The following is a 72089-nucleotide window of genomic DNA, read 5'->3' on the forward strand; positions in this document are numbered from 1 at the left end:
GTTCAGTCACTGGGGCCCCTAAACATTGGTCTTTACTGTTGGCCTCTAGCAGCTTGATGGGAGCAACATTACACGTATACCTTATTTTCAATAATTTTGTCTGTATCCACCTTTTCACTCTTTTTTGGCTTTGCTTCAATTCATGCTGAAAAGTGTTGTTTCTGAAATGTCAGATTTAAAGATTTTACCTGAAGTGAATAATCTAAGTGCCTTCCTGAACCAACTATAAAAGAATGCATATATTAAAGGATTCACAGTAGAATTCAAGTAGCCCACCCATACAAGTATTTTAAACAATACTGGTGGTGTTGAGTAACTGATAAAGGGATCAATGATGTTACAGACAAAAAAAGGAGTCCAAAAAGAAAGAAACGCCCCCATTATGATAGCAAGTGTTGTAGTGGCTTTTGTCTGGCTCATATTTGATATTCTTTCTGAATTTGTGTTCTGTATTCTGTGCAACTGTCTCCGTGCCACCAAGAAAATCTTAAGGTAAACGCCAAGCATTATTATTCCTGGAATATAAAAGGAAAGTGCTGATGAGACTGTACTTGACAGTCCACTCTGAAATAAAATACATTCCCCTTCACACACAATGTGGTTATAGTAGAATTCCTCAATCCCCAAAAGATTTAACTTGAGAAAAATCATTCCAAAGCCAATGAGAGCTGAAATACTCCAACTGAGCAGAATCATGATCAACACAACATTAACAGACATTTTTCTTCTGTATACTAGAGGTTGGCAAACAGCATAGTGGCGGTCAAGTGATATAAATGACAAATTTAGAATTGATGTTGTACACAACATGACATCAGAACTCATGTAGACTTTACAGAAGACATCACCAAAATACCAGCAGGAGTCTACAGATTGAAACATACTGGGGAACATGACTAGCAGCCCTAAAAGAAGGTCGGATACAGCCAGAGAGGCAATCAAGTAATTGGTTGGAGTATGGAGCTGCTTAAAATAGACAATTGAAACAGTGACGAAAAGGTTACCAAACACTGTTAGAATGACTGTGAGCCCTAGAATCATGTAGACAGTGATTCGTATGGGCAAAGGATAGATGATCCTCAGACATGATCTGTTTCTGGACTCGTAGCAGAGCACTGGCTCCATCTGTTTGGAGGGAGGCGAAAATGATAAGGTTAATACATTTCTTTATTCAAAATAAAATCAATGCTAAAATGATGAAAATGACTGTTAATTTAGCAATGATCTCAGTGTAAAAGTCAGTCAAGTACTTTTCTCGTTGCAATGTAGGTCACGATGGTGAATCATCATTAAAAGTCAGTAAAATGCTAATTCGTACAGAAGGCAGTAAGGGGAAATCCTGTGAAAATAAGAAGCTGTTACGAACTCAAAAATATGTGACAAATCGCTAAAACATTGGCTGAGGTAGAAAACGTGGCATAGTTCCAAGTCTTGTCAATATAACGAGGACTATACTGTAAACTGAACTGGAGCAGGAAACTTAAATTCTGTCTACTTGGCACAAAACTTATACAGGTAAATCAGAATCAAACTGAAATGTTACTTAAAAAAAAAAGAAGACTGATAAAAATGTGAACATCGAGTCTTAGCTGTTTCATGACTTTGGCTTCCCTTGATAAACCCATACATCTTAGAATTGCTGTATGCTGTATGAAGTGCATTTATGGCACTTCATACAGCATGGCATACATGGCATTTATGGTCAGTGATGATTAGCTATCAACCAAGTAACCTCACTTAAAAATAGGATTTGCAATCAATGATTAAATAAAAACCAAATAAAAACCACTGAAGTATGACCATTAGGTAGCTCCTCAAAACATATTTAAACACAGTTGCAATCTCACACTTACATCGTCAGCTGGACAGATGTTTTTGCCTCATATGCGGTCAGCTTCAGGTTGTATTTATGAGTGCTCTGTCTCTCTAGCTAGTGTTGTGGAAGATTTCTATGTTGATCGGGAGAAGAGATTTTGTTCACAAATCAATAATAAAGTCTTAACAAGATTCAAGTTTGTCTTTGTCCGTTTATTCTCTTGCAAGAGGGAAGAAAACCCAACAGCTACGTATTGAGTAGACTGTGGCAAAGCTTCTACTAAGTATCAGAGACCACATTATTTTATGCATACAAAGGCCCCCTCCTCTAGAAAAATCATACATCGGGGAGTACAGGTCTTTTGACACAGGCTGTCTTGATCTACTCATCTAGTTTCTGCTGGATGCGTTCAACTGGGAATCAGTTACGGTTTCAAGGTAAGATGAGACTTTCACCTGCAAGATCCTCATTACTGCATAGTTTTAACCACACGTAAGTTTCGGGTTCACAACACGGACACACAGAGTTCAATATATTTTGGCATTACACTAGTCCAGGGGTCGGCAACCTGCGGCTCGGGAGCCGCATGCGGCTCTTCAGCCCCTCTGTTGCGGCTCCCCGAGTCTACATCAGGGGTCCCCAACTGGTGGACCGGATGCAGACCCAGGTCCTAAATCTGATAGATAATACGGAATTATACATATTAGGCACATATTAAGCGGCTTTAACCGGCGCCTCTTATTCAGCCGTTACGGCACTTGTTCGGCAGTGCAGGAAACACACCGCCCAACGCATTGCAAATCACATCAGGTGATGCAGCTCAGCCAATCAAATATGGGTATTCTGACAAGTTTCCTGACACACGGGGGAGAGATGAGGAAATAGAAAGAAGAGCAGGAATATTGCGAATATATATCGAAGAAGTTATCTCACATGACGTTCACCAAACAGAGAAACGTGTTCAGAGAGAATATAATTTATAAGCTAGAATGAACAGAATATTATATGTTGATTATTCCCACAGGCAGTTAAATCCTCTACCCCGATTTCTCAACTGCTACAGCAAACTGAGCAAGTTTTTTCTCCTTTTCATAAGTTTGATATTGTTATAACAGGTAAAACAGCAATAAAATGTGAAGAATTGTCTTTATTCTTGTTCTATATTTTCAGAAATATAACAAACTATAGTTTTTGTTTAGATAATATAACTACATATAAAACTATAGAAGCTGTGATATCAAATAGCTTTCATAGCTCCAGACAAATTTTATTTGGTGGAAAATAGGGCAAAATGACTCTTTGGAAAAGATTGGTAGGCTCTTTGGTAAAGGTCCCCTGCACGAGTCACTTCAAAAATGTTAACAGACCCTAAGGTTGGGACCCTAAGGTTGGGCATACTGGCCCAGTGACTAATGTACTCGGTGAATATCACTTCACAATTCATTACATAGTTTTTAAAAACGACAAACAGACAATGCTAAACGAATTATTGCCTTTGCTTCCGGCACACTGTCAGCCGCTGAGAGTAAGTTCTCCACAACAGAAAGAGGCCCTGGCATGGGCAGTGAAAAGATCGAGAACTTATGTGTGGGACACATATTTACACTCAACATTCATTTAACAGAGGGTTGCACAACAAAATGCAGAAGTAAAGAACTGTCACTACTATAAGTGGAAGCTAATTGTCGTCAATTGCAACATCAGTGTGCAGCAGCAGAGCTATGCCTCCACCATTTTGGAATAAAGGCGACTACCAAAGTAAAAACATTTTTACGGAAGTAGAACAAATATAATATAAAACAAGAGGTTGTGCCCTGTGCTTTTGCTGTGTGAATTTGTAAATAGCCTATGTAGTATTCTGTGGTTCTACTGACATTTAATTGTCCAAGCAAAACGAATGATACCAGTTTGTCTCACAGGGCGCGGTGGGGCATCCATCTTTATTATTACCGCGTGTCACACTACTGCGCACATTGTTGACATCATCACAACGCAATAGTTACCTGAACCGGAAGTATCCAGGATACTATATCCCCTTTCTTTTGAAACAAAAAAATTGCATTTTATTAATGGAACTTGTTCATACAAACATTTCATGCTAAAACGGCATTTCAACTATTTCAAACTTTTTCCTTAATAAAACCTTCAGTTCTTCTGTTGGGTATTACAAGTCACGATGCGGCCTGATCTTGTGGTAGCACAGTCTGGTCGCTTTTTGGGACCTGTATGACCTGCTGTACTGTTTGACTCAGTGTCCTCAGGCTCCATCTGGTGGTTGTTTGGTGGAAGTACCTGGCCTGCGCCACTTTCACACGTCTGCAGGAGGTGACGCCGGTTACGCCTGAGCATGTGACCTCCATCTGTGCGAATGTTGTAGGATCTCTGGATACCTGCTGGCTCGACGACTGTTGCGGGTTCCCATGTCCCCGTGAGAAGCTGGAAACGGACCATAGCTCCTTCTAGTAGTGCCGGTAATGTCATGGCATTCCTGTCGTAGTATTGTTTTTGTCTTTGTTGGCACAGTTGCCTCCTGCTGTGAACTGAGCTGCGACAGACAAGTTTAGGTTGCAGTTGTTTTTCCGTGATTGGTAGGATTGAGCGCAGACGCCTGCTCATTAGCAGCTGTGCTGGCGACTTCAGTCCATCAAATGGTGTGTTCCAGTAACTGAGGTACGGATATATCTGCTGTGCATGTACTTTGTCCATGAGGGCTTTGTCTGAACAGTCTTTTCAGCCAAACCGTTACTCTGCGGGTGCAGCGGGCTGCTCGTGGTATGCTCAAAGTCCTATGCGTGAGCAAAACCTCTGAACTCTTGTGAACTGTAACAAGGTCCATTGTCACTGATTACTGCCTCTGGGTGATTGGTTACCCCGTCGCTCAGAGGTCCCTGCGGCCCAGTCACGGCTTTTTTCTGTCCTGGCCCCACAGTGATGAAATTGTTGTGGCAAAATGACGAGAAGAGACGGCGAACCGGAGTTGCAACCAGCGGGAAGTGTTTTAATAAGATCAAGCCAACATCAACCAGTTCAGTACATTGAAACGACTCCCATGTACTGCTTTTCACAGATCACTCTTATAGTCAAAATTCACGCCCCCTTTAGCTACGTTCCACCAATCAAACCAGTTTGTTGTATCAAAACAGGACACATCTGGACTTCTAATTAGGACATGTTGTTATGCTATTTTAACCTCTTGTCCTCTGATAGGACACCGCTCCAAGTACGGAAATGTTTTGGTACTTTTTACGAGAGATTTATTACAGTTTGTCTGGCGCTGATCATCATTACCCACGATCGTTCGCTGAGAACCAAATATGTGTTCCATAACACGTTATATTTACTGTTTACGTGTGAGCCCACACTTGTGTTCAGTTCAATTCAAGTTCAATTCAAAGTTTATGATGATTTTCTTCAATATAATGAACTCCCCATTGACGTCAGGATAGCAGAGTCGCTGCCCATCTTTCGGCGCAGGCTGAAAACTCACCTCTTCAAGAAGTACTACCCTGAGCCTTCCACTTATTGTATTCATATTAGTTTGTTGCACTTATTGTATTCGTATTAGTTTGTTTCTGCACTGTACTTTTGCTCTGATTTATGGTCTGGTTCATGCTCTTAGATGCTTGTTTAAAAAAGAGATGCACTTATGACTTCTGGTGAATACCTATGTTGAATTATTGTAAGTCGCTTTGGAGAATAGCGTCTGTTAAATGACTGTAATGTAATGTAAATGTGAATGATTACTGTCATATTCCAAATATGGCGAACATGGACTTCAGCTTTTGGATGAGAGTTGCGGATGTGAGGTTGGTGATTTTTTGTACCTCAAAGTACCTTCTACAATAGTCAACGACAACTATATAGTCAGTACTGTGCCAGGTGAACACGTCTGTTTGCCAAGGTCGTTCAGGGGTAGGATGCGAGAGCATCGGTTCCTTTGTATTGGAGCTGCGTCACTCAAGGCAGATGCTGCAAGATCCTACTAGTACCTCGATCTGTTTGCACATTCCGGGCCAGAACAGTACGTTTCTTGCTTACACTTTTCCATCCCTAAGTGTCCTGTGACTGGTTTTGCTCCAGGGAGAGATCCCTGGCGCAAAACTGCTGCTAAGCCGCATTTTGATGCATAGACTTGTAGTTTCACATCTTTGGTGTGGTTGAAGTATGTGAGCACTGGGCCGGGCTCCTGTGTTTCCATTTCTTACACTGTTTCTTTAATTGTTTTTAAATCTCCTTTTCTTTTGCCTTATGTTTTGATGCTTTTAATGGTTTTATGTGAAGCACTTTGAATTACCTTGTTGTTGAAATGTGCTATACAAATAAACTTGCCTTGTGTTAGCAGGTCTTTCATTTGTTGGAATGCAACGTCTTGATTTGAGTCCTACGTGAATTCACTGTTCTCTTTCAGCAGTTGTCTGAGTGGGGCAGTTGTCTCTGAATGTCTGGGTGCAAACTTGGAGAGGTAGGTGACGATGCCCAGTATGGTCTCCAGCTCTGCTTTGCTGCGTGTGGAAGCCATTTCTTTAATTGCCATGACCTTGTCAGGGTCGGGCTTTCTGCCTTTTCGTGTCAGTCTATGTCCAAAATAGCTTACCTCAGAGAAGCAGATGAAGCTTTTGTCTTTGTTTAGCTCTATTCCTCTCTCCCTGGTTCTCTCCAGGATGGCGTGCAGGTTGGCATCGTGCTCCTCTTTGGTGAGCCCATACACAAAAATGTCCCATCAACGTGCCCATCAACTCTCCTCTGAAACGCATCCTGTACAGAAATGATTCCAAAAGGGAGCCTTTTGAACCGATATCTGCCGTAGATGGTGTTAAACATGGTCAGCATGGATAATTTCTGGCTTAGTTTTATTGTCCAGTAACCAGATCTAGCGTCTAGTACACTGAAGTACTTTGCTCCGGCACGTCTTGGTGTGACATCATCTAGAATGGGAAGTGGATAGTGGGGTCTCTGGATAGCTTTGTTTAGGGGGCGGGGATCTAAACACACCCTCAGCTTTCCTGTTTTAGGCTTTTCCACTGCCAGTCATGCATTTACCCACTCTGTGACCTTTTGCATTCTATCCATTTTTCCACTTCATCAAGCTCATCTTTGAGTCGGTTTCGCAAGGGGATATGGGATGCGGTGAGGTGGGCACACCATCGTTGTTGCTGAGGGTTTAAGGTTAAAGGTGCATTCTCCAGGGAATAGTCCCATTGGACTATTCCCCCGCAAAAGGACGTCAGTGTACTCTTAAATACGTCAGCGTACTCTTAAAGACATACTCTTCTGTGATGCTGGTGTGTGTTTACGGCAACCATGTGCACTAGCTTGACCATGATTAGGTCTAAACATGCATGTAGGCCCAAAACAGGGGGAGCATTTTCTGCATACACTATGTCAAAATCTACCATGGCTGTGTTCTGCCTGTATCTGCATGCTAACTTCCTTTTACTTCAAGTCGCTGTCCACCATATCGTGAGATGTTGCTTTCTGACGTCCTAATATTTTGTGAAATATGTTCACTGGTATTACATTAGCTTGAGCACCTGTATCTATCTTGAGCTTTAGTTTGTGCCTCGCTTTTCCGATTTCCACCTCTGCGAATGCTTGTTCCCTTGCTGTATTTTTGTTTGATAATAGTGTCAATGTACAGATCCACTGGTGCGTGTTCCGTGCTTTCTGAAACAGCATGGACTTTCTTGGGGTTGTATTTTGTTAGCTTACACTGCCTTCTTGTCCTACACATATTAGCAAATGTTAGATCCTGGGGTACTTCTGGCCCGATACGGGCCATCACTTACAGAGCACTTCACGGTCAGGCTCCGGCTTATGTAGCTGATCTACTTCGCCCCTATTCACCCGCCCGCACTCTCAGGTCAAACGCTCTAGGTCTTCTGTCAGTCCCATGCACACGATTTAAGACCCGTGGTGACCGAGCCTTTGAGGCAGTGGCCCCGAGGCTCTGGAATGCTCTGCCTGCAACTCTGCGCCTCGCAGATACTGTGGATACTTTTAAAAGCCAGCTCAAAACCCACCTGTTTAGGCTGGCGTTTGTGTAAAAGTAAACCCATGTCCTAGACCTGCTCTTAAAATATGTTTTACATTTCTATTTAATTTTTATTTAATTTTTATTTTATTCTTTAACATTTTTTATTCACTCTGTGTAGATAATTGATTGACCCTAGGGTCACATTGTGTTTTTTATGCTTTTAAATGTCTGCTCTGTTAAGCACTTTGTGATAGTACTGTCTGTGAAAAGCGCTATATAAATAAATTCATTCATTCATTCATTCATAGTTACTGACTCAGCTCTCTATTAAAAGATTGTCGAGCTGGTGTTCTTGCGAGGGAACTCGCCTGGCTCTGCTAACTGCCGTTACTAACGACGTCTACCCTGCTTCCTCCGGTCTGAGTGCACTCGGCCGAGTGTACTCTTTTTACTGCCACGAGGAACTTTTACGACTTAAGCAAATAAATGCACTTGAGAAATTTACTTTAAATGCAGATTAGATATTTATTGCAGGTTATATTTAGTTAGTTAGCAAGGGTTAAGCTACAGCTCACATAAAATGTTACTACACTTGATTCTTTGATTATACTCATTGGTTTTCTAGTTGTCGAGTCGGCTCGGTTGGAGCTGGATTTCAAAGATGAAAAAGTTATTTTGGAGTTGTTAGGAGTGAAGGTCCGGCCGGACCCTCGGTCCTCCTGCTCTGCAGCGGAGTTCGTTCAACAGTCCTCAAGGCTTAGTACAAAGGCTTTCTAGGACTGCCGTGTTCCTCCGTTGTTCAGTTGTTAAAGTCGAGCAGTGGGGAGAGGAAAATCTCCGTCTTTCAATCTTTGTCCACGAACAGTGGTCTTCTTTCCGTGAACAGAGACGAAGTCCTCGAATACTTCAGTTGCGATCGTCCGTATCTTCTTCTCAGAGCGTCTGGACGGCTCGTGTAGAAATCCCGTCTTGCTGTTTGCAAGTTACTTCTTTTATAATACTTTTGGGCTGCCTGTTCCCCCCCTCCTATTCTGAACACATGATCTTTATCCCACCCTTATGTGTGTGTGCTTATGTATGGGAAGTACCGGAGTTCTCCTCTATGAGTCATCTCTTGCAACAGACTTTGATGCCGCGTGTCTGTTTTTCCGACCTACGCCCAAAACATCTGTTCCTGACTCACTGTTTCTGGAAGGTACCATATTCCCCCATCCCTTGAAGCATCCCACCCCATCCCATCTTTCTCCGAACTTTCTACACACAGACTGCACTATACTCAGATACACATATTATTATTATTAGCAGGTTTACATTTGTTAAAATCACTTTACATTTGTTATGTAATACACGCTTGCTTTAAAATGATTATTAGATTTCATCCGTTAAAGTATAATTACGCTCTATGTCCCATTAGCCTAATTTACATACCGAACATGTATTCCCTCATTTAAGGCAGCTTCCCTGGGATCTCAACTATTTTTGACACAAAGTTGTTGGGCTTTCTTGCATTTGTTATGTAGGACATTTGAGTGTAGAAGTGTGTGTTAAGAAATTATAATAGAAGTGTTTAATGATTCATAATTAAGAATTCATAATTAGTCATAATCAGAAGTGTTTTGGAAATGCATAATTAGGATAATCATAAAAGTGTTTTAGGATTAGTAGCTAGAAGTGTATCTTAGTAGAATTTGTAGACATGAAGCTTTTGCCAAAAGTTGCAAAGTCTTATCTTTTATATAGAATGTTTATCATAGAAGGGTTAAGCCATAACAGACAGTCATTGAATGTATTAAGAGTAAGGGTTAGGGACAGAGACATTTCTAGACAGGCAATTATAGATCACACCCGTGCGAGGGTCCTGGGAGGAGGAGGAGGATGTTGAAGGAGGTTGAAGTTAGCCAATAGGAATTGAGATAGACAAAATGGGAGTGGTTTCAAACTGTGTTGGAGGTTTACTTTCAGACTTTTTTCTCTTCTTTGCTGTTTGCTCCCAGGGGACAAACGTGTCTACTGAGGAGCTGAGAGGAGTTTTTTTGCGCGGGGTTTTTCTTTTGTTTTATATTCTGTTAGAAGTGTACTTCACTGTATAATTGTATTTGCTTCAGTAGGATTAAAATCCTTTTAATTGTAAACCAGTTTTGGTAGATTTATTTTGGTAGATTTATTACACTCGTTGTCGAGGGGAGCTGCAGTATCTCTAGAAACCTGGAGTAATAATCTGAGATTACCAGGTAGTTGTGGTGGTTGTGCTCACAAAGGTCCATTGCAATTCTCTTCCAGGGTCGCTCCGGAAGCGGTGTCGAGATGAGTACCCCAGTATATGCGCAAGTGTATTAGACTACGTGTATGACAATAGCTATTTTATAATTTAATCATTTTTCATAAATACACTACATGTATTCAAATTATTTTTCCCCTTAGTTTATTTTCTCATTGCACAACTATTGTCTTCCTCAGTTGCTCTGCTTCCAGTGCAGCTTGTTTTAAGTAGAGCTTTTAACCAATCAGATTTTGCCCCTATTTTTCTAGGTAAGAAGAGAGGGCCGAGGCCCGCTTGGAAGCCGTTGCAGTTTAAGTAAATGGGGACGATATTGTTGATTGTCATAGTCTTCAACCGATCAGATTTTTTGTTTGACATGTCAGAGCTGGCCTACAAGTACGTCAGCATTAACGTGCAGCTCAGCATTAATGTGCGGTGTGATTGGTCAATGGGCTAGCGTGACTGTTGTGAAGCTGAAAGCTAGCTAGCAGAACTTAGTAGTAGGACTAAGAGTTCAAGTTGAAAAATATGTAAGACGTTATGACATTGACATGACATTTTTAGCGTTTTGCTTGGTGTAGCTTTCTCTTTTTTAACACTCAATGGCTGAAGGAGGAAGATAAACGGATTTGGGAGTTACTGGCCTTTCTGGAGGACATTTCCAGAAAAGCTGGACATCGTAAGAAAGGGTCTAGAAAAATTAGCTGGATCCGGTTCAAAATCAAAACAATATTTAATGTACTACACGAAGTTCAATTACAAACTGAATTAACTATCAATAGTAATGTTCTCGAGAACAGAGATCACATGCACGCATCTCACTCACAGGTCTGGCCATTCCAGGTACTGAAAAACGAGAGCGGATGTGGTCTGAGGAATGCTCTCTAGAACATTGTCTTTATATCCCCTGAGAGTCGGAAAGTGTCCGAAACTGTCCTAAAACGTCTGAATGATGCGCCGTCGATCAGTGATTGGCTGCATTTGAATCCTGTCCCCTCCCAATATCGATCCTTAGTGGCACACATCCTGACCTGCTGGTCAGTTGTCCACCTCTGTTCTCTGCTGCACCTCTGTAAAGCCTCACTCAAAATGATCCCTTTCTGACCCTCAAAACTATTCATACAGTGTTTTAATACCTTTAGTGACTATACTTCTATGGTTTAATACATTCAATGAGTAAAACACTGTAACATATAATATCCTCTATAAGTAAGAATATTGTAAACATATAATACATTCCATAAGTAAACATATTGTGACTTTTTAAAATTTTGACATTCTTATTATTGTGACACTTCTACTCACCACTTGGGGTGTTATATAATGCTACTAATAATGTTTTTAATACTGAAATCCTTCACAGTCACAACTAAATTTCGAGTTGGGAAATGTACGCGCGTCATGCACACTTCCCGGCCATTTCACAACTACGTCCATGAAACAGTATTTGTAGTCACACACGGCCTGTACATTCAAAGAATGTTTCCCCTTTCACGTGCTAAGTCTGTCAATTTAGCACATGGTTGTTTCACTTCGATGTGTGTACAGTCAATGGCCCCCAAGCATTGTGGCATACCGTGTGCTTGGTAGAAGTTGACCACAAGGTCCCTCACTTCGGGCTCTGTACTCAGTTTTCGGATGTACTTGGGACCCAGGTGATGGCCTTACAGACTTGTGGGATGATGACTGAAACAACTTGTTGAGATGGTCCAAATGCATTAGCGGTTTTCCGGAGTCTGCCCTCGTCACTCAGGTATACAACACGCTACCTTTGTGAGTATATCCACGGGCGCCCTCATCGTGGTTGTTGCTCCCTCCACATGCGGACGTAATATTTCGCTAAGGTTGATCAATGGACATTCGAATGTTTTCTCGCCATTCTTCGGGAATCATAACTTCATTGATGAAATTATTCCACCAGGCGCTCGTTCTTCCTGGCCTCACCCAAAACCAGCGCTCCATGTAGGGCTGATAACGGACACGGGAATTGTCGCACAGCGCTCGAATAATAGCTTGCCTCCTTCACATGTAGGCAGTAGTAGCATTATAAAATGCAGAATTTAACTGCACAATAGCTGCTAGTATAGACAACAAAGCAAGTGACCCTTGAAATTCGTTATCCATATTGAAATGAATCACTGGTAGCCCTGGCTGTTTGTTTTCTTCCGGGATAGGGTCAGGTGATAGGTGTTGTGACGAATCAGGAAAGGACACGTCATGACTGCTAAGAACCAATCAAGTAGCGAACGCGGGTGTGTGCGTCATTGTTTCCAAACGTATCCGTTTTCGACCGTCCACACGAAAATGCAACCCCGGCGTTTTCAAACTTATTCGTCCTCGGGAGCATTTTCAAACTCCTCCGTTTTCGGTGCTCGATGGTTGTCACCTGTGGTATTAGGATTTGGAACGTTTGCATCCAACGTGTCTAACCAAGGAAAATATTACAGGTGACCGAAAAACTGCTTAAAATAGTAATTTATAGATTTTGTTTATCACCACGTTAGTTTTGCACAGTGTTCAAGATAGAAGAATTTTTTTTTTTAATGAGTTTTGTTATCTGTTGGCTGAGGATCAGTGATACAAATGCATTGTGTCAATAAATTGCATGTGCATAAAATATTATTACCAGAAGTAACCCAATCCATATCACTATGTATGTATGTATGTATGTATGTATTTATACTTTCAGAAATAGTACAATAAAATATGGAGAGAACATGCATGCCACACAAGGAAAAGGTCAAGAGTTGCTTCACAATGTGGCATCATGCCACTTCCAGTTTCTTGCAATCTAAAGTTGTGTCTGTCTTACGGGAAATAGCATATTACAATAAAGTTATTTTACTTTGTGTCTAGAGTAATAATTAATGCAACATAAACACCAATTAGAAGTGTGAATGATGGTCTGGTGGGGATGCAGGCAGATGTCAGACTTCACACACCTCCAAGAACTGGGAACTCATTACCACTGTCTGCATTCTGACACCTCCTCAGCTAGGGAGCTCATTATTTTCATAAGTTTGGGAGAGTGACTGGCTACTCATATAGCAAACAAATTAATGACCTGTCGCTAAAAACAACACGTAACAGGAAGAACAACGAAATATTATTGACAAGCCAACCTATCTTTAGTTGTTTATTTCGAGCAATCTTTTTGTTTTAAATTATCAGTCAGCATTAGTTGAGAAATTGTGTACCGGTATGTTTGTATGTGTGACCTCTGTGAGATGTCTCCAGGTAAATAGTAAATGGACTGTACTTTTCTAGTCTTCTGACCACTCAAAGCACTTTTTGAGTGGACATGTCATCATTCATCCATTCACACACATTCATACACTGATGGCAAGGGCTACAATGCAAGGTGCCACCTGCCCATCAGGACTAACATTGCATACAACATTCACACACCGTAGGCACAGCTACGGGCAACTTGGGGTTAAGTGTCTTGCCCAAGGACAAATTGCATGCTCTGTCTAGTGGCAAGTCCTCCGTTGCTTTTAAGGTTACCCATGTGTTTAGTTTTTAAATACACTGATACAGAGGTACAATGACACAGTGATCATATAGTGGGTTTAAATTCAGGAGAAATACAAAAAACATTAACAATAATATATTTATTCAGATTTTTCCACTGTACTGTTACCCTGTTAAAAATATTTTTCCTCTTATAATAACAATTATTTAACTTAGTAAAGTAGACCATAGAAAATACTCCATCTGCATGTTTATTACTGCACTCTATAGAGCAACATACTGTAACATACCTGCATTTATGACAAAGGACAATATAGTAGAATGGTCACACTTGTGGACAATAGCGCATGCTCTGTCTAGAAAGACGGCATCATGTTAACGTTAGAGAATACTTTTCTGGCAATAAAACATAAAAAAACAAATGGTTAACTTAATTAAAACATGGCGACTATAGTCTATTCTAGGTCCAAATAAATTAAGTCAGCTCTACTTTCATGTACTTTTCAAGTTAGTTCACATTATTTTGTCAACTGAACAACTAACTATGTTACATATGTCTATATATAAATAGTAAGAGTGTTATGCCGTGTTCACACCGGTCGCGTTGATTTTTTGACGCGCGTCGAGATTACATACAAAGTCTATGCACAGACGCGATGAGACTGGCGCGCCGCGATTTTGCGATGGCGCCGCGCGTTGGACGCGTTATTGCAGTGCGGTGGACGCGGTGGACGCGTTGGACGCCGCAAAATCGCCAACGCGCGAGTTGAAATTTTTCAACTTCAGCGACATAATCGGGTGACGCTGTGGCGCGATAGCCTATCAGCGTTGAGTTGCTGCCCCCGTCATCAGTGCCGTAGCTCCTGCCGGTGCTGAATCGCAAACAACAATGGAGGACAAATTAATAGTGGCGGTTTGCGGCTTCCCCGAGCTCTACGATACGTCGTCGTATCTCTACCACGACCGAACTAAAAAGGATATGGCATGGAGGAAAGTAGGTGAGGACGTCGGACAACCTGGTAAGTTATTATTATGTCTTTGTTACTTGATTCTAGCTATCGGTTGTAATTTACTAACTAGCTATATGAACCATGTTAGCATGAAAGCTAGCCCAACCACCGGCTTTCACACTAAATACGTTATGCGTTCCTTGTCAGATGAGATTTGCCGACGGAAGTGGAAGACTCTCAGGGACACCTATTTGAGAAAGAGGAGAGAGGAGACAGAGAGAAAGAGTGGCTCAGGAGCAGGGCCATCAAAGAAGTGGAAGTACTCTGCGGTTATGTCTTTCCTCAACCCCTTCGTGACTCCCAGGGAGAGTAGCGGTAACATGGGGAGGGTCGAGGGAGACAGTACCGCAGAGTACTTCACAGATGCAGGACCAGACCAGGACGACATGTCAGAGGCAGCAACAGGGCCATCTGAGATTGACAGGAGAGGTTTGTTGAAGTGAAGACACAAAAGCACAGCATAGTTAAGTCATACAGAAAATATTACTACAGCTGAAGTAGTAACGACAGGCCAAAGCAGTGCAAGAGGTTTGTTTTTTTCATTTGGCAAAGCCTGGTTCTGTATAGTCTTCATACTTATTAAAAAAAATGTTTCATGAGCAAAAATAAGTTATAATAAAGGAGCTTTGAACCCTGGGCTCCGGATCTTAAACCACTATACTGTCATAGCTTTGAAGGCAAATTACTATTTAATTAAAGCAGCACTTTTGAGTCATAAAATTGTTTTATTGTTCATGTTCAAAGATGAAACAGATTGGTCATCAGAGGACGGTGAGGAAGAACCTCAAGGTGCTGCTGCTCCTCCTCCTCCTGCTGCTCCTCCCGCTCCTGCTCCACCCATGGGTATGTACATCACAAAAGTTGGATTGCATTTTTTTGTATGAATACAATTTATGCATTCATGGTATGTTTTTCACAATTACAAATATTTACTTTACAAGCTATTGTAGTGATGGGATGCAATAGTTTCACGAAATATGTTGTTTCCATGTCATACAGGAAAAAGAAGGGCCCCAAAAAGGCCAACAGGGATCGAGAAGCAGCAGGAGATAGAGAAGCGCCTTCTGCAGGCATTGGAGAGAGACACCCCTGCTCCACCAGCTCCACCAGCTCCACCACAATCTGAGGATGAACTCTTCATGAGGAGCCTGGTTCCTTCCCTGGAAAGATTGCCACGCCAGCAAAAGGAATATATAAAATTGCAATTTCACAAATTAATTTATGATGCCAGCACTGTGGTGCTGAATTTGGAACATTTGGATTAGACATCTGGGGGACAATCTTTCCAGGGAACGAACCAGGAATAAAAAAAAAACAATTAGTTTGTATTTTGTAAAAATTAGTTTGTTTTTTGTATATGTTTTTCTATACATTTTCAATAAATCAATGCACTTCATTTCATGTTACTTTGTCCATGTTCTTTATTGTAGTTTTACAAGAAAACTTAAGGATACAACTATATATATATATATATATATATATATATATATATATATATATATATATATATATATATATATATAGTGAAGGACACACTGCTACAACATATATTAAGTAACATTGCAGGAGGTTTGCTCAGTAGTAATGTGTGGGTGGCTCTTAAAAGAGCTGTTTTGGATGTGCTTGGGCATTACACGGTGTCTTGCCATGGGAAGATCTGGAATTAGCAGGGGCTTTGAGGACAACATGCTTTCCATCCAGTGCTCCACAGCAGAGAGGAAAATTCCACCGCTCCTCAAACTGCACAGCAATTGATCTCCACTCTGTGGTGGGCACAGCCATGAACTCCTCCACAAGGCAGTCCCAAATAGCTGTGGCAACATCTGGGACAATACCGGAGACAGTGGAGACCCCGACACGGAAGCTGTTTGCGATGGTCCTAAAAGAGTCACCAGTAGCAAGATATCTGCAGCACAGAAGAACATTCAATTTAACAGAGTTATTGAACATACTGTAGCTGCTAATAGAAGTCGTTTTTTATTGATATGACTGCACAGCTGCTGTCATGAATAATAAACATCTTAAATGCTGGTGATTTTCGTAAGATTACGTTATTTTGAGTATTGTCGGACTTCGGATCCATCATGGATCCAAACTCCATTCAGAAAAACTATGTTAAAGTGGCTTCCTTGCCCTGTTAACTTATTTCATTCTTTCATTAATTCATTTTATGGAACTGCCACTCACCGGAGACAGACGGACAGACTGTAGTAGGTGTCCAGTCGACAAATCCTGGGACCGACCCGAGCCAATAGGTCATCAAACTGGCTAATGGTTAGCCTCATGTAGCGCTGGAAGCGGCAGTCATCCAGACGTAGTTCCTGGAGAAGTCTGTGAAATTCACCGAGCTGTGTGCGCCTACGGATGCTGTTATGGACCCAGAGACGACGGCGTTTGGCATTCCGACGTTTGAGGGACTTCCACAACACGTACAGAGCAGAAATTGTCCTTATTCCTCCGGTTGACGGCGGAAAACAATGGCGGCCAGATCGAGGCTTCCAGGACGATAAACCACGCCCCCTCTCCGGCGCTACGAGATTTTGCGGCGTCTGGTGTGAACACGACCGGCGGCGCGTTGGACGCTTTTTTGCAGTGCGTTGGACGCTTTTTTGCAGTGCGTCAAAAAATCAACGCGACCGGTGTGAACGCAGCATTACACGTAATTAACTTGGTTTTCGGGTCAAGTTTCAGTACGTTTTTGATCACTTAAATGTTAAGTCACTGAAATACTTGCATATTATCAATAATATATAAATAATTAAATAACAAAAAAATAACAGAAATGTCTGTAATGTAAATGTTAAGTATTTCTGATTCTAATGCTCCATTATCAGACTCTGACCTGTTGATAATTCCTGAACTGGGTTGTAGTTTTTGCTCATTTATACAAGGCAGGCACAATGGACATACTTAATGCACGTGAATAGATATTATCGTGGGGATCAAGCACTTTAACCGTATGCTTCAAATCTCTTTTTTCTATGTTTTTCTACATACGCCGTGATATTCTCGAGCATTCGTTACTTTGACTCGGTCCTAATCTGCAGAAAATTCCATGGAGGAGAGATATGAGATCTCAAAATGGCTCAAAATTATGCCAAACTGCTGTATTAGGATGTATTGAACACTAGTGATACAACAAGTGAAACTGGGAGATTCAGCCATATCTCAAAGAAGTATGTGAAATGACAATGACCTCTTAACAGCACTATATGTGGTGGTGACCCGACACCACAGAAACAATACCAATGGAAAGTCAATTAGGTCTTTTGTCATGATAGGCTTTTCACTATGTCTGTGTGATCATGCTGGGGAGATTCCAACCACTCTGATCACTAGTTGTCTGCCATTTCAACTCGGCAACTACTGAGTTACCTACCAGGTACCTGTCTGAAATTGAAGTGATGTAATCATCTAGATCTTTCTTGGAGAAAAAGACTCGCCACTATGTTGTATCTTTTATGAAATGTAAAGTACACAACACATTCCTTATTCTTTTCAAACATCAGAAACTGCCAATGGCCAATATTTCTTTTTTGTTATTTTGTCAATTCACAAAACCAATGTTAATTAACAGTTGAGTTCCAAGACTCACTGACTTGCTACAAGACATTTTCTTTTAGCCTTTAGCTTTTGGAAAGTGAAAGTGTAGATATGGAAAAGAAGCATTGAAAGAGAGAGGGTTATGACATGCAACAAATGTCTTTGGCTGGAATTGAACCGGTGAGTCTCACAAGTCCTGATCTCCAATGACTTTACTAACTCACCCCACTTACCTTTTCCCACAGACGGGTTAGTAGTAGCTACTACTAACCCGTCTGTGGGAAAAGCAATAACAACACAAATCACTCACTCAGTAACTTTTTAATTTGTCCCCTTTTGGTAGACTGCTACTACTCGCTTTTGATTGATTAACCCTGAAATCCATCACTCTGTAATTATTGCTTGATAAGAGTGATTTTCTTGACTTGTTATTTGATGCTGCAGTGTGTGTAATGTTAAGAATGAAGATCGAGTTAACAGACTGAGATCGAGGCATTTAGCTCAATTCAAGCAATAACATTTATTTGTGACAGAAGTATTATGTCCAGCAGTTAAACGTGCACGGACCCTAGCAAAAGCAAAGAGTGCCAAAAGTGAAACCTAAAAGTGCTTATACAGAGTAAGCAGGCGTGTCCATCTGGTTCTCCTTGTGGAGCCATTGGTCAAAATCAAAGCAGAGGCGGATTTGTTTCTAGCATTCAAATGGCCTGATGGAGCTCTGGACAGCTTCATCCACACTGGCTCACGTCCAAAACCTGCCTTCTCTGGAACGTCAGTGTGTGTGAAATGTTGATCTACAGCATATTGTTAACACTTAAGGTGAAGAAAATGAAAGGAGTGCAGTTCTAAACTATTTCGAAGTCTCTGTGTGAATAGATAAAAAGAGCTCTTCTCCTACTCTAAGATGGCAGTTTCTGCCCTAATCTGGTGGTTTAAGCAAGCGTTACTTTCAGGGCCACTGTATCTCTTCCTATCGTACGAACGGGTGACGGAATGCCCAATTCGGCGTTTTTGACCTACTTACAGTGACCTCACAACTCCGCAATATAAGCTTTACAAGTATAGCGCATATTATTTAACAGTGAATGAATATATTTTATTTACAGTAACAAACTGGTCTTGTTTCTTACTGCTGGAGTTTGCTGCTCTGACTGACTCGGTGACTCAAATTACTTGAAAACCTGACACTGTTTAGTGAGTGACTTGTACAAACTGGTGTCAGTAAAAAGAGTCCAGCCCCCCATCCATTGGGAATGTCCATTATACTGTACATTCCAGGTAATCAAAGTGAGCGACAGTACAAAGGCCAATGTGATGGGTTTTCCATTCGTTTTTAAAAAAAACGACTGAAATAACATGACAGTCTGGTGCAATATCACACAAATCAGGTACTGGTACTACATGAAAAGCACTGCTATATGAGTAACTACCACTTAGCAAGAGGAAGAAGACACTTTATTATCGAGAATCTGGAAAAAAATGAATCATTGCCAAAAGCATTTGCATCATATCCGAATGCATCAGAGTAGCAATGCGAGTAGAGTAAGTTCAGCTTTACCTACAGTGACATATTCTACTCCTTGATGCACCATCACATACTTTACCAGTTCTTGTTCCCAATCAAGTCATTTTACTTGTAGCTTTGAATCACTACCTTGTGATTGACAAGTCTCTACCTCGCAGTTGTTCAATCTGTGAGTTGTAACGTTTTGGTCGCCTGTTATGTCGCATGTTATGTATAGCATTCGGTTGTACTTAGGTCCACCCTCTCATGTCACTTTTGCTTTAAAAAAGAACAAGATGACAATAGACACAATGCCAAACTCGAGGTTTCAATACCATAGTCCACATAACAATGGGTGACGTTACGGTGGCTATTTCCACTTCTTATATACAGTCTATGGTCCACACTCAGTTTGTCAGAAATATTACACAGGATTTGGGCTTACGAGACTCAGTGTATGTTTGAAAATGCATTCTAATGTACTGCATACTACATACTCAATCAGTATGTACTACCCACTAAATTAATGATAAAGTATGCCATCACCGGCAGACACATTGAAGACACATTCAGCAATACCTCTTTTCTGCATCATATGACTATCGATCATCGCCATATTAGATGTCCAGAGAATTCACCTAATGCAAATTCAAAAAATGCACAACAGGAATGCAGTACTGTTTGGTTCTGTTTCTTTGTTTTTGTTTTGTGTGATAGAAATATTTAGCTCAAATTGAAAGAAATTACCACCACTTTTAAAGCAGGGGATAAGGATCGCTACAATTAAACCTGGTACGAACTTAGGAAAGCCATCAGGTCAGCTAAAATACAATACCAGGATCATTTTGAAAAGTATTCCGACTGAGTAATCCAGGTGCATGTGGCAGGGACTAAGGTTTTGAAATATGACAAAGCATGCAAAGCTGCTGGCCCAGACGGTATCCCATCTTGTGTCCTTAGGATCTGCTCCAGTCAGCTATTGTATGTTTCAATGGACATTTTAACCTCACATTGTCTATGTGTTTGGTTCCTACATGCTTTTCAAAAACCTGTATTGTGTCTGTACCCCAAACAATACCTATGTCCACATGTTGCATTAACCTCAGTAATAATGAAATGCTTTGAAAATGAGTTAAGACATACATAAATGTTCCATTTTAGCCAACCATGATCCGCTACAGTCTATCAGTCAAATAGGTCTGTAGAATTCGCTGTATTTGCATACTGTGTTAAAACTATATGGGAGCCACTGTCGAAGTGACACACTCATTGGAGCAACAACATTCAGTCACCAAAATAAAATATAAATATTAGAGACATATTGGCCCCACACTGTCGCTAATGCCGCCTATTCTAGTATAGTCCTACAGACTGTGAATATAAATATTAAAATGGGAGGTGGTTACCACAGTGGCGGGCCGTCAGGGCCTGCAAGGCCTTCTCTGCTGGCCTAAACAGAATCACAAAGCTATATCTATTTTATAATTTAATAATTTTTCTTAAATACACTACATGTATTATAATTTATAAAAATATTTTCCCATTATCTTATTTTCTCATTGCACAGCTCCTGTCTTCCTCAGTTGCTCTGCTTCGAGTGCAGCTTGTTTTAAGTAGAGCTTTTATCTAATCAGATCTCACCTCTGTGTCTCTAGGTAAGAACAGAGGCCTGCAGACTCACACCTGCAGCCAGTGCAGATTAAAGTAAATGGGGACGATATTGTTGATTGTCAGTGTTCAACCAATCAGATCTTTAGTTTGACATATTGGGCGTATTCTTTGACTATCAGAGCCTGCGCGCCGGCCTATAATGACGTCAGCATTACATGCCGCTCAGTGTCCACGTGTAGCTTTCCCGCGAGTTGCAGAGTGTGCTGTGATTGGTCAGTGGGCGAGCACGTGAAACGAAACTTAACAGCCAGCAGAGGCTGATGGGTAGTGAATCACATCATGTGATGCAGCTCAGCCAATCAAATATGAGCATTCTGACCAAGTGAATTGCACGATGACAGAGGGTGCTGAGAGGAGGAAAGACATTGCAGAGCAGTACGTTCAACGTTCAAGTTGTGAAAGTAAAATCCTATGATGATCTCTTTGGGTAGTCATTGGCTTGTCATTAAGGAATGACGGTGGATCCCACAGCCAGACCAGCTGAGGACATTATATTTTCCTGAATTTAGGCTTTTGCATTCTCTCAATGCTCGAGCGTTATTCAAACGACTCGTACCGAACGGTTTAATATGAAGACGTACATAGTTACAGCCTTAAAAATGAATAATAGCTGTGGCGCCACAATGTGGTTATAAGGTGGTATTTCAGCTGCAAGGACAGCAGTGAAGGCCCAGGTATAAAATGCACGGCCCACCACTGGGTTACCATAAACCAAAGTACAAAGGGAAAAGATCAGCTGTGCTTATGTATTTGTATGTTCCAAAGAAATAACTAAATAATAATGCAATCCGTAAAGTTACATCAGCGACACAGGCACATCTCTGATTAATGCTTTTTTATGAACAATAATTTATATCTTACAAAATGAAATTATTTAGTAATTATTAGCTTGAACATCAAATATTTGCATCACTGTACATATACCATATTTAAAGACAAACAAGGCTTTACAATCATGCTGATCCATAGTGTTGATACATTCTATAAAGTTACGACAAATTGCAGTTATTTGGCATTAAACTGCTTTTATAGTATTTATCCCTTGTTTGTGTGTGTGTACTTCTGTTGTATTGACAGTTTTAAAGAAGTAACCCTTACAAAATGTATCTTCACTAGAAAATACTGTAGGCTCAGAAGGTGACTATTAGTTTGTAGTTTGTTCTTTGACAGAGGACAAAGACTGTGGTCAGCTTAGGTTCATGGCAGGTCAAAAATCAAGACTGTTTATGACAGTGTGCTAGATACGTTATTGCAGCTGGGAGCCATGTGTAATGCACAGGAATGTAAACTGTAATCTCACCTGAAGCTGTACTTGGGAGTACAATATATATTTCAAGTACATGTCACTATAAAACTGCAATCACACTTTCTGATGTCTGTATGCTATATTTGCATACTGTATAGCTATATATTATGAGTTATTCAATTAAATTATCCGTGTACATTGTTTTTGTTTTATTTGCACGGATTAATGGAATATACTCTAGTCCATGCACGAGTGTCTATTTCATCATGTGACAGTAATGATCGAACAAGATGACGTAGATGATTTTGCAGGATCAGAGAGATCCTTTTTAACGGTTCTTCAGAGCATATCTATTGTCTTCCCACAGCTCCCAACATGGCGTCAGCTAAGCAGGAAGCTTGCAGCTAACAGCGCAAACACCAGCAACGGTGCTGACAAAGCTAACAGTGTTTACCTAAGGGGGAACTAGCGAGTGGGCGCTATAATCTTTGTATGAAAGCAGTGCAGAACGGCCGCTGTAACCTAGTGGGCACGCTAACATGCGTGTCCGGCCCAAAAAGCTCAGATCACAACACACACAGAGGGAGAGTGACTTAATTCTTGGCCTACCTAGATATTACTCCTCTATATCTTTGCATAGACAATAGTTGTTTGCTGCTATATTAATGCTCTGAATATTGAATTTAGCACCTTTAACGTGGGAACAAATTCGAAAATACTTGCACTGTGGCAGAGGAGAGTGTCAGGGTTCTCAATGTTAAAGAAAATCAAAACTAAAACTAAAATTATCATAAAAAAACTGACGTGAACTTACAATATCCCTTAAGAAAAAAAGATCTTTCCTGAAACAATATTGCCTGGTTAAAAATGATTAAAATGAACATGAATTCATTTCACTTTAGATTATTAGCTCTAGGAGAGAGGTGTAATTTTTGTCTTCTCTCGTGACAATAAACTACAGAAATTGAACATACTTGACATTCCAGTCCATGAAAAATAAAATTGTTTCCACATCTTTCACTATTGTTTTTCACATGCAGACTAATTAAATAACAAGAGCATGATTTCAATATTTTAGTAAATCAAATGGCAGCTCAGGCCCAATGTTAATCAATTGGGGTCAGGATGAAGTTGCAATATGATAGCTATGTGGTAGCTACATCCTTCTAAAACATAATACCTGGCCCTAAAACAAACTACAACTACTGTAAAGCAAAAACTAAATATTTAAAAAATACAACCTTTTTGAGAAACTGAAACTAAACTAAAACTAGCAAACACACTATTAAAATGATTGTGCACACATTTGAAGCTGACACCACAGATTTTCTTATGGATGTCCAGTCACTTTTGTAACCGCTATGAAGCTAAGCTGACTGCTGCCGTTGTTCTTTATAACACATGTTACAGCCAGCAATCAACTCCGGATGTACTCAGTGTTTCAAACTCAAACGATTTTGGGGGGAGTATCACTTTAGCTAACTCACTTATTTGTAGACAAAGACTTTTTAGTGATCATTGCTAATTTTCATAAAATAGGATTTCATCAAACACTAAATGCACTGCATGTATTTTGTTTTGTTTTCGATGTTTCTGTATTTCATTGTGTTGTGTTTTATATTAAACTCTCGTGGTCACCGTACACCTAAACGTTTGTGTTGTGGCTGTGGGGTATAATTCAGTGTTGAAAGGAATTTTACAATGAAATGAACACATACAACTTTTAAAACATGCCCATGCAGCTGGAGGATACACACTTCCTTTACAAGACTTTTGGAGTTCTTGCCATCCCCAAATACAGCTCCCAACCAAACAGAGAGCTTTGCTCCATGCATTACACAGTGTGTGGGCCTACAAAACACCTTCAGTATGTGTTTATATGAGACATGCAGTATCGCTTGTACAAGATAATTGCCTCAAGCGTTTTGATCATTTGGATTTTTAAAACCATCAACTGCTAAGTGAAAATAAAAAGAACAAGATGTCATTGTATGGGATTTAAGTCACATGTATCCTGATAATTTGTTTGTATGCATATGGCCCTGAATGTTGACATTCATCACTGTTACTTTCTCTGTTTCACTTCATTGGTCTCCACATTTGATGAATTCACTGATTGGAGAAGTTGGAGAACTTTGGAGTGCGTCTTCCCAACCTTGTACCAATCCTGGCTTCAGTTTGCAGAACTCCTCCACCTTTCTGGGCTTGCTGGATCCTGAAGGCCTCTCTCAGGTTCTGAGCTCGGACCACCTTGCTCAGGATCTCCTCTACTAATCGAAAAGGGAACCAGCCCCTTTCGCCATCATGGAGCCTTTCCCCCATCATCCAGCCTGGAATACAGAAGACACAGAGATGACATGGAGATGGAAAGAGAAAACAATGCACAAGACTGGGACATAAAAGCATCTACACACCATCGTCTGTTCTTTCTAGGAGGTTTAAAACATCGGCCGTCTCGATGGAGAGTTCATCTGGCTCCTGAGATGAGTATGAGTGAATACATTGCACCTGTGGAGAGTCTGATAAATATCACAGATAGTTAGTTCATATCTCCATGTCTGCATGTTGAGGACTGTTCACAATGTTGCTGTGATATTCTGTCTCACCTTGTTGGTGGGCACTAGTTGACATAAAGCGTGTGCGCCGGTTAGGAGTGAGGGCACACATCCATCGCAGCTTATCACTCCTGTTCACAGGATGTCATGAGTAACCAGTTAAAGGTTAATACATTTTTATAAACTTCATTCTTGTTTGGTATGTTCATCATTCTCCCAATAGGGCCAACACTTTGCATGAACAGGTTGTATACAAATTCACAATTTGACACAGACATATTCTATAAAGCCCCATGACAAGACAACAGGACAGTGAAGTGATCCCATTAACAAGTTGTTTCTGTGTAAACAAAGTCTAAAATTCCTTCTTCCTCTGAGTCCTATAGAGCTCCGTACTATCACTACATCAAGAGCAGAGGTAGCCAACACGGTGCCCACGGGCACCTGGTTGCCCGCAGGGACCACGTGAGTCGCCCGCAAGGCATGTTCTAAAAATAGCACAAGTCACCATGGAGCTCCGTCGAAACATTTTAGTTGCTGTTCTTTTTGAATCAAAAACGCTTGCATTCATGTCGATTTTAAAAGGATGAGGCCGCCGCACCGCACTAGGTTTTCAGGTTCCGAATGGCGGGCGCTTCTCGTTGGCGCCGGACGCGCGGCCCCAGCCTCGAGCGCACCCCGTCGTCAGGTCCGTCAGTCCTCGGAACAGGCCGGCGGGGCAACAACTCGTGGGTGGCGGGGGTAGAGGCAAGGCAACACAGTCCGACCGAAAAGGCCCAGACTAGAGGGTTTGAACGCGGGTGACCGAAGATGCTCGCGCGCCTCGGAGGGTTGGATCCCCCCCTCGGCTATAGACAAGACTTTTTACTAGTTTCTTCGTGGAGAAAAAGGTACCATTAGAAAAGCTGGTGTTGGTGACAACAGACGGGGCTCCCGTCATGATGGGCTGGCATGCTGGCTTCAATGCAAAGGTGACCCAGACTTCCCAAAATTTGGTGATTAGTACTGATGTAATAGGATTAATTAAAAAATGTGAAAGAGTTGATTTTTTAAAAAATCTTATATAACTGATAATTTGTATAAACATGGGACAGAGTTCATGATCTGTTCAAAAATGTTACAGTGGTTAGTACAAACAAGACATGATTTGAAGATATGACAGTTAATGATTTCCTAAAAAATGTTAGAAGTGATAAAATATATATAAAAATATAACAGGTGTGATTTTGAACAAAATACACAATCATTGTTACTAATTATTGTGAGGTACAATTAACATTGACATGTGATCAGACAGCCTCTTCACATTTATTATGATTATTATTAAATAATAATCATATGTGCAACTTTGTTATTCAGGAAGTTTGTATCAAACAAGTAGCCCTTCGTACTACTCAGTACCCTTGAAGTAGCTCTCAGTTTCAAAAAGGCTGATCTAGAGCGTGATAAGTAATTATTTAACGTTGTGATTAAGGGAAGGTTCGAGTTCAAGTTGAAAGATATGTAAGAAGTTATGACATTGACATGATATTTCTAGCATTTTGCTTGGTGTAGCTTTGTTTTTTTAACACTCAATGGCTGAAGGAGGAGGAGAAACGGATTTGGGAGTTACTGGCAACGCCTTTCTGGAGAAGGACATTTACAGAAAAGCTGTACATCGTAAGAAAGGGTCGGTCAGCCCCACAGCTAGCAGCTCTGACCCAGCCAGGAGAAGGATTCGTACGAACGGTATTCCTGGCTAACAGCGTCGGAGAAGCGTTATGGCTAAGAATGGGTTTTATTTGCGACTGAGCGTCTTAGTGTTTGGAGCTACGCTAGATTTGCTAACCAAGGCAGCAACAAGACACCATAGCACGACAGGACACTTACAAGCTACGGTGCTTTTGAAAACTTTTGCTGAGACCCGAGTGGATCTACAACTCAACGAACACGTTCACAGGAGGAGCTCTGACTGGAACTGAACTGCACCGATGTTCTGTACAACTGTGGTATAAAACTCTTTGTTAACAAAGAAAGGAGGATGGACTTTGTCTTTAAGTGAACAGCAGCTTTGGTAAGTGAACTGCTTTGTTTTTACATCTGCAGTAGTTTTTATGATATGATTAACATTGTTCATGGCCCGTGCTGTTCAGTGTGTGGCAGAATGCGTGTTTTAGCGCTGCAGTGTTGCTGGATTGATTTGTTGCTTTGTTGTCATATAAATATATGTGACTGGTTCTTGTGAGTTTGTTCTTGTCATTGTGTTAATTACATTGATCTTGATGCATTGTCCGTTGATGACGAAGCATCCCGTCATGCGTGTATTCATGTATCTGTTTTCTTTTATAAAGTAAGAATTATGGTCTGCAGAAATGGGGATTGTGTGGCGATTGCTTTATCCCTGTTTGAATCAGTAGGGAACAGCTAAACGCTCCGGGGAGAGTTTTCAGCATGTGTGCTGCTGTTGGTTTTCCTGCTAAGCTAATTTAGCATAGTGTGTCTCCCAGAACACACGTGCATCACCAGAGTACAATGTTTGTCTTCCGTGGTGGGCGTGTCAGACGTTGGGTGGGTTGCCAGGTTGAGAGCAGTGGCTCCACTGAAAGAATATTATATTTCCCACAATTTAAGCTTCTGCATTTTCCAAATGCACTAGTATTATTCAAACATATTGTTCGTAAGCCTCGTACCGGACAGTTTAATACGAATATGTGTTACACCCCTTGAAACAAATAATAACCCGTAGCTGTTATGAGGTTATTAGAAGGTGGTTCAACTGTAGGACAGCACTGAAGGCCCAGGTATAAGATGCATGGCCCGCCACTGTTAAGAACACATTCTTGTATACAAAGGCAGACTATAGGCCAAAACACTGGCCAAAAGAAGAAGAAAGAAGAAAGTGCAAGGACTAAAGTTAAATGTATTTCCTCTTATATATATTTTACAGAAGTAAATATTTTCATGTCTTATATGGATTGCTCATCATTACATTGTTCTGAAGAATATATCAAGGATTAGAGGACTTATGTCTCAACAGGATTTGGAAAAACTTGTCCACGCATTTATCTTCAGCAGACTGGACTACTGTAACGGTGTGTTTACAGGTCTCTGTAAAAAGTCCGTCAGAACGCTGCAGCTCGAGTCACTAAGAACAAGAAAGTGGATCATATCACTCCAGTTCTGAGGTCTTTGCACTGGCTTCCTGTCCAACAAAGAATTGACTTTAAAATCATGCTGTTGGTTTACAAAGCACTGAATGGTTTAGGGCCAAAATACATCTCTGATCTGCTGCTACCTTATGAACCATCCCGACCCCTCAGGTCGTCTGGGCCGGTCTACTTTCTGTTCCCAGAGCAAACTAAACATGGAGAAGCAGCGTTCAGTTTTTCTGCTCCACATATCTGGAACAAAGTCCCAGAAAGCTGCATGTCTGCTGAGACCCTCAGCTCATTTAAATCAAGATTGAAGACTTTTCTGTTTGCTGCTGCCTTTAATTGAACCACATTCAATTAATATATTAATCAATTTCCTGCATTTCTGCAGTTTACTACTGTATTTTATTTCGTACACTGCTTTTTAGTGTTTTAATGACTGTGTTTCATGTTTCAATGAATGTTCTCAATTGTTTTTAAATCTCCTTTTCTTTTGCCTTATGTTTTGATGCTTTTAATAGTTTTATGTGAAGCACTTTGAATTGCCTTGATGTTGAAATGTGCAATACAAATAAACTTGCCTTGCCTTGCCTCTGAACAGTTCACAATCAGCAGATTCATTTAATAGTAATTCAGCTTCATGCTAAAATCACATATCTATATCATAAATAAACGTGATTAGTCTGTTTGCTTTCAAACAAACCCATCCACAGCTGACCCCATCTCATTCTCAACATCTCAGTGGAACCCCAAACTGATTCTGCTTCAGATACTTACATACTAGAGGCCTTGAGCATGTAGCTGACTGGACGCTCCTCTTGGTTCTCCAGCAGTTTCAGATTAAAGACATTCGCCAGAATTTGGCCCTGGTCTTCAAGATCTTCAGTCCTCAACATGGCCCGTGTGCATGAGTCAATAACCTGGAACTTGTCCCCACTGACAACAAGTTGACTGAATTAACAGTCTGAATGTGAACATACATGTACATGTTTGTGGTGCTTTTGAATTGTATTGTATTATACTGTCTAATTATTTTGTCCAGTCCATTAACATCAATGAGGGTAGGCTAAACAACAAAAGACCTCTCTGTATAATGCAAAATAGTTACACAGCACCACAAACTATATCCTTCATAGTGATCATGAAGTTAAACACCTCTATGAAACAGTTTCAACACAAAATGAAGCTTCATGTCGGAAGGATTTACAGTTTAACTGAGTATTTCACAGTGAGCATTACCAAATGCTTACCTTGAGTTGCGCTTGGTGATCAGCAGCAGATTGTTAAAAAGGAACAAGTAGACTGGTTGGTAGAGCTTACGACTCCGCATGGTCCTAGTGCTCTTAGGCCCAGCCATTTGCTGCACTTCACCTTTCTTCAGCAACCAGCGCGAGTGTGAAATGATGGGCACAGACTACAGGAAGAAAGATAGGAGTTTCCAATCAGGGTTAGTGTAATATTTCCTCATTTCTAAAAGTTCTTTAATGTCATAGTTTCTGCACAGTATCATTCTGATGTATTAGTTTGTACATCATGTACTTGATACGGGATAGTAAGTTACATTTGTAACTGTGTTTCGTGTGACCTCTTTGACCATTAGTAGGTGTGGAGAACCTGTCCTTAATCATAGATACGTATCACTGATTATTAGCAGTTAATAGAGCATTTGGGTTGGTTAGTCAGTGGAGAGTGCCATGCTCCTACTCAAAACATGAGTGAATAGAGTTAGCATGGTTTGTTAACAGTTGGTTGCTCTGGCCCAAACTAACTGTTGAGCTTTGTGGAAAACAGTATAATCACCAAGAGCCAAACATAATTTAGCCTAAACCTTTGGGACTGAACTCCAAATGAATAAGAATTTGTTTATTTTTATAATCCCATTCTTCTGAAAAATCTGAAAGTCTGTTAAAACTAAAAACCAAACGCCTCAAGCACATTTGTCAAAATGAATCCACACAATTGCCACAATTGGCCAGTCTAGCACTCTTCGCACTATTCTCAGTGAGAAATGGCTGCTCATGCATCTCTGCCTCTCTCGATCTGTGACAAACGTCTATGTGGACGTTTGTCACAGATGTATTGCATTACCATGTCTCCACTCCTGACAGCATACACTCCGTGGCTCTTTACCAAACAGCACTACAGCCTTCTATCGGTCTCAACGTGCAACAGCAGTTGCAACAGTCTTTTCACAACATCCCTTCCCTCTTCCATTTAAACTAACCTGTACTTCACCAACAACTCGTTTTAGTTTTTTTCTTTAAACAAGATGTGCTCTTTCATCAACCATTCAGCTCAACTGGATTCATTTTCTCTCCTCTCTTACCAACCATTTTACCTACATATGCAGTCAAAGTAATAACAGCATACATTTTTACCTGTTTTTTTGTACCTCTGCTAAGTACACATTTGCCAGAGGTCACACGTTTGCCAGCGGTCATTACCCATCAAGGAAATGACACGAAGGAGCTATCCAAGCGACGTCGCGAGAAATGGCTGTCACGCATCTCTCGAGATGTAAAGGAATGGAATTTGGCGTACACTAGAGTATGTGCGGATCACTTTATAAGTGGTCAGTGATTTTATTAACAAATTCGTTTGTGAACAGTATTTAATAAAGGAAATATAAATTAAACTTGGACATGAGAAGGTTACCGAAGCTTCATCGGCCCGTGACAGCAGTCGGTGCCAGAGACGTGTCGAGCGTGTACAACAGGCGAAACACATAGATGCAGCCTCAGCATTGCTTGATATGAGTTTAACGTCAGATCATATATATGTATGTGTGTGTGTGTGTGTGTGTGAGGGGGGGGGGATGAAGTTAGGGGTTAGTTTAAAGTTAATTCCTACACACACGCACACAATGACGTGCATGTACAATGTAAACAAACACACGTGTCTGTTTGCACTGAGTAAACATTGAATATTGCTAAATATCTGACCAGATCTGTATATATTTACCCTCCCAATGACGGGATGAAAATTCTCGACGACCGTTGCTTTGACGTCTCGGACCCATCCACTGACAAACTGATTATAAGCGTCGAGCCCTTTGTAGCACTCCAACTCGTCTTTTGTGTAAGGACTGGGGGTGTTCACGAGATACGTGTAGATGTTGGCGTAGTTTACCGATGGAAGATAAGTAGGATCGGCACTGAAACCATCTGCACTCATCGTATAGGGATCCAAGTTACCAATAACCTTCAATTTGGCCAGGTAGCGAACCTTTGATGCACTATCCAGTGATTCAAAGTATGGTATTTTCGCCGCACTTCCTTGTTTACTCGCCGCCATGTAGGATCTGTATGTACTCCAACATGGCGGACAGACCTCGTCACTAAGGAGATTGTGACGTAGGTGAGACCACTCTATAGACTGTGGGACACATGGCTATGAAGGATGAACCACATGTGAAACACAGGGCAAAAGAAAGCCAGCAAGGCCTTCTCTGCTGGCCTAGACAGAATCACAAAGTTATAGCTATTTTATAATTTAATCATTTTTCATAAATACACTACATGCATCATATTTTTTTTCCCATTATCTTATTTCCTCATTGCAGAGCTACTGTCTTCCTCAGTTGCTCTGCTTCCAGTGCAGCTTGTTTTAAGTAGAGCTTTTATCCAATCAGATCTCACCTCTGTGTCTCTAGGTAAGAAGAGAGGCCCGAGGCCTGTAGACTCACAAGTGAATCAATGTGCAGTTTAAGTGAATGGGGACGATATTGTTGATTGTCATAGTGTTCAACCAATCAGATCTTTAGTTTGACATGTTGGGCGTATTCTTTGACGTGTCAGAGCTGCTAGCTGGCCTAGCCATACGGGATTGGTCAGTGGGCTAGCGTGACATGTTGGGCGGTGACAATCCCAATATCTGCTGCCTCTGTCGAGCGGACATTTTTAGCCTCAAACGCATTAAAACGTATTCAAGAAATACAACTGGGGAGGCTCGACTGTCTTCACTCGCGTCCATGAATCCAGAAGGACTTCTTACTGGAACTAAAACGCACGGATGTAGTGAACAACCGTGAGATTAAACTCTTTGTTAACAAAGAAAGGAGGATGCACTTTGTCTTTAAATAGTGAACAGCAGCTCTGGTAAGTTAAATGCATTTTTACATCTGCAGTAGCTTTAATATGCTTGTTTATATATTATTATTTGTACAACTTGTTTTTATGAAGATGGATTTTTGCTTTGTTTTATGTCATAGGAACTATTGTTACGTCCAATGTTGCGCTCGGGACACATTTAGTCGGTGCCAGTGTTGCCAACTTGGCGATTTTCTCGCTAAATCTGGCGACTTTCCAAACCCTCTTGCCAACTTTTTTTGTCAAAAGCTACTAGCGACAAATCTAGCGACTTGTTCTGTTGTTGGAGACTTTTCTGGTGTTTTGACTGTGACGTTAAAGCACGTACGTTCTGCACTGTGGTGAACGAGTAGCTGGTGCTGCCGTGAGCCCCAAAGCACTCACAGGCGGTTACTCTAACAGTAGTGCGCAGCAGTCCCAGCTGCAGTCAGAGAAGAGAGGAGACACTCTCTCTGCGTATTCATGTTAAGTGTATTTATAGGTGTTGAGCTTCACTTTTTACATGAAATAAATAATAACCATAGCTGTGGCATCATAATAAGGTGTTTCAGCTGCAGGACAGCAGTAAAGGGCCAAGTATAAAATGCACGGCCCGCCACTACATTTCTCAAACCATTGGAATGGGACTTATTTTCAATCCAGACCTGAAGAAGGTGCTTTCTAAATTGGGACACAGCTACAGTCTGAACAAATCCCCTTTATCCTTAACACCATTATTGTGTCTCACTGTTTGATTGTTACTAACTGTCTCCTCTAACTGTCTCCTCTCACTTTGTTACAGCCACATCAGCAAGGCTTCATATTATGAAATGGATGCAGGACAAGATGTGCCATCATGAAAACAAAGGTTTTTTGTTTACCTTGGATTTAAACTCCAGTGTTTTCTCAATGCTGATAAGCTCTTCAGTGCGACTCATTTTTCTCACCCCCTCGTTACACTCTTTCACGATCTGGGGAAGACACAAATATACACCATCAATCCATGGAATGTATGCATTTTTTTCAAAGTGAAAGAAAATCATATCATAGAAACACCATTTGCTGTATTCACATTTATTGTTTATTTTAGTGGATTGAGGTGTAATTTATGAAAAACATCGGCTGCATGTGTAATTTATGATGGAAACCATTTAAGAGACAGCTGATTGTGGTGGTTCATGTGGTCCATCACAACCAGAAGCATGCAAATTAAGCATGCATGCAATATTAGAACATGTATGATACGGCAAACATCAATAAGACTCAAGAATGTCAGTCTTGCTTCAAATCATTATCTGAGTTCTGAGTCCACTACATGGAAATGAGTTTGGGTAATTACTAGTATGGGCAAGTTAACTCGTTATTATCGCGTTAACGCATTCATTAATTAACGCCGACAATTATTTTATCACGCATTAACGCAGTTAAAAAAAAAATGCAATACACACCGTTGATGCCAGCAAATCACCCAAACAAACGGTGGAGGGAGGTTTCGGCAGACTACGTTGGTGCAGTGTGTGGGAGAAGTATAGATAAACAAAAGCAAGACAAGCTTACAAATGCCACAGAGAAGTGGATACAAACTGCAGCCAGTTAGTATTGTGGAAGATGTCGGTCTGAGGAACGTTCTTAGCATCGCAATGAATAACGGCACGTATGAGCCTCAAGACGCACCATCACAAGAAGAATATACGAGTTGTATGAAAAGGAGAGGACTATAAAAGCGACGGCTTTACAATGTGCACCAGCTGTTGCTCTCACTGGAGACTAGGCTACTGGACATCGCTGGGTAACCATCATCACCTCGGAGTTACAGCATGATATTGATGAACAGTAGAGCTGCATTCACATGCTCTGACTGTCAAGAAAACACAAGACAGACATTTTGCTGAAACGTGCGCAGAACATTTTATTCCTGTTGCACAGCAGTGGAACGTTTCACATGCAGTCACACACTGAGCACAGATAGTGAAGAGATAGAACTGCTACTGTGTAAAGGGAATACTGCTGTTAAAAATAACCTTATATGTTTAAAGTGTTTGCAAACCAAATGTTATTGCCCGTTTGTTCCTATAGCAGTACTTTTAAAATACACTACTTTTGAATTCATTATTGAATTTTGTGCATACCAATGCGATTAATCGCAGAAAATCATGCGATTAATCACGATTAAAATTTGTAATCGTTGCCCAGCACTAGTAATTACACTTGGACCCAGTGAATGTTTGATGTTGTACAGCAGGTGTAAATAAGAATTCTGATAAAAACAGTGCATCCGTCACTCTTATCAAATCAAACTTGCTTTTCTTGACTAATATCCCATTGGTTTTCTCTGCAGGGTCAAGAAACACTGAATATGGTGAGCTTTGTGGTGCCACTGTAGAAAACACAGATTGAGCACACGTTCTTGTCAACTAGTTGTGACTTAGATGGGGTGCAAAGTCATGTCACGCTTACTAATCACACGTGATTTACAAATTCCAATGGTTATTGATTTTTAAGCAGCTGGATGTCGGCGGTGCTGACAGCACCTGCTGGCCTCAGCCAGTTTGAGCTGGTCATAACCTACAATTATGCTTCACTGTCTTAACTCCCAACCAAAGGAAAAAGAGAAAAGCAAACACGTTGTTTTAAAAGGTTGTAATGAGTTGAAGAGACATGCTCCTTATTGTTGTTATTATCTCATTTATTTTATGATTTATCCTTGTAACTTCTTTTTAGTGGAAGTGTGTTGTGACTGCCCTGTGAACAAGGTAGAGGTAATTAATCTATTTTTAGTTTATTCCTCCTGAGAACATAAATAACAGTTAAAGAGGAAATGGTTTTGCATACTGGAAAGGCAAAGGGCTAAGTGTGTGGGGGCTTCAGATTCATTGTTTCAGGTACCGGGGAGACAACGAGATACCAGGCAGGTTATCAGACACCCTGCACCGCTGTGTTGGAAAGTTATCATGGCAACAATCATTTTATCCTTCATGTCAACAATCAATGTAAGTCACACTCATCATACAGTGGTACACCGGGAATCCAGTGCTTGCTCGGAAAGAAATGTGCCAAGATAATGATAGTCATATCATTATATTTATAGTCATATCATTATGTTGACACCCAACTTGGCCCCCGCCCCATGACTGATGCTCACCTGCTCCAGTTGCTGATGTGCTTTTACAGCGTTTGGTTCCCTCTCTGAGTTTTCCTCTGCTTTTTTCAGGATGTTCTGGGAAAGATACCAAGTGAAATAAAAGAACAACAACAAAAAGCCTCGACAGTGGCACAAAACCCCTAATTATGACTGAAATTTTGTCGTGTTCAAAATATATCCAGACTCACTGTTGAATCTTGCCATTTTACTGGAAAGTATCCATTTAGTTTGAACTCATGTTGGCACACTTACTTGTACGAGCAACTTGAGCCTTGTGATCCTCTGGAAAGGAAGGATGAGGAATGAGGTAAAGGACAGGCCCCTGACCCGCGGATGGTTTTCCAGTGAAGCCATGGCCTCACGAAAAGCCTGGTTTCCCTCTCTGGACAGACATGTTAAGACAACACAATGCTTAGTTGATCCTACATTAAGAACACACACATTCTCTCTCTCTCTCTTTGATACAGTGATGAGAGACAGAAATAGACAGAGAACCAAACACTAACCTCTGTTAGGTTTCTGCTAATCATCCATGGATCAAGATCACCCTGGCAGTGTTGAGGGCTCATAGATTTAATTGTATTACCTTGAGGTTCTTTACCTCATTTAAAGGATAAGGCTAGTGTTTTCCTCTTGTCAACAAATCCAATGAATGAAAATACTCAAGCCAACTATGTGTTGGTCCATCGCTCAGTACTTTGTGACTTTGGCTCTCAATCCCAACCCCAAGCCCATTGGTTCCCACTGAAGAGGTGAATCTTTAATCTATTCAGGTGTTTTGTAAGTGTACAGGAAAGTTACTTTAGAAGTTAATTCCATCCATATGTACTGTTGGTAAGCATTTGATGTTCTGTAAAGAACACAAATCACATCAGAGCTCAAAATCATTTTATTTTGACCTTTCTAATTAAAGTTCAGATGCCAGGGGCCAGATGCATGACACTGTCTAAAACACGAGTGTGCACTAAGTCAGAAATATGCATAGTTGTTGAACTCGGCACCTCTCCTGAACTTTGCTCCGTCCCCTCTGGGAATCACCCCCTCCATGCTCCACTACAGACTGAGGTTCCCAGCACCAAGCCCCAATAAGTATTTCTTCATATTTAAATGTCAACTATTTGTTATGACATTATGTGTTTTTATTGAGATATGTGTGTTTGTGTGTGTGTGCTCCGCTGCATATACAATGAAATTACCCCACTGGGGACAAATACAGTTCTGCACATCCGTGGCACACATCAACGATTAATCACTTGAAAAACATATTCACGGGATATCTTAGACAGCCCTGTTAAATGTCAGACAGCTGATCAATGATTTATTCATAGGCTCAAATTGGAAGAGATACAAAGTGCTTTACAATTAAAGATACAATTTAAAGATCATTGACAGCTCAATGTATCACAATTTGTTTGGCATTTTACAGAACACTGTGTAGATTACAAGAATGATAATGATCAGTAAAAGTATGATTAAAATTTGTACAATTAGCCCCAGGAAGGTACAGGTGTTTCAATTACATGCAAATCAAGAAGACGGCAAACACAACAGGGCAGAGGTTGCTATGGCAATGCATAAACATGGCACACAGTGTAAAGGTAATGGAGGCATCCAGCCAGAAACTGTATGTTTGAGCCAGATGAGCTTTTAACAACCTGAACAAAAAATATTATTGTATATGATTGTGACCGGCTTATACGGCACATACACCAAAAATCGATGAAGCAACCCCATGAATGACAAAAGGACTCTGTATTTCTCTGTGTGCCTTGTAGTTTCACCAGAGAGACAAAGACAGAATCAATTTAATGATAGAACAACTTGTTGGTCTGCCCAAAGCTATAAAGCATGAACTATATGTATATTGCTGCCATTGTACATTTAATTAGGTAAAAAGTCCCCTGTCCTCTTAGCTTCTCACTAAATTGTTTACCAGCTTAGTTTGTTTTCGATCCAGTTCTAACTGCACACACATATCATTTTTCTTTGTCACTTTTCTTTGTCACAATGAAAGCAGCTCTTCTCCTCTCAGTATCAGGATAATTAGTCACCATGTTTTGAACAGTTTTGTCATGTTCTTCCTAGGTTGATAGAACTAATCTTTCTACACTGCCACTGATGTTATTGTTTGTGACAAGTAATTAGGCTTGGCACTCCGAACACCCATATGAGTTTGATCAGACTGTTCCACCAAAACTTGGCATTATGTACTGTACATCTACAAAACAGATGGACAATGGCATCTAATAGATATACCTTCTTTCTGCCGCATCTCCAATATGTTAGTTCATATTAAGTTTTGAAACAACCAGCAGGTCTCAGACATTTTTTGTGTTAGCTGGCAGAAGTCCCACAGTGTCAGTCATCCAAGGAACCTGTCCTCTGCAGCGCATGGGAAAGCAACCTCACTCAGGTATGTGTGGTTGATGAAGAGAGCCATACGCATTATAGTCATAGTCAACCACACCCTGCACATCGCATTTGTTATGATCAAAAGCAAACCTGTTCTCTACTGAAAAGCTGGGCTGACAACATTCACAAAAAATAGCAGCGTATGAAGTATGTTATTCTTTCTCCCAGTTCCTCTCTCTTAATCATCAGTAGTCAAATCGGATGAAGTGTTGTTGTGAGCAGTGTATGAAGAAGACGATGTATTTAGAAAGTAGGTACTCACAAAATGCGTCTGTAGTTCTTCTCCTGGTACACCTGGTTAATGACGTATTTGATGAAGACATCGAAGTGTTCCACAGCATGGTAGTAAACAATGTCACACACATCAGAAATCAAAATAGACTTCTCAATTCGGTGCTCAAGATCCATTAAGAACCTGAAATTATTAAGAGATCGTTATCCAGGGATATAAGGCAAAGCTTGTTTGCTGGACTAGAACTTGATCAGACTTTTAAATCATGAACTGAATTGTGTTAATCGAGACCTCATCCTACCTTTCACTGGCCTTCATCACTTCCTCGATGTTGGAGAACAGAAAATGCACATCGGATTGGCTAAGAAGGTTGATCAAATCAGGGTTACGTAGGAAGTGACTCTCCAAAATCTCCAAACTCTTGTAGTACGATGCTTCTGAGGTAACAAGCTCAAACATGGCCTAGACAGAAAAACAAATCACAATGCCACATTAATACTAACCGAGGATCCCTATACCCAGTGAACAGTTGATATGATGACAATCTGATGTCCTGCTGCACAGCTGGATGAGGCTCATTGTTTTTATTTTACTTATTTTCACTGGAAAACCTACCAAATTTCTAGATTTAAATGATGGATGTGTAATAGAGTAATCCATTTACTTATGCGTTGATGGAAGATGAGACATTACAATCTGTTTGCATGAATATTCATGAAGTTATTTTGGAGTAAGGCAGCTGTCACTCTAAATGTATCTCTTGTTTGTTTCTCTTATACTGTCACTAGAATTGTCAGTAATGTTAGTCCAGCTAGCAGCGTGGCTCTAGGGATGGCAATGTCAGTCTGTTGCACGGTCTGTGCAACAGTTTGATACAGACTTGAATATCTCAGGAACTATTGGATAGATGAACATTCATGGTCCCCAGATGATGAAGTCTACCTCATTTGGTGAAACCCTGACTTTTCCTCTCAGGTTGAGATTTTAGGGAAACACATTTTTTAACATTCAACATTTGTGGTTTAAAGTGAATGTCTTTACTAATTAATTACTATTAAATGGAGTGCCATGCAATTTGGTTCAGACATCCGTGATCAGGATGGATTGCAATCACTGTGGACATCTTATAACAAACATCAGGTCGAAATTTGAATTTGTCAAATACTTTGGTTTATGACCAAATACTTGCCGAATGAATGCCATTCCCATTACAGCCTCAGCTGTACTGCATATTTACTCTTGAATGCAATATACAACTATACAACTAAAACCTGTACATATCTATATAAGCCTACATCTGCACAAAATTGCTCACCTCCTGCATTATGACTTCACTCTGTGGTAACTGGGTGAGCAGGCCGCTGGCCTGCACAACTTCCAGGTTCTGCCACAAGCTCAGTGACCGAGCATTGTTCCTCAGCTGCAGCTGTAGCACTGGAGGGGACATGACACCAGACCCTTCTACCACAGTCCCTGGTGGGACTCCAGGAGAAAGGTTCTCACGCTGCCGCCGTTGTTCAATCTCCTGCTGCTTGGAGGTGTCCCGGTATTCCTGGTACAGGAAGGCTGGAGAGTCAAAAGACAATGCGTCAGGCATGAAGTACACATGTAGAATTTTTTATTTTTTTTTGCAAAGGTCTGGATTACCACTGTGACTAAGCAGTGGTGTTTTAGATGGGAAAAACAGATGCTCTGGACAGACGCAAAATAAGAAAATTACACAAGTTAACTTTTTGCTATAATGCGCTATTTCACATTTCCCACACAATTTAACAAAAGTGATAATTCAACTGCACAGACCTACATTTTCTGTTCTACTGCTCCTTGTTTGTAGTAGTTTGTGACCAGTTTTGGGTAGCTATGTTTGCCCAAGTTTACCACATTGTCCTGCTGCTTCCATGTTTGGTAATCCTCTCAGGCCATGTCAACATTACGTTTCCATTTGAAAACGTATATGTTTTGCTACGTTTACACTAAGCATCCACACTACGCCCACGTTCGCTACTTGATTGGTTCTTAGCAGTCACGACGTGTCCTTCCCTGATTCGTCACGCCCCTATCACGTGACCCTTTCCCGGAAGATCACAAACAACAGTCTTGATTATCGATCAACTACCAGGTTAATTCAACATGGACAACTGATTACAGGTGTTGCTGACCTTGTTGTCTTTACTAGCAGCTGTTGTTCAGTTAAAGTCTGCATTTTTGTGGAGGAAGCAGCTTTTATTGGAGCGATTAGTGAGCGGCATGTCCAGTGGTATTATCAGACCTACAGAGATTAGTTAGCAGCTTTGAGGAGGACGGACACAAAACGGAGGACTCTCCTTTTCTTATTAATGCTTATTTTGTTTTGCACAACTATTGTGAATTCCACACATAAACTATAAAGGAACAAAACATGGATTGCTCTCCAGTAGGACAGAGACTTCAGCCACCAGCAGAGCTACGAGTGAGAACAGACAACAACGAAACCGAGGAAATGAGTGAGAGATGTGTGTTGACGACATTTATGGACCAATAATCTAGTAAACCATTATGTGTAAGTGTTCATTTTAAAGTAAATTTGATGTGTGACAGAGAGAGAGAGATAAAGACCTGCAGCATTGTAACTAAGTCTGAAAAATAAAACCTCTAAAACTTTCCACGAAATGTGTCTGTTTGAGTTTATAGAGGAAGATTTTAGAGAACATCTTAAGTATCAAACATGACCGTTCATGATTAAAGACTACTTTATTACTCTGTCGTATTTTTTTTAACTAAGCAACCAATCTACTTCCTGTTTACACCGGCACCCGCAAGCCCAGTGTACGTGAAGTCACGTGATATTTGTTTTCAGGCGTGTTAGTCTGGACGGAGATCATTTTGAAAGCGATGCTGAAAGGCCTGTGTGGACGGAGATTTATTCGTTATTTATTAGTTTTATTTGTGTGGATGTAGCCTCAGAAAGATGCGTTAGATCCTAAAAGCCTGTTTTTGACCATGTATGGTCAGCTCCAAATAACATACACGAAGCAAAAATTTTTAGTTCGCAAATTATTCCTGGTGAACCATTCCACGCTAAGTCTGCCATTATTTCTTACCAGCGATTTGGTTTATAGAAATAGCTCATGGCTGGCCTGCACCAATCTTCATTTTTCGGATTTGTCTTATAGAAGATAATTGACATTGTTCATGGTGACTGCAGTGACTATTTTCTTTGACTAATTTCTGCCAACTGAGTAGATGATGACAACTGGACAAATAGCCAATAAGATTGCAGTGGGGCAAGAGTAAATTATGGCAAATTTGTGCCTTCCATTTTCATTGTCAAAGGCTTTCGGCATGTGTATTTTAGTTTTCCCACACTCGGGGCACTCGATATTGTCAGGGTGGGGTTATCCCCACATAGCAACCAATATCAGTGTCCTGGGTTTTTGTTTAGCCTGTTTCCTGTTTTATTTTGAAGTTCCCTGCCTCTTGTGTCCTGTGTTAAATTACTTGCTGTCTTTGTGGTTTTACCTCTTTGTTCCTGTGAATTATCTATGTTGTTAAAGGCCCATTTACAAACTCCACACTCACAGACTCAGACTTTGACACACGTTTGACACAGTCCGCGAGGGTTTAGTTCTGTCCCACTGGGGTTTGAGAGCAGTCTCGCAAACATCTTATGCCCTTTATGAACACTTTCTGTAACTCCGCATTTCTGCAGACTTTGCCTGAGGGAATTATCCACAATTCATAGCTTTGTGATGTTAAGCACAGGGCTTAATTTTGCCTATTGAAGTACATAGGTTCATTTGACAATTAGCTTTTCATCTCCTAAAGAACAAGACGTTCAACTCAGGGAGTCAAAAATATAACATAAATATCCACAATTGTACACAACATGTTATGACGTTGTCCCGGTAGTGTGATCTTTCGCAGCAAAGTGCTGTCCCATTCGTATTTATCATATTTCAAGCTTTTGCAGCCTCTCGCATCAACCATTATGGTCCCTGAAGGTTCAGGGTTTAAGGCCTTATGCTGCGTTCACACCGGTCGCGTTGATTTTTTGACGCGCGTCGAGATTACATACAAAGTCTATGCACAGACGCGATGAGACTGGCGCGCCGCGATTTTGCGATGGCGCGTTGGACGCGTTATTTCAGTGCGGTGGACGCGTTGGACGCCGCAAAATCGCCAACGCGCGAGTTGAAATTTTTCAACTTCAGTGACATAATCGCGTGACGCTGTGGCGCGATAGCCTATCAGCGTTGAGTTGCTCCCCCTGTCATCACTGACTTCCTGCCGTTGTTGAATCAGGAAATAAATCCTGTAGCCGTCTGTGTTCACCCAGAGCTCTACGATACCTCATATCAACAGAGACCGGACCAAACTATGTGTATGCATGTGTGTGTGTAAACCATACGATACAAACAATGAATAGACGCTGCCGTATTTACGTCTACGTGACGTTATTGAATGCTGGTGGAGCTGCTACGATGTTAGCATAGCCTAGCACCGATCCATCAGAACTCCATTGAGAAGACCAGTAACCTACAAATCGGTATCATTACGTAGTTATTTCGGAGTCCCTTTTTGTCGGAGAAGACAAGTACAAATCGGCATCATTATGTAGTTATTTCGGAGTCCCTTTTTGTCGGTTTATTGCCGTTGAATCACAGCCGAATCAGTTTATTTTGTGTTCCTACAGCTGTAGTAAACAGCGACCGGTGGCTTGCTAGACAGTGAATACAGCTCGCTACAATCCACGGAGCTCCTCTGAACAATATTATGAACCAGACATGACGGCGTTTGGCATTCCGATGTTTGAGGGACTTCCACAACACGTACAAAGCAGCAATTGTCCTTATTCCTTTCACGGTTGAAAGCGGAAAGAAATGACGGCCAGGTGAAAGGCTTCCAGTCGATAAACCACGCCCCCTCTCCGGCGCGACGCGATTTTGCGGCGCTTGGTGTGAACACGACCGGCGGCGCGTTGGACGCGATTGTGCAGTGCGTTGGACACGATTTTGCAGTGCGTCAAAAAATCAACGCGACCGGTGTGAACGCAGCATTAGAGTTGACATTGGGACTGGGCCTTATTCTCGTCAGCCTTTCTCTGTTCCCTTGTGTTACTTTACCAATCAGCTTTCAGGCTGCCCTCATGTTTGCCCACCTGTGCCTTATTCTCTGATTAGTTTCTATGTATTTAGAGTTCTGTCTTTTGTCTGTTGGTTGTCGGTTTGTCTTCATTTGTGTTTGGAGTTCTTTACCAGTTTGCCCGTGTCCTGGCCTGCTGTTTCCTGCCTGTTCTGTTGGACTCAAGCTTGTAAGCTATGTTTTTCAAATGAAATCATTGCACTGTGTCTGCTGCCTCCTCTCCTGACCATGACAAACAGCAGCAACTCAGTACCATTAAAACAATGAATCTTTTTTCTGCTGCCAGCATGTGGTTCTTTGCCACTTTTATGCCTAAGTGAAGTTTTCAGACATTATTAGGAATGGTTTTAAAGAGGTAAGTCCTGCCACACTTGCTTCTGTTCCACTAGCCCATCTAAAGTATTGACCTTCTGGACGTGCTCCTACTCCATCATTTTGTCTTTCAACTTCCTGCTTATATCAGAAGTTAGAATGTGTGCCATTCTGTAAATTGACATCTGCTGCTTGTAATCACCTCGCCCCTACATTTTGTTAAATATCTGAGCAGTTTTATAATATTCTGTAGAGTGTGAAGGACAGACAGATAGAAGACCATGAGAGACTCTCCACTACAGCAGTCTGACAAACATCCACTGCTATTTACATAGCAGCATTAGCTAGTAATGTTCCCCTACACTGCTCTGGGATCAGCTAGTCATGTTCCTGTGATAACAGTCATGGTGACTGATCAGAATGTGTTGTTCTTTGTCTTTTATTTTGTGCTTATAACAATATAATATAACAGAAGTCGACTCATTTATAGTTACAATATTACACACAGTCTAGTTTAAATTGACATGTGATTATTATTCTAAGCTCAGCCAAGAGATTATTTTAAATTTTAGTTTAAAAATCAATATTACACATTGCATATTTGGTTGGGAAGCAACTTTTTAATTAATATTTATAAATCAGCTTCCAGAACAACAAAGCTGGTTCATTGATCGTCTGTGGTAAATGTGTTAATGCTATAAGTTATTAACATTGACCTGCATCATCGTACTGATAAATCAACCCAGTCTCACATCTTCGTGAAATAGTCATGAAATTGAAATCTAGGTATTTTTTACATTGACACGATTGTCCGTTTTCCATTTGTGTCGCTCAGCACAAAAAACAATGGCAATCCATGGTCCATTAGGATCCTTCTCCGTGGTGGACACATCAGTTAAACGCACCCACAAACATCAAGCTAATGTACTGCAGCAATACACAGTGAGTTAACTCAGTAGGGAACTTTGCGCCGAAGATGGTCTCTTAATGTGATATCTGTAGTGGATGTGGTGGTGTCAGGTCATACAACCTCCTCATAAAAGTAGAAGTGTGTGCCCAGATTTGAAAAAGGTAGCAGCTGTTTGAACCGATCAGGTAGCAATAGCAACGGGAAACTAAGAGAGAAAAAACAGAAAGGTCGATAATGTTGCAATGTACAAAAACGCCTGTGTATGTGTGGACTGGGACTAAAACTAAAAGAGTTTGCCGACAAGAACAGCTGCTCTTTTCAGGGAACATTGGCTATGTGTATATCAAGAGGGAAGGTGACTTTGAACAACAGGAGCCTGTTGCATAATCTCTCTCAGTCATACACTGCAGATTGCTTTGGTGGGCGTAGAACTGGACTGACACTTACATAAGAGAGAGTGGAATGTGTGTATATAGCCAAGAAATGCACAGGTTGGCGAAAAGAAGACGGCACATTTATTTGTTTACCGAAGATATAAAACTGTTTCTGCCCTTTGTGAATTGTTCACCATAGTCCTGCAGGTAAACTGGTCTTGAGTAAATTTGGACTAAACCCTGCAAATAACCATTATCCTGTGTACACACTAAACAACACTTGGGTGAGTAGTCAGTCAACACAGCCGACAATCGGCTTATAGAGACACTCTTGATGAAGGAGTCAGATATGCAGTAACAGATATACAGCTTAGTGGCAATGCTGAAGCCGTATCGTGCCTGTTGTAGGGTTAGTACATTATTTATCAGAATAAGTGTTTGCATGTATGTTGCATATGTGAATGTGTGTGTCTTGCCAATGGTAAGTCTTAGTCATATAATATATATTCACAAATAAGATTCTTTTTATAGCTGTGGCATTGGTAACAGTGGGTGGAATACATACGCGGCCCTCACGTCATGTCTTTCCTCACCAATATTTTTGACGATGTTGAGACTGTGGCAGATTGTCTGGGAGCTATCTCCATTGCTCGGCAACCTGAAATTAAAGAAAATAGGAAATATGAGTTTGGACAGGCAGACAGATGGCTGAATATATTCACTTTATGATTCAATTTGTATCAACAAATGATGCAGCTGTTTGGTTCATTCCAGCACACAGACATACAATTATTTTCTCCATCAAACCTAACAAAGTAAACCTGAGCAGCGGGATTGCTCTGCACATTATTTGTTGAAAATATAAAACATCCATCTGCGCCTTTTCATATTCACTCTCTTGGCACAAAATGAGTCACAACTCAATTATTCCAATCTCTCCATCACCTATGTTCTCATAACTCACAGTACATTTGTAATTTTGCTGCTCACAAGCAAAAGCACTACAAACAATAATTATTTATATTTGCCTGTTTTATGTTTTATATTTACTATTGGCAGAAACCCACAGGTTAAGCTTCAACAAATAATCCTCTTGCATTGCTATTCTTTACACCTCTCTGTTTCCACTGTAATCAGATCTGACCTGAGGTTGACGTTCCGATCTGCTCCCTGAGAACTGGGCCGTTGAGTGCTCATGGTTGTCCCTCCGACCTCCTGTACAGTGCAAGCTGCAGTTGTTTGCTCGGACAGATTTTTTATGTCTCTGCTATGAATGCTGTGAGTCCGGTAAGGGATCATGTCGGCTGTACAATCTCGATGCTGGCTGTCGGAGGCAGCAGATATGTCCACACTCCTCCCTCCTCCCACTCCTCCTCTTCTTCTATCCTCAGCATCTCTGTTGTACAGAGCATGTCTGTTACTGGCCGCACCATTGCTTGGCAACACAGCTCTGGAATGATGAAGCTGTGGTGAAGGCTGAGGCCTTCATTTGATAGCAAAACACTTTAGAATCACATCTATACAGTCATCTTCACCTAGAAATTAAAATTATTTAAACTGCATCTGTCTCTGTACATTTGTCATGTGAGTTTAACAGTGTATATCTAGTTGTCTAAGTGAGTGCATTCTAAGCTTTTCTTCAGCAACATACTTCTTTTGACATTCAATGTCCTAATTCACAGATACCTGGCTCCATCATTCATCCCAGATCAAGCTGCACTTGACAGGCAGACCACAGGACAGAGAGCAGGTCTCTGGTTGGATGAGAGGAGGTGGACTCTGTTTACATCAATGATGCTTGGTGCTCAAACACAGGCAAAGCGGATGGACAATGTCTGATGTCAAATTTTGTGGCAAAGACCATCTTGTACCATGTCCATTTTAAGTGGATTACAACCTTCTCTATGTATCAAGTGTCCAAATTGTTTTCTCTACAGGTTTGTCATCCATACTGAAATCCCCAAGCTATAAGTCAGTTAGGGTGTTCACATGTGTTCAGATACAGCACTGTGCAGGCCGCCTCCTTGGACTCTTTCTCTTGTTGGCAGATGGATGAAAGACTAACATCGATTTTATTGAGGGTTGTTTGCCATTCATTGTGAAGCCTCAGCTTTCTTTAACAAGCCAACGGGCAACATGTTTATATCTCTGGTTTGGCTTTATTTTTCAGATATTTATGGCACACAACTGACCAAATGACTTTGAAGATGAATGCTTTTTGCAGTTTTCTCTTTCAAGTTAACAGTTTTATCACAGTACTGGGGCTTGGACAGCTACTGCTTCCTCTTCTGGCTGTAACTTGGCAGCTGTTTCAGTATTAATGAATTAACCTTCAGAGGGACTGGAGAGGCTTGTGTGTTTATCACAGACATGACACGCCTTGAGAGTGTGTGTCAAGTATGAAGTGTAACCGTGGTGTGCGTGTGTGCAGTGTTTAAACAAGCACTGTATGTGCTTGTTTGTTTTCTGGGCGTGTTCCGTGCCAGGGTTGGGCAGTAGTAGGCATGAGGACTCACCGTCTAGCCACAGGCAACAAAGGTGATTTGTTGGGTAAAGGAGCATAAGAGGTGGAGACTCCAGGACTGGTAGAACCTGAGAGACAGACGGAGAGAGAGAAGTAATCAGAAGGAGACAGTGCAGTATAATCAGGCAGAATAGTGTGGAATGTTATCATCCCAACATTTCAATCACTCTCTCTGACACACACAGCCTTCTTCGAGTGCTGAGTGTACTACAGTAAGAAGCAACACCTTGGTTAAGAAAGGAACAATTCATAATGAGCCATGATGTTTTTATTAAAAGCAATGTCAAGCAGAGACCAGTGTCTTATCACTTACCAGCAATCAGACTAAAACATTGTTTATTCATATCTTTAAATGTAAAATGTTTTTTGTTTTTGTGGTTGTTTTTTAATTTAGCACACCTGCTACATAGACTCACACAGGGACCAACAATCCATGCCACATTATTAAGACTCATTAAAGAGAGCTTTACTGTTTAATAGATTAATCGATTCTATATGTTCACAGAAACCTTATAACATGAAAGTACCGGTATTTGTCACATACTAACTTGCAACAATCTTTTCCTAAACCTCACTAAGTGGTTTTGTTACCTAAACCTGACGGAGTTTCCTGTGCAGACGGAGGTTTACTTAGAGAAGACTGTATTTCATGGAACGAGCAGAAATTGACACGTGTTGCTGGACTTTTGAAGGAAAACGCACAAAAGGTGAAGAGTCATTTTTGGTAAGATATCATACGAACCGTTGTATGAGGATACGTTTGCGCCAACCCAGACTCTGACTCATCTTCGGTCTGCCTTCGATGCCAGGGACACTGACTTTCCGGCCATTCAAAGTTTAAATGGCACTCACAAGGCTCTTGCCGAGTCATATAAATACTTAGGAATTTGGCTTGACAGCAGACTGTTATTCAGTATTTATTTTCAACATTTGACACAAAAATCAAACAATCAATGTGTCATGTATCAATTAAAGGTTGTCTGTCTTTTTGTGCAGTCAACCTTAATTTCTGTCCTAACTATGGATATGTTGTGAACTGTCACGCCGCCCATCAACACTTTGGTTGTTAAACCCTGTGTATCACATGGCATTACCAAATGTCATTCTCACCGAGTGGATGGGCCTCCTTACAGCCATCTCATGTTCATAATTTAAAGAGCTCTACTGCTGGACATTTCTTCTCTCATTTAAGTCTAGTATCTGCAGTTCATCATCCAGTAACTACTTGGATATCCTTCATGTATGCACTAATGTTGGCCAAACTGGTTTATGGGACTATGCACCTTTTTAAATTGAATGAACTGCAAACTACCCTCAAACTAGAGTCTTGCATTCTCCATGGAGATGTTAAAGCTTTAGATAGATAGATAGATAGATAGATAGATAGATAGATAGATAGATAGATAGATAGATAGATAGATGTATACTTTATTCATCCACATGGGGAAATTTGTTATTATTATCTAAAATGCTTTTTATGATTCTTTTAACTGTTTTACATTTTTTGTGTAGTTGTGTTGTTTCTGTTTTGCCGATCGTGTTCTTGGGAATGTTTCGTGTTCTCAGGTTACAATTAAAAAATAGATTTTAATGACATTGCCTCATTAAATACGGATACAATAAACACTATATTTATATTTGACAGTAAAATAAAATGATTTGAGACTTTAAGAATGATCTTTGGCCTACAGCCTAATGCCTAATCTCCCGTCATCCTGTCCTGACAATAACAGAATCTCCAGTTAGCACCGCATGCTACTGTATCGTTCCCACTGTGTGTGGGTGTCTATGAATATACATTGAATATCCACTGGGAGTGTTTCACTTTGACTTGTAAATTCCCACATGTGACAGATAAATACAGTATCTTCAGATTCATTTGGAAAACCTCTGGACAGGCTTCAAAGACTGCAAATAAGCCCCAAAGATAAACTGCTGCGCAAATCAAGCATCCCCTATCATATTAATCATGATGACATTTAAGACTAACACTCAGCAATGCATAGCTACAAAAGCATTTTAGAATTAAATATGAGAAATACAAAAATAATGAAGTTGGACAAAGTTAAGAGACAAACATCTTTTTACTGTATACGTGTTTGCTGAAATGACGAGGCCAATCCCTGCTCCTCATCCTTCAGTTGGTGCACTGTATTGTATGAAATTGTGTGTCCTTACACACACTCATCTCTTACACACATTCACAAACACATAGTGCGCTTAAACTACAATGAAGAAATTGATCAACAGATGTATATTTAAAATATACAATAGGATATTCTCCATCATTGTCCATAATGTCTATTCTGGCTTGTTCCGGCGCTTTCAACGATATCTCTCAGTCATTGAAGGGAGTTTGCTAATTTTTCATCTAATGAAGACACCATGCACTGTGTTTCAACCCTCCAGAACAACCTTGAGTCTAGATGATTTTGTCACCTCTTGCCAGTGGTGTATAAAGTACTCAAAAGCCATACTTGAGTAAAAGTAAAGATACCTTACTGGAAAACTACTCCACTAAAAGTAAAAGTCACCTATTAGAACACTACTTGAGTAAAAGTCTTAAAGTATCTGATATTTATTGTACTTAAGTATCAAAAGTAATTTTCTGATATTAAATGTACTTAAGTATTGAAAGTAAAAATACAAGTAAATGCTGTTAATAAAAAAACAAAGGGTCAGAATTATGAAGTTTATTCTTTTAAGTGCTGTGGCACCATGACCAAGGACATGGAGCTGTGTTGAACATAATTGGGTTGGCTGTGATCCATTCAGGAGCAACAATGTTCAACATAATATATTGTACATAAGTATACTTTTGCATCTACTATGAACTTATCATCATAATTCTCTGAAAAGCAATATGACACTATGAAGGAGTTGTGTTTATAAGTATGCTCATTAGACTAGAGGATGTAGAGGCCAATGCATAATATTATGTTCAGCAAAACATATCCACTTGATGATCAGGTCATTGTTGTGAGAAAGGACACCTGCCTTGTAAACTCCTATGGGCCTGATTTGAACACAACAGACAAAGGCTTTGCTCAAGCTGAATCTGCAATTGGGCGACTGCTACCATCATAACTCCATCTGATCATCCACAACATGACTCAAATATCAAAACATGATCAATACTAAAGCAGCAACCCAGTCATTACTTGAAACTGAAACATGTCCTGTTCATCTTCAAAAGAAGTTGGTTTTCAAAATTGCGAGAATTCAGTCTCGCTCTTCTTGGGCTGAAGACTAGTCCTGCGATGCTAAATAGCCTTTCACAGGCCGCTGAGGCAGGTAGAGGTGTGTTCAGCGTCACAGACAGCTTGCGCACAGCTGCGAAGGATTTCCCTAATGCTGCGCTCTCGCGGCTCCTGTCAATCATATGGTGTGGTGGCTAGCTAACGTTAAGTTAGCTACGTTAGCCAACTAGTGCTGCAATGATTATAGCTAAGATAACTCAAATCAACAAAATCTCACAACTGTCAACACTTCCTCAGCTCACTAACTCGCTAGCGATCCACGGGTGTTGGTCTTCGTCACCACCGTCGTTTGTTGCGGGAGTAGCAGGTGCTTCCATTTCTGCTTCCATCATGAAATCAGTCGTCGTAGAGTGGAATTCTACTCAGGTAGTCGCTCGCTAGCTATAGCATGTAGCATCCTGGCATCACTGGGAATCAAAACACCGCGGCTTTGAGAGCACTTGTTTGCAATTGTGCATTAACGTGATTAACCAATGATTTAACTTGCTGCTAGGACCACTGATTCACCAAACCTGCTTGCATGCAGTCTGTGTTCCACCACAGTCCCCGACGCTGCTCTCATGATTCATTTTGTTTCTAAAGATAGATTTGATTTTGTAGCGAGTAACGAAGGTTTCAGGGGAAATATATTGGACTAAAAGTATCAGTTTTCTTTGAAAAATGTAGTAAAGTAAAAGTAAAAGTCAACAGAAATATAAATAGTAAAGTAAAGTACAGATATCCTAAAAAACGACTTAAGTACAGTAACAAAGTATTTCTACTTCGTTACTATACACCAAAACTAAGCTTAAAATAGTGCTATTTCATCAAAAACATTTTATGCTACATTTTAAATCTCAGAACACAAAGCAGAGAGGTGAAGACAGCAGAGACTGTAAGAACAGGTTGTAAAAATGTAAAGAGTTCATATGTATAGCACAAAGAGCCTCCATTGTTTTTTACAACACTGGTAACGCTTGTGGGCACTTGGAACAATGTTGTATAGATTCCATTGACAATAGATTGTTTAAATTATCAAAGATATTTAACTTGTGTTTTTTATATTTTTATGATTTACGTCATTGTAGCTGGGTTATTCTGCACAAAATACTTGTTTTAGTTCTCTCTACTACGAATCATGATTGTTCTGTTTCCATAGACAGGACTTGTATTGCAATGAAAATCAAGGCCACAGAGAGAAAGATCTGACAGGAGCAAAACCCGCCCCAACACTGCTTGGGGTTCAGAGGGTTAAAACGGACTTCTGTAAAGTATATTGAGGCATTATCTTTCTTCAAGGCCAGTGTTTCTTCCGCTGCAAAGAAAAGCAGACCATCTCTATGTGACTCCTCCACTCAAAAAATAAAATTACTTATGAGAAAATTGTAAATACAGGAAACCTCTGAATGGCACAAAGTCTCTCGTATGTGGCTCCAAAACAAATGTTGGCCTAATGTCTTGTTTCCTGCATGGTAGATACACATAATACATAACACATATATAATAAGATCAAATAGATAAGAAATATTTGGCCTGCCCGTGTTTGGGCTAAGTTGAGCGAAAGCTGCTTCTGTCAGACCTGTTTCCTGATGTAAGTGTATTATGTTAGAAGCTTCATGATAGCTTTTCTATCTCTACTTAGAACTGTCCCAACATTATACCACCTGCACTCTCTTTGAAATTGTAGGTTTTATAATTACAGAAACTGCTGTATTTATTCTTCACTGCGTATGAATACAGTGAGAAAGTACAGCTAGATATTCCTTTGTGGTGGCCACATTGTGCTATAATCTGGTGTGCATTTATCAAGGCAAGGCAAGTTTATTTGTATAGCACATTTCAACAACAAGGTAATTCAAAGTGCTTCACATGAAACCATTAAAAGCATCAAAACATAAGGCAAAAGAAAAGGAGATTTAAAAACAATTAAAGAAACAGTGTAAGAAATAAAATTCAGTAGTAAAAAGTAAAGGAGATTTAAAACATACATTGAAACAATAATTGATGTCTCCCTGAGACATTACGCTGCACGCAATCAACCATACACTGCCGCAATTCTGCAATTACTCGCACACAAACCACGTCTGGAAAAGATCTCTGCCGATCTGCGTTTTATAGTGTACGCCTTGCACGCCTCAGACATGCCATCAAAAGAAATACTATCTGATCATATCCCTGATGAAATACAAATATCAAAGTTATCAGTGCCTGTGAAATTGATCACTATGGGTTAGCTGACAACTGTTGATAGGATCAAAAAATTTAATCATAATCATAATTTCATAAACTGCTTCTGAAAATGCATTTTCCTTATTATTTCAGGTCACAGGATGATCAGGTGACTGGATTGTGTGACATTTTTCAACAGGCCTCAGTGTTTTATAATTGAATGTATTTATAAGGCTGAAGCTGTCTAGTTATGTATGAAGTAATCACTTTAATCCCTCCCTTTGAGGCCTGTCCGAGATGCCGGGCAAAGTCTAAGCTCAAATGCTTAATTGTTATGTTTGGTGTGGCTCTACTGTAATAATATGTTATATTCCTATAGAGAACAATGACTAATGCAGCGCATAAAACACAACAACAATACATTCTTTATCACTGTCATTCAGTTTCTGGGATTGTGCCTCTGACAGAGTGTTGAGAACAAAGCACGATGACTAACAGAACTTCCACCAGAAGAACTTTGCAAATCATTTCAGACTCTCATATCACCAGAACTTTGTCATATCAGGGATATGTTGGTTATTTCATTTCAACATACCAACTTCAAGTTGTTTTCTGCTCGAAATCACAAGGTCAGAGGTTGACCTGTGGAAAAATAACTCAGATCATAGTGCTGCTTAAACAAAACTAGTTTCTCAGGTTGGACTCGTAAATAGGATGGAAGTACCAAGCTTTTGTTCCACTTCTTAAAAAACAACTGCATCAATGCCAACTGCCAATGGGTCAAGAATGCAGAGCAACAATACACAATACACAGTGATTCCACTTGCAAAACAATTCTGCTGCAGTGTGATGCTCTCCAATGACGCATGTTATTGTTAAATTATGCATTCAGTTGAATAAGTGCCAACAGGTTTGAATTAGGCTGAATACATGTTGCTTAAGGACCAGAAAAGTCAACTTAAATGATGATTAACTTTGAAGTTTAGTACAAAAACGATGTTAAAATGCAGGCACAGTGGAGGCCCGGTATGTTCTTACTTTCAGGCTGGTCAGATGAGCTCGGCCTCTTCTTCCTCATGGACCGATAGAAGCGGGAGTTCCTGCGGATAGGCTCTCTGTTCAAATCTTCCTCATCGTCCTCCCCCTGGCTGGGTTTAACCACAGCTGCTGGATGCTTCTCTGGGGGTTCTGGTGACTTGTGCCCCCACTTGCCCCTGAATAGGGCAGTCACAGACATGGTAAATGATTCCCTTTGCTTGAAAAAAAAAGTGTGTTTGGAAGATTATGTTGGAAAATATGTCATAATTAGCCAGAATCCAGAAGCAAATCCATGACTCGAAATCAAAAGTTCTGGTGAAAAATAAATCCGAAGACCAAGTCCAAGAACAGAGAATTGGTTCCTGGGCCGTCTCTCCCTGCTGTCAGTGGGACAGCAGTGTTGTTAGCTACACAGGCAGCCTTTGGAACCAGCAGAGTGCGTCACTTATTTCTGCCTAAGCTGTAATTATTGCATTTATGACTCTCTCTCTCTTTCCTGCTCTTTGCCCCTCCTCTGATAGGCTGCCTACCTCCGTCCCTCTTTCTTCACCACCCTCTTACAGGCTGACATTCCTGAACTCAACCTGGTCTTACCAGCCTGCATGCCTTGCAGCTCTAAAACTCTCCCTGTTGTGAAACCTGAAAAGCCACCGACTGACAAACTACAGTCTGTTCACTTTTCTGTGATTTCAGGGTTTCTCAGATCACTCGACAAAATCTGTCCATGTTCTCGCTCTTGGACTCTCATAAAAATGTTAAATTATTCAGGTTAAGTAACAGAATAAATTACAAAGTACATTAAATACATTTTGCATATGGTGGAAGTTATTTATTTTTATAGAACTGTGTGTTACAGTGATGTGTGTAATGTTTCATGTCCTGTTGAGCAGGGCTTATAGTAGTTGTATCTGTAGTCAGCTGACTAGGAGGGTTTAAAGTTCACTGTCTCTTATTTTCCTCACAGCAATCAGCCTGCCTGTGCTGCTCTTCATAAACAAGAGTTGTGAAATCAAAGTAACAAACAAAAGGGTGTCCTCAGACACAATATTTCCTGCATCGTTGTCCAGCAGGACATGTAGTAGGGTTAGGCTGACAAAAATAATGCTAAATTTGTTCATTTTTTGTTGAATTGCCCTCTGATGTATGATGATTTAGTTTAGGAACAAGCTGTTACATGCACTGTGTGTGTATAGTTGGTTTTGGTTATATTACTGTAAAATACCTTGATCGACACATCACCCGTTTTATTTCCTGTTAAAAGATATGCTGGCATTATTTAAAAGTTTTCTTCATTCTGTCCATCGATTTTCTGATGCAGTCCATCTCAGCTCCATGCCCACTGGTTCTTACTGAAGACATCTTTAAAAACAGCTCACAAACGTATCGTTTCACTTTAAAAAAAAGGCTCAGTAATTTCCTTTGACAAGCACTGTAAGTTTTAGCCAGGACTATTTTTAGCAGCGGATTAGTACACATTTGGTGCTCTAGGGAGTATTTGTGACAGCAGGACGCTGTAAATTTGATTGAGTCAAAATTAACTAGTGTGTGTGTTGTTGGTGATCGGTTTAGCAAGGCGGTGAGAGACGCTAAACGACAGTACGCTGAGAAACTGCAACACCAGCTCTCAGCAAGTGACTCTGATTCTGTCTGGAGAGGTCTCAGACAGATTACCAACTACAAACCTAAAGCCCCCCACTCCATGAATGACCACCATGAACGAGCTGAACGAGTTCTACTGTTGCTTTGATGGACAATGGGACAGTCCTGACCTCGTCCCCCTCCCCCAGCTCAGCAGGGGCCCATGTCGCTCAACCACCCATCCCAGTGCCCCCCCCCCCCCCATCCCCCACCTCAGTGACGACTCTATTCTGGAGAGAGATGCCGGTCTGTCTGTCTGTCTGTCTGTCTGTCTGTCTGTCTGTCTGTATATGTATATATATATATATATATATATCTCTCTCTCTCACATCAACTTTACTTTAAAATCAACACTTACACGGAAACGTTTACTCGATTATGGTCAACACACGTCGATCACTCGCTTCCATGTGTTGTTGTCGTGGGGGCTGATGAATGTAACGTTAGCTCCATTGGGGTATTCCTTCATGAGATACGGCATCAGGGGATAAGCTGGGTCACCCAGCAGAAAAAACAGGGACATCATCTTCGCCCTCTATCAATTCTTTAGGGCATTTGCTCCATCTTTTAGGGCACAACATCATGCAACAGGTCAGACTCGCTAGCTTCTAAGCTAATTTTAACATTACCACCAATGGGGAAATGCTAACCGCGATTAGCATTAGCGAATATAATATATCTTCGTACATATTTTCATGAAGAAATACTTGCAGACTAAGGTCTCTTAGGGAAAAAGTAAAACGAATCAGCGTCGATCACTAGTTTCCTCTGTGTTGTCTGTTTGTAGCTGTAGCTCTGAATAGCATTTATTGCTAACTGTAGCTTCAGACAGCCGCTCCGTGGGGGCTGATCGCCGATGGTCAAGCAGCTCGCTCATCGCTCGAAGAACAGCTCGCCTCCTCCGCATGTAGGCATTAGCAGAATTGTAAAATGACGAATTTAACTCCACAATAGCTGCTACAGACAACAAAGCAAGCAATCCATGTTGAAATGAATCGCTGCTGGTCGCCGGCTGTTTGTTTTCTTCCGGGTACGGGTCACGTGATAGTGAGTGTGACGAATCAGGGACGGAGACGTCATGGCTGGTCATAACCAATCCAGTAGCGAGCACGGCTGTGGGCTCATTTTTTCGAACAGACATCCGTATCCGCCGTCTACACTGAACCAAAACCCCGGAGTTCTCAAATACCTCCAACCTCGGCGGAGTTTTCAGGTTCCTCCGTTAAGGCTGCTCCAAAACCCCGGCGTGGTGTGGCTGCTCAGTGTAAACGTAGGAAAACTGGACTAGTGTGGATATAGCCTCAGTCTCTCCCTCCACTCTGAATCATTGTGCTCATCAGCGGTCTATAGTGTTCACAGACATCTTCAACACCACCCTGGAGGTGACATGCCACAGGTGATGGAGCTGACGCCTGCTTCAATGCATCCACCATCATCCCCGTCCCCTAAAAAACAAAGATCACAGGACTTAATGACTACAGGCGCATCGCCCTGACCTCTGTGGTCATGAAGTCTTTTGTGGGCCTTGGCATGTCCCACCTCAAAACCCTCACCGACCCTCTCCTGGATCCCCTGCGGTTCGCCTACAGAGCCAACAGGTCTGTAGACGACGCAGTCAACATGACCCTTCATTTCATCCTCCAGCATCTGGACTCCTCAGGAACCTACGCCAGGATCCTGTTTGTGGACTTCAGCTCTGCATTCAACACCATCATCCCGTCTCTGCTACATGACAAGCTCACTCAGCTGCACGTGCCCGACTCTACCTGCAATTAGCTAACAGACTTCCTGTCTGACAGGAAGCAGCACGTGAAGCTGGGAAAACATGTCTCAGTCTCTTGGACCATCAGCACCGGTTCCCCCCAAGGCTGCGTTCTTTCCCCTCTGCTCTTCTCCCTGTACACCAACAGCTGCACCTGTCACGTTCTCTCAGGTTGAGCTAAGACTCAAGCGCAGACACAGACACTGGAGATGAGGTGAAGTTGGAACTATAAGGTCTTTTACTTAAAAAGTCATAAACAAAAACTTAAAGGGACTCCAACAGGGAGTGGGCAAAAATCCAAACAGAATACAAAAGGCAAAGTCACAAAAAGCAAAGGTACAAACCAGGAGCAAACACAAGTACCAAACGCTGGAGCACCGAGCAGACACGAGGGAGACACAATACTGGAACAGACAGGGGAACGAACAAAGACGATCTGACCACCAGAACACGGAAAGCAGGGGAGTATATATGTGTGGGGTGATGAGAAGATTGAAGGCAGCTGGGTGGTGAGTATGAGTGTAATCAGGGGAAACACAAACACACACAAACACAGAGACACAGGAACACAGGGGGCAAAGCCTACACTGTGACAGCACCTCCAGTCACCAGTTTGTCAAGCTCCTAAAGTTCGCGGATGACACCACCCTCATTGGACTCATCTATGGTGGGGTTGATTCCGCCTACAGGTGGGAGATTGACCATCTGGTGACCTGGTGCAGACAAAACAACTTAGAGCTCAACGCTCTAAAGACAGTGGATATGGTTGTGGATTTCCACAAGAACGCAGCCCCACATGCCCCCATCCCCCTGTGTGACTCCCCGTCAACGCTGTGGAGTCCTTCCGCTTCCTGGGCTCCATCATAACCCAGGACCTCAAGTGGGAGCTTAACATCAGCTCCATCACCAATAGGGCTGAGCAGAGGATGTACTTCCTGAGGCAGCTGAATAAGTCAATGATTGTGCAATTCTATGCCATCATTGAGTCCATCTTCCACTCCTCCATCACTGTCTGGTACGCTGCAGCCACTTCCAAGGACAAGGGCAGCTTATCATTCGCTTTGCTAAAAGAGTGATTGACTGCTATCTGCTGTCCCTCCAAGACTTGTTCACTTCCAGGACCCTGAAGCGAGCAAGAAGTATTGTAGCTGACCCCTCTCAACCTGTACATAAACTGTTCGAGTCCCTTCCCTCTGGCAGGAGGCTGCGGTCTATCAGGACCAAGACCTCACGCCACAGGAACAGTTTCTTTCCTTCTGCAGTTGGGTTCATCAACAAAGCCTGGGACCCCCACTGACTGACTCTGACTCTTACATCCCCATGACAATTTCCTACTGTTACACACCCTTGCACATCCTTTCTATATTAAAATACGCTTGCCACTTTTATAATATTAGTTTGAACGTACTGTTATGTTTGTTTGTTTACCATATTTTATTGTAAATTTTAATATTTCTATTTTTAAATGATGTCTTGATTATTGCACTGTGTTCATTGTTTATTGTTATGCACCAGTCACCAAGTCAAATTCCTTCTGTGTAACTTACTTGTCAATAAACGGTTCTGATTCTGATTCTGAAGGAACATGTCAGCAGCTCAACGGTGTTGAAATATGGACACATTGGTATTTGAGGTCCTGGGAACAAGAAAAGAGAGAGAGTGGGGCTGCATTCTTTACATTTCCACTCGCATTTATGCAGAATTTAAACTAATTTTAAGCCTGCATTGAGGCTTTTGTAAATCCAGAGTTTTCTTATTTTGTTGGAATTAAATCTGTGTCCTTTTGTACATACAGAGCAACTGTAAACCACAATGGTTTCAGGGAAAGGCTCGACACAAAGAAAATACTGACATGTGCTGATTTAGGACAGATAAATAAGACAGACAGGATGGACATCACTAATAACATGTTGAAGAAAAAGTTACCAGGTTAATTTATTTGTCATTTTTACAACACAGGGTTGCACAATGAAATTTTGTAGTGAAAGCAGGTTGTAATCAGCTCATCCATGTTAAGCCTGTATGTGGAAGTGAATTCCAAGTTTATGATTAAGATAAGTTGCAGCTTTTCCTTAAAAACTAAATAAACCTTTTCTATTGTTGTTACATGAAGATGAACAACTATAGACAGAGCGACATATGTTAATGAGGAAACCCCCTCAGAGAATAAAACCCTGCTGTTTATGACTGTTACTACATCTTTGGTGTTCATTTTTATATATAATAACACCTAAATAGCTTACAGTAAATATTGTTCACATAATCTGTAGTGGCGACAATTCACTTTAAGATTCAAGCAAAGAACATTAGTTACAGTGAACAAATCTATTATTTTGATAGCTAGAGGGACCACACAGTAGAAAACAAGGATGTCATCTGCCAGTTATAACACCAATAGTTCTACCAGTGGAGATGCCCTGAAGATCACTTAATGTTGTCACATAGAAGTCAGGCAGCAATGAGGAACAGATTGGGCACCCTTCCTTAAAGCCACATTTCCTATCCAATCTGGCTGATGACCCAACATTTAAGATGAATCTGATAATAATAATAATAATAATAATAACTAATGATTAACCTATTATACTGTATCACCAGGCCTTGGCATGTAGTTGATGGGTAAGGGATTGGACATTCATTCAAAAGAAATCTCCAAAGAAAATGATGCTCAACTACATCGAAAACCTTTGAGAACTCTAAAAGAACCTTTTTCTGAAATCCAGTGTAAAAATCGAATAAATCTAAAACTGCCGTATTTTTTGTTATAGAGACGTCTTTTGGGCAAAAACCCTCATTGAACTTCATCAATTATAGAAGACGCACTATTCTGATTGTGCCAGCAAATATCACAACCAGAAGTGTATGATCATTTATCAATAGGCAATTACCAAAATGAATGAATATGACTTTGAATAATGATGGTCGTCTTGAGTCATACTCAAAGGGAAGGCATTGACTAACATGCTCTCATTAAATAATTCTTATAGAAAGGGCACCATCTGCTGGTAAAATAATTTGGAGAATTGAGATGATTTACTATCTGTTCCAGCAGACTTCTTATCTTTCAGGAGTCTATACAATTACTGTATTAGCATACCTTTACCAATGAATTCATTCATCTGTGAGGTATTCTGTAAAGAAAAGTAGGATATATGCTTTGGTTCATTGGTTATATTTCATTGCATTTTAACATGATGCCTTTCCAAAACTCTCTGCCCTCCTACATATTGAGGGGCAAATGTGGCTTAGTGGTAGAGGCTTAGTGGTAGAGCCCTTTAATCAAAGGATTGGTGGTTCAATCCCCGGCTCAGTGGGCAAGACACTTAACCACAAATTGAATGGGTATGAATGCTAGATCGTCTTGATGGGCAGGTGGCACCTTGCATGGTAGCCCCTGTTATCAGTTTAACAGTTATCAGGTGTGAATAGGTGGATGATGACATGTAGCGTTAAAGCACTAGATATTTGGGAAAATACCTAAATATGTGTGAAAATGTTTCATGCAAGATCAAGAAAGTACTGTATCATATTTAAATAGCTGGTTTTAACAATACAAGTTTTCTTTGCTAAAGCGATTTTTAACTTCATTTTTTATATTTAAAAGAGTTGTTCCAGTTCCAATAATTTGATTTATTACAACTGTTATGTGAAAGAAATGCTTGGAAAGAGATAAAGATACAACTTAATGATCAGTTATAGAGAGGCTTGCTGACTGAGACATTTTGCTCACCAATACTTAAACCAACCAGAAGTCTCCATGTGAATGCATCCAGTGAATTTAACCCTCCATATGTATATAAAAACATTCAGATATGAAAGCCTGAGCCTGCCATGAGCAGCTCGTCATAGAGAGGATGAGAGGGGTTATCCAGGATGATCTTGTCCTTCATCTTCCTCTCTGCCACTGACTCCAGCATGTCCAATTCCAGCCCGACCACAGAGCTTGTCTGCTGGCCTCACCAGTACACCAACCCACAGCAAAGAACAGAGCACTACCAGTACAGACTGGTAGAAGTCTTCAGAAGCCGGTTATACACACTGAAACTGGGTCTTCTCAGGAACAATAGCCTGTATGAGTCCACCCTCTCCACTTCCACCAGCTGGATTATGCAACAGGGGGCCTTTCTGTTCCTCTGGGAGTCACCACCAGCTCTTTGGTCTTGCTGATATTGAGCTCCAGGCAATGGTTCTTGCACCATGTGACAAGTCTTTGTTGATGCATCCAACAGTGAAGCAGTTGTGGGAAGGAACCTGAGTTGAACCGGAAGACTGAGGTGTAGAGAGTGAAGAGGAATGGTGCTAATACAGTTCCTTGAGGTTTCTTTCATCACAACTTCAGAGGCACAGCTATCCATTCTGACATACTGTGGCCAGTCACACTGTGAGCTAGTCAGTGGGGCACACTCACATTCTATTGCTCCTCAATAGGATGTTCCTAAAAGAACATAGCTCCCCAGAGGGTCTACAAAGTCAGCAGTTAAAGGGCAGGTTCAGGTCCTCAGATGGGATGTTTGGTGCACCTTTCAGGCAGTTAAAGACATTTTCTTAGAAAATATGACAGTTTGAAAAGCTTTAACACTCAAAGCACTTTAACACTGCATGTCATCATTCATCCATTCACACCCATTCATACACTGATGGCAGGGACTACCATGCAAGGTGCCTGGCAACAACATACTAAAAGTTTAGAAAAACAATCTCTCAATTTTAGGATAGCAAGTCATTTCTAAGTATTTTAATAGGGCCTAACAACAACCAATTGCAATACAAGACAGTCCCAACTGGACAGTAACTTATTATCAAAATCTGCCATTTGGAATACATTTGAATGGGGTATGTCAGGTATGCCAATATATATATATATATATGTGTATATATATATATATGTATGTATATATTTCCCTATTCTTCTTAACCTTTTCATTGTAGAGCTCCGTTTCCCTGCGAACTTGTTCGTTGATCTCGAGATCCACTCGGGTCCCTCCAAACGTTTTCAAGAGCACCGTAGCTTGTACGTGTCCCGCCGTACTTTGGTGTCGTGTAGCGGCCTTGCTCAGGCAGCTCAGGTTACCAAATCCAGCATGGCTCCATACAACAAGACGGGCCAGTCGCAAATAACAGGCATTCCCAGCAATACAATTTGCAACTCTTCTCCGACCCTGTCAGCCAGGAATACCATTCATAATTTGCCGACTGAAAGTGGCGCACAAAACTTTTCCTGGCTGGGTCAGGGCTGCTAGCTGTGGTGTTGGCCGGCCATTTCTTACTATGTCCAGTTTGTCCGGAAATGTCCTTCTTAAGAAAGGAGTTTCCAACTCCACCACTAAATCTGTTTCTCCTTCCGCCATTTGATGTTAAAAAAACAAAGCTAGGTAAAAAAAAAAAAAAAAATGCCATAATTTCTTGCATATCTTTCCACTTGAACTCTGACTGCTCCAACCTAAGTTCTGCTAGCAAGCATAAGTTTCACTTTAGTCACGTGCTCGCCCACTGACCAATCACAGCACACTCTGCACAGCTGCACCTGGACACTGAGCTGCACGTAATGCTGACATAGCTATAGGCCGGCTAGCAGGCGCTGACACGTCAAAGAATACGCCCAACATGTCAAACTAAAGATCTGATTGGTTGAACACTATGACTGTTAGAGCCAAATATGAGATTATGAATACCACTGCATTTCTTTGTTTGTACATTGGGTGGCGCTGTATTTCCTGTCCTGGGCTCAGGTATATAAGTCCTTAAATCGCTGTGTTCATCAGGTGTTTGATCCCGGAAGGGCAAACGGTTTTGACCGCATACGCTACACATTTACTGCATTGTGGGAAAGAGTGGCTTTCGTGCAAATTGTTTCCACGACGAGAATAAATGAGCTACAGATCATCATACAAAGGTCTCTGTGATGTGTCGAATGCACCACACCTCACAGGTAGTTTAGCCTGCAGCGAGCGCGTCAACCAGGCGAGTCCGGAGGGAGCAGCACCTCAGGAGCTTACGGCCACACGACTGGGCTTCTTTAACTATGACAATCAACAATATCGTCCCCATTCACTTAAACTGCACATGGATGCACTTGTGAGTCTGCAGGCCTCGGGCCTCTCTTCTTCACAGAGGTGAGATCTGATTGGATAAAACGAAACGAAAGTTACGAACGTAACTACGGTTCTATGAATCCTGGATGACCGCCAGAGGCAGTGCTTAACACTGGATATCTTCCGTCGCGCGCATGCGCAGGTCGAATATTTATATCAACAAAGTCACGTGTGACCTCGGATGACCACCGTCGTCTATAAGTTCCGGTGTCATCCTGAGCTCAGTCCTATGGAATCTTCTCGCGAGTTCACGGGATTCCGAGTGACCAAGAACTCTGGCGGTCATCCAGGATTCATAGAACCGTAGTTACGTTCGTAACTTTCGTTCTATTTCATCCTTACTGACCGCCAGAGGCAGTGCTTAACACTGGATGACTTATACCAAAAGAGTCACGAGGAAGCACAGTAACTACCCCTTATAGCTCCGGCAGAGAAAATTGGCCAAGAACCCTCCCCAGTGGGTGAGGGTTGGCAACGTTAACTCTGTAGTGTTTGGTGAATGTGCTCGGTGATGCCCATGAGGCCGCCGCACATATATCCCCCACAGGCACACCACTCAGGCTTGCCCTCGGTGTGGAGACACTCTTGGTAGTGACCCTTCACCCCGGATGGCCGAGCGCAGCCGCTCGCCTTGTATGTATCGGCAATGGCCTCCACTATCCAGTGGGACAGGTGCTGTTTTTCCTTTTTTTTTTTTTAAAAGGAGCACAGCCCTTCTTAGGCTCACCATAACTGACTATGCAGGCGGTGGCTTCCATATAAGCTCTGAGGGCCCACACTGGGCACAGCAGCCTTGACCTCTCCTCTCCCGATGGGGGAGGGGGGGGTCAACTTTGCCAGCTGGATAGGCCGGTTTATATGTGAACGTATCCACCCCCTTGGGAGAAACACTGCCTTAGGCCAGAAAGTGACACCCAAGCCATCTGAGTTCCACCTCAGACATGATTCTTCCACTGATATGGCATGCAGCTCGCCCCCACATTGAGCTGAATTGACAGCAAGGAGAAAACCGTCTTGCTGATAGCCATCTAGGCTCCGCCTGTGCCAGGGGTTCAAAAGGACAAGCATAAGGTGTCCAGTACCAAGGGTAGGTCCCCTGCAGGGGAGACCGGCCCTTATCCAGGAGGGACTGTAGAAACTCAGTACAGCAGGCACGGGGCGCTGTACTGGGACCTTGTTCTGAGCCGCACACTAGTCGGAGAACAGCTTCCACCTGTTTCTTGTACTGCAGGCAGGTAGACCGCGCACTGGCATTCAGAATAGTCCGTCAGACTGGTTCTATGCAGCCACTCAGCATCCGGTCGGGCCCTCCCGTGACCCCTAATTGAAGGCGGCAGGGATTGGAATGCCAAATCCGACCCTCTAGTTGCGACAGGAGATCCCTCCTGTCGGGGAAGAACTCTGACAAGCTTATAGCAAAAGCAGAGGGACTGGTGGAAAGGCATAAAGAAGATCCTCTGGCCACGTGTGAGCCAGGGCATCTTGACCCAGAGGGCTGGTCCTCTCCATCAGGGAGACCCAGTGGGGGCAGTGGGTCGACACGTCTGGATGCAGCCGCCACTCTCCCGGTGGAGGCTTGTAACGGAACAGGAAAACCACAACCTTGTTCCATTCTCCTGGTGGGTACATTGCCCACAGGCTGGTCAGGCGAGGGGCCTCCCAAGTCAGAAGGCCACGGTGATCCCCGTAGCAACTTCTGCAGATCTGGTGCCCCATCGATAGTTCATGGGAAATCACAGCAGAGGTGCTGTCCACCGGACAAGCACATGCTTTCCCTTCAAACATGGAAGGAAGTGCTCGAGCGCTAGCTCTAGAACCTGGACCTGCGGTCTTTCAGCAGACAACTGCCCCCAGGCTGTCCTGTTCTGTCACCCTGCACCCCGCCTTGAGAGGCAGGTATCTGTTGTGACAATCTCCTGGTGGAATGGAACCGAGCCCCTGGGGCTCGGTTCCTGGGACACTGTTCGCCAGATATGCACTCCCTCCATGGGGATAGTGAATAGATGAATAGACACTGTTTCGATAATATTATTGCCCTGTATCTGTGCCACTTGGCATCCAAGTGAAGGCTGTTCAACCATCCGCACTGGGGCGACAGACAGGCCCTCATAGGGCCACACTAATGAAGGTTATGCTCTGAGAAGGGCTCAGGTAGCTCCTCTCCATGTTCACCTTGAGGCCCACTGGGCCACGTGAGAGAAGGCGAGCAGTGTCCTGTGGCGCCTGAAGCCGGGACGGCGCCTAGGTCAGCCAGTCGTCTAAGTACGGCAGTATGTTCACGCCCTGCGATTGCAGGGGGAAAGGACAGCAGTAACACACTGTGGACACCCATGGGGAGATGGGAGAGTCCGAATGGAAGCACCCAGGACTGAAAGTTGTGGTGATGCACCATGGGAACAGGTGTCGATAGACGTGAACCACTCTCCCTTGGAAATCCGCTGATGGGAGAAAGAACCCCGACAGCCGGCCTGGAGACATCTCCTGGCACCCCTGCCGGGGGGGACGGGGACGTAAGTAGGGTTGTATAGGTAGCGGTCCGGCCTCTCAGCAGGACGCCGAGGCCTGTTGCGGCTACTAGGGTAAGCTGGAGGCTGAGAAAACGGCCTTGTGGGCCAAAAATGGGACCCCTAAGTCTGGGGGTGCAGGCATGTCCCTGCAAAGACCAGAGAACTGCTGCCAGGTCTGGCTAGCTCTAACAGTCCGCTGAAGCGCCTGTACAGCAGCTGACTCGAACAGCTCACCAGGCTCCACTGGGACAGTATGGAGGGTCCTCCTACATGTCTCAGATAGGGGTGACTGCGCCAGCCAAACCTGGCGGCGAGTCTGAACCAGGGTGGACATCATACATCCACGTTCCCTCGATATGAGCGCAAACGCCTGCAATGAAGCATCACTGAGCAGAAGCGTCGAAGTAGCCCGCTGCAGAGAATCTGCGAGGGAAAGCATGAGGTGGGAGAGGGAGTTGTCGATACGGTGCACAGCGCTGCTGTGTCCTAAGCCCTGGATAGCAGGTCATCTTTGACCCGACATTGGGTCGAGGGCACCTGGCATCGGGCCTCAGAGTCTCCTCAGGGGAAACTGATGGACGCCATAGTCGTCTAACTGGCTGGCATACGTGCAAGGCCAGATTTGCCACCTCCTGCATGGTCTGATGTAAGGCGGGAGAGAGCCCTGGTGTCTCCACCATGCACGCAACTCCCTCAGATATTCCTCGGACGGAGGAACAGAAAAGGTGGTGAGGGCGGGAAGGTGCCTGAAGAAGGCACTCACAGGTGGATGTTCCAGCTGCTGTGTATGCCCGGCGTGCAAGCGCCATACAAATGACCAGGGTAGGTTGGTCTGGATTCAGCTGCCCTGACAGGGGGAGGTAGACCTCCCGCATCAGGTGTTCCACTTCGGCCAGCCTAGCAGACCTTACTGCTCAAGGCGTGATGCCGCAGGTCCTGCCTGGGTTCTCCCTGCTAGGGCAAGAGGTCAGGGCCGTCCTCCGGCTGAAGAGGAGCTATACAGGTCCTACAGCCGGGAGAGTTTAACATGGCCGCGATTCTGGTGGAACCCTTGTCCCACTAGTTTATGCGGAATTCCAAATCAGTCCGAGCGGGAGCGCTCTGCTGAATGTTGAGAGAACAGGCAGGGGGCAGTCAGTGGCGAGTGATCCTTCGGACACTCTTCCCTTAGCCAGCCGCTGCGGATATTGGTGACCCACCAGTTAGCCTGAGCGAGAGCACTCTGCAACTGTGGAAACAGGTCAGGCAAAGTCCTTATAGTGAGAGGGGCGAGGACACTCTCTAAGCCCACTCTCTTCACTAAGATAGTTGCTGCAGATATTAGTGTCCCCCCAGTTAGCTTGAGCGAGAGCACTCTGTTACCGTAAAAAACGGACAAAACAGAACACAGTCCGTACAGTGAGAGGGGAGCGAGGACACTCTTCACTAAGATAGTTGCTGCCGATATTGGTGTCCCACCAGTTAGCTTGAGCGAGAGCACTCTGCCACTGTGGAAACAGGTCAGGCAAAGTCCTTATAGTGAGAGGGGCGAGGACACTCTTCACTAAACTAGTTGCTGCAGATATTGGTGTCCCACCAGTTAGCTTGAGCGAGAGCACTCTGCCACCGTGGAAACAGGCCAGGCAAGTCCTTATAGTGAGAGGGGAGCGAGGACACTCTTCACTAAGCTAGTTGCTGCAGATATTGGTGTCCCACCAGTTAGCTTGAGCGAGAGCACTCTGCTACTGTGAAAAACGGACAAAAAGAACACAGTCCTTACAGTGAGAGGGGAGCGAGGACACTCTTCACTAAGACAGCTGCTGCAGATATTGGTGTCCCACCAGTTAGCTTGAGCGAGAGCACTCTGCCACTGTGGAACAGGTCAGGAAAACAGTTCTCATAGTGAGAGGGGAGCGAGGACACTCTCTTCACTCGGATAGTTGCTGCAGATATTGGTGCCCCACCAGTTAGCTTGAGCGAGAGCACTCTGCTACTGTGAAAACGGACAAAAAAAAAAACCACAGTCCTTACAGTGCGAGGACACTCTCCACTTGGACAGGTGCTGTAACTCTTGGTGTGCTACCAGTTAGCCTGAGCGAGGGCACTCTGCTAACTGATATCCGCTACCGATATGTCCATAATGTTTACAACAATCAATGGACACACCGAGTATTAGCTTAGTCTAGTTAGCCGGAGCGAACTCGACAGCCGTAATGCGTAAAAACCATCAATGGGCACAACCTCAATGTTGATTTAGTATAACTAGCATTCACCGAGTTAGCCTGAGCGAGCACATTCCGCTAACTGTGATCGTTGTAATGCTACAAAGTTGATGGCCACAGCCCCAGTACCAGCTTTGTTTAGCTAGTTTCCCACTGAGTTAACCTGAGCGGGGATGCTCTGTTAACTGTGACAGCCGTAAGGATACAAAGTTAATGGCCACAGCCCCAGTATCAGCTTTGTTTAGCTAGTTTCCCACTGAGTTAACCTGAGCGAGGACGCTCTGTTAACTGTGACAGCTGTAAGGATACAAAGTTGATGGCTACAGCCCCAGTATCAGCTTTGTTTAGCTAGTTTCCCACTGAGTTAACCTGAGCGAGGACGCTCTGTTAACTGTGACAGCTCTGTTAACTGTGACAGCCGTAAGGATACAAAGTTGATGGACGCAGTCCCAGTATCAGCTTTGTTTAGCTAGTTTCCCACTGAGTTAACCTGAGCGGGGACGCTCTGTTAACTGTGACAGCCGTAAGGATACAAAGTTGATGGCTACAGCCCCAGTATCAGCTTTGTTTAGCTAGTTTCCCACTGAGTTAACCTGAGCGGGGACGCTCTGTTAACTGTGACAGCCGTAAGGATACAAAGTTGATGGCCACAGCCCCAGTATCAGCTCTGTTTAGCTAGCTTCCCACTGAGTTAACCTGAGCGGGGATGCTGTTAACTGTGACAGCCGTAAGGTTTACAAAGTTGATGGACGCAGTCCCAGCTAGCATCCAAGTTAGCCTGAGTGAAGACACTGCTAACTGCGAATTACGTCAGATGTAAAGATTAAATCTCCATGTACACAACGCCAATGCGGATCTAGTGTCTCACAAAGTTTGCCTGAGCAGGAACACTCTGCTAACTGTGATAGCCGTAACACTGTGAAGGGCGGGCCGACAGCGTAATTCCACGCTCTCGTTAGCGCGCCACTCGATTAACTAGAGCGGAAGCGCTCTGCCAACCGTGGAACAAACAACTGTTATAGAAAACAATGTTAATCGATCTTACCGATTGCTGTCATCACGACTTAGCTGGCCCTTATCAGACTGGTGACGACCGATGATAGGGGCGTCCACCAGTCCGGGGCTCGATGTCCGAACGGCGAACACACCGTTCCCTCCGAAGAGGGACAGCTCGTCGCAGCCTTTGGAGGGCGAGAGAACCGCAACTCCGACCGGTAGTCACAAGGCTACAGCGACGAGCTCTAATATGTCTTGATCGTAGACACATCCTTGTTTATGCTACCATGGTAGCTAACCTGCGACGCGAGAAGAAAAAAGGGCCGAGCTCAGGATGACACCGGAACTTATAGACGACGGTGGTCATCCGAGGTCACACGTGACTTTGTTGATATAAATATTCGACCTGCGCATGCGCGCGACGGAAGATATCCAGTGTTAAGCACTGCCTCTGGCGGTCAGTAAGGATGAAATAGAACAAGCTGCACTGGGAGCAGAGCAGCTGAGGAAGACAGGAGCTGTGCAATGAGAACATAAGATAATGGGGAAAATAATTTTATAAATCATAATACATAGTGTATTTAAGGCAAGGCAAGGCAAGTTTATTTGTATAGCACATTTCAACAACAAGGTAATTCAAAGTGCTTCACATAAAACCATTAAAAGCATCAAAACATAAGGCAAAAGAAAAGGAGATTTAAAAACAATTAAAGAAACAGTGTAAGAAATAAAATACAGTAGTAAAATGCAGAAATGCAGGAAATTGATTAATATCCTTGAATGTGGTTCAATTAAAGGCAGCAGCAAACAGAAAAGTCTTCAATCTTGATTTAAATGAGCTGAGGGTCTCAGCAGACCTGCAGCTTTCTGGGACTTTGTTCCAGATATGTGGAGCAGAAAAACTGAACGCTGCTTCTCCATGTTTAGTTCTGACTCTGGGAACAGAAAGTAAACCGGTCCCAGACGACCTGAGGGGTCGGGATGGTTCATAAGGTAGCAGCAGATCAGAGATGTATTTTGGCCCTAAACCATTCAGTGCTTTGTAAACCAACAGCAGGATTTTAAAGTCAATTCTTTGTTGGACAGGAAGCCAGTGCAAAGACATCAGAACTGGAGTGATGTGATCCACCCTCCTGGTCTTAGTGAGGACTCGAGCTGCAGCGTTCTGAATCAGCTGCAGCTTTCTGACAGACTTATTACAGAGACCTGTAAACACACCGTTACAGTAGTCCAGTCTGCTGAAGATAAATGCGTGGACAAGTTTTTACAAATCCTGTTGAGACATAAGTCCTCTAATCCTTGATATATTCTTCAGGTGATAGTAGGCTGATTTTGTAATTGTCTTGATATGGCCGTTCAGGTTGAGGTCTGAATCCATAACTACACCTAGATTTCTGGCTTAGTTTGTGGGTTTTCACATCAGTGATTGAAGCTGAGCGGTGATTTTTAATTGTTCGTCCTTGGTACCAAAAACAATTACTTTTGTTTTATCTTTGTTTAATTGAAGAAAATTCTGGCACATCCAGTTGTTGGTTTGTTCAATGCAGTTACCCAGCCCTTGTATGGGATTATAGTCCCCTGGTGACATAGTTATGTAGATTTGTGTGTCGTCTGCATAATTATGATAACACACTTTGTTGCACACTTTCCATAATCTGAGCTAGTGGAAGCATGTAGATGTTGAACAGAAGAGGCCCCAGTATTGAACCTTGGGGAATTTAAGAAAAAATATTAAATTATAAAATAGCTATAACTTTGTGATTCTGTTTAGGCCAGCAGAGAAGGCTTTGCAGGCCCTGGCGGGCCGTCAGGGCCTGCAAAGGTGGTTCAACTGTAGTAGGACTTACTGCACTGAAGGCTCAGGTATGAAATACACGGCCCGCCACTGAATTATAATATATATTGGCAGCAGTGTATATTTTGGTGATACGGTGTAATTGACAGTGTATGACTCATGTTAACTGGTTAACTGTTCATCAGAGTGGTCTGTGGGAAGAAACATAGAGAGCACGCCTCAGGGAGGAGACGCTAACAGTTGTATCCGGTCTGCACTGATGTTTCAGGCTTGTTTCCAGAATGGAGGCAAATAGAGGGCTGAGGGCAGATTTTCCCTGCAGAAGAAGAAGAGACAATCACAATGAAGAGCCTGCTGAACCTGACCGAGAACCAGTTCAAGATTGGGGGAGCAGTCCTTGAATTGTCTCCTGCGACAGGTTTATGCCTTTGGAAATAAACTGAGCTGTAATACACTTCCGACCCAAGGGAGGCAGAAATGTGACGTAAAGCATCTGGTCTGCCGGAAATCCGCCAAAGAAGAAGAAATAGACGCTCCCACCGGATGTCTGAGATATGTTAGCACTGGACCAGTTCACTGTAAGCGAGCGTGACCGCTGTCAATGAAAAAACAGCAATGGCTGGCAGCAGACTGGAGAGGTTTGGAACTGTATTCACCCGGTAAGTGAGCAGCATTTTACGCTGTGCTTAGAAGCTTGTAGTAGCTAGGCAGCTAGCAATGGCTAACGGTAGCCATATCCATTACCTATTGAAAGCCATCGGATCAGGTCCACAAAACATGTTGTTTACCACAGATTTACGTTACGTGTTGCTTAATCGGAATACGTCATGCTGTTTAAGTGAGTAAAACAGGGTTTTCAGGAACCAGTTAACCGTTCTCATAATCAAATGTGTCTCCTGCAGCAGTGGTGACATCATTAGCTGACCCTCACATAAGTCATCTTACGTCACCACGTTAACGTCGGCATTCTCCTCATGCATCACTAACTGCAACATGTGGACGAAACTAATGGCAAATTGATTTCAATTTTCAAGCGTTGACCGGTCAAACGAGTTTAAGGATACGGTGTGATAACATAAGCATGCGACAGAGACGGATGTCATATTAGTGTGCATACGACTGATCGGAAGGGGTCTTAACCATGGTCCAAAGCTCTTGACTAATGAGTTAAACAGATCAGTAAAAAAGAAGGACTGAGGAGCTCAGCATAATTAAATGCGATCAAAGTGACTAATTCTTCAGTGCTGGCTGCTGAGGATATTATAATACAGAGTATGTGACATTTATTCTTATTGCTCATTCTAATAATTTGGAAAGATCATACTTTAAAGCAGCTTAATACATACGATCTTTGAGTTTAAGCCAGCAACATCA

General features: G+C 42.1%; 3 protein-coding genes across 4 annotated transcripts in view; 1 reads left to right on the forward strand and 2 right to left on the reverse strand.

Annotated features, from left to right (window-relative positions):
* Positions 1-135: 135 nt before the first annotated feature.
* On the reverse strand, positions 136-1125 carry LOC306780107 (trace amine-associated receptor 1-like; the record flags this gene model as incomplete). The annotated part of the gene is made up of 1 exon (XM_079272316.1): positions 136-1125. One exon carries the CDS (start codon positions 1123-1125, stop codon positions 136-138), a length of 990 nt encoding a protein of 329 aa, XP_079128442.1.
* Positions 1126-24607: 23482 nt separating this feature from the next.
* On the reverse strand, positions 24608-53923 carry ngef (neuronal guanine nucleotide exchange factor; the record flags this gene model as incomplete). The annotated part of the gene is made up of 15 exons (XM_079272513.1): positions 24608-24828; positions 24913-25017; positions 25105-25184; positions 28962-29120; positions 29435-29598; positions 33133-33222; positions 35394-35468; positions 35646-35775; positions 38068-38220; positions 38339-38499; positions 39353-39603; positions 45348-45412; positions 45899-46204; positions 47271-47346; positions 53725-53923. The coding sequence occupies 15 exons, from the start codon at positions 53921-53923 to the stop codon at positions 24608-24610; spliced, it is 2235 nt and encodes a 744-aa protein (XP_079128639.1).
* Positions 53924-71236: 17313 nt separating this feature from the next.
* The window catches only part of mrps23 (mitochondrial ribosomal protein S23), a 244791-nt gene continuing 243938 nt past the window's right edge, over positions 71237-72089 (forward strand). For both annotated transcript variants that reach the window (XR_013772125.1, XM_079271900.1), the window contains exon 1: positions 71237-71374. Coding sequence is in view for 1 of the 2 variants with exons in the window: in XM_079271900.1 (XP_079128026.1) it covers positions 71331-71374 (44 nt within the window). In the remaining variant the exon portion in view is untranslated. The remainder of the gene's footprint in view (positions 71375-72089) is intronic.

Source organism: Melanostigma gelatinosum, assembly GCF_949748355.1.
Source record: "Melanostigma gelatinosum genome assembly, chromosome: 7".
NCBI lineage: Eukaryota > Metazoa > Chordata > Actinopteri > Perciformes > Zoarcidae > Melanostigma > Melanostigma gelatinosum.